The following is a 72,089-nucleotide window of genomic DNA, read 5'->3' as shown; positions in this document are numbered from 1 at the left end:
GTGGCTCTTGACAATTTGCTTTAAAAGATCTTTTAGTCATCTCTCCTTCTAAGTAAGATTACAGGTTGAGGAAGATTATAAAAGAAGTGAACTTAAAATCCCATCTTTCACCCAAGCTATCAATCTTATTCAAATTGATATGACCAAGTCTTAAGTGCCACAAGTTTGTTGGATTAACTGAAGAAAATATCCTCTTTTGAGGTAATAACATATGATGAATTACTAATATCAATATCATTTATTTCTAGCATAGAAAAAAGTAAATAGAGACCATTTTCCAAAATACCAGAGGCAATAATCTTTCTATTTAATCTGATTACAACTTTTGAATTAAATGAAATAGAATATTATATTCTGACTTATAAAGTGCAGAAACAGAAACCAAATTTCTCCATATCCCTAGAACATAATAATAGTCTTCTAAAACTAACATTTGCTTTTCTAATGCTAAACTTCTATTGATACTGTAGCAACCTTTGCCTTTGTCCCTAGTGCCTGGTATACCTTTTCTTCATTCATCCTTCTTTTCCCCTGAAACTCCTATAACATTTTACAAGTGTAGTTAGTGGCCTCTTATTGCACATAACAGGTGTCAGAAGGAAAAACCAACTCTTTGGTTTCAAGAATAAAGGATTGCATAACTTCTTTTTGTTTTTGTTTCACAGCCAGATACTCCCTACAATTCGCTTTTAATGAATATGCTTTTCACAATGGTAACAATTACCTTTTGCTTTAGCCCCTGAATTCTTCTCCACTCCCCTTTTTGCCCCAAGGGCAAACTTTTTACCCTTTTCCCACTTGCCTTTGCCTTTCGACTTAGGCTTGGAAACACCAACATTTTCTGAGACCATTACACTTGGCTTAACCTTAACTAAGTATTCAGCCTACTGCAAAGAGTTCATTAACTCTAGTAGGTCAGATCCATATTGTTCATGTTATAGTTCAACTTGAACTGATTAAATAAAACTGGCAAAGACTGAAGAATAGCATCAACCTGAGAATTGGAGTCTATTTTAGCGCCTAGGATCTCCAAATCATTGACATAGCCAATAATGTTAAGGATATGCTCCCTAACTCCATCATCCATTTTTGTATTCATCAGGTTTGCCATTGCAATCTAACGTTTAGTATGATTTTGTTAGCTAAACATCTCTTGCAAATTGGTTATGATCTCAGTAGTTGTACCAAAATTTTGGTGTTGGTGCTAGAGTACGTTTGACATGGATGCCAGGTGATAACACTTGGACATCTCATTGGCCTTTTGCCATTTTTTGTACTCATCTTTCAGCCTTGCACTAGCATTGTCTATTGGTTTAGGGGGGCAAGGAGTAGTGAGAACGAATTTGTAACTTTCAACAGTCAAGATAATGTTAACGTTTCTAGTCCACATAATTAGGACCAGTCAACTTGTTTTCTTTCAAGATAGATGCTAAGGGACTGAAATTTGATTGAGACATATCTAGAACATTTACATATACACAAAAAATATTATAATGCATTTAATATTGGTTTTGGGAATTTAATAAACCAATTACCCGCTTATATAATAAAAATACAACACCCTCAATATTGTATCATTAAGACAAATATAAGCAATGGAAACCTAATACTTTTGAACAATCTCTTATCCGTAGGGCATCAAAAATTTTCAACTTTATCAGGCGAGTTTTACTAGACCCATCAATTTTACATACAAGTAATATGATTTCCATTTTCATACTTTTTGCTAATAAAACATAATTGCACAAACCGTGGGGCTATCAACTATATTTTAGCCAAGTGTACCATCATCATAATTCATTAATGTAACCACGATATAATGATTCCGTAAGGGAAAACACTCCCACTAGCCATACATAAATTTTTCTTCTCAAGAATAGACAATAGGTAAAAATAATCTTAGCATGCAATTAATTTATCTATAGGGATCATATTAATCACATCTAAAAATATAATTCCTATTGAATTGATAATGATGTAGCAAGGGATTCAATTCGTAAATTAAATGCCTTTACCACTTGCTTTATATAGACCGAGGGTATTAATTAATAAATATTCAACGTTAAGACAATGACATCTTTATACTTTTCTTTTTAACAGACTATGCATCTCATGCCAAAATTAAAGATCTATCATTGATATATTAGTGTACTACATAAAATCTTAATATCTTGCATCATATGCAAATAGTTATCTCATAACTATCATGCATGCATATAAGAAAAATATCTAATTTAGTATGCAAAGAGTGTACTTATGAATATTATATTTAATAATTATGTACTTGAAAATATACATGTCATGTACTTATGTATTTCCTGGAACAAATATGCATATAACAATAAGTATATTATTTGTTACCATGTGCCCATGTGCTTAGTCTTTGTGCATCTCATGCAATGAATAAATATTGTACCTCTCCTTCTAGTTTCAGTAGACTATATAGTCAGCGAACTATGCACACGGCTAAAATAATATAGTTCTTACCTTGTAGTACAATACATGGTCCCTGTATTATACTGGCATATATATATAACAAGAAGTATATTTTCTTGGAAAGACTAATGGTCCCTCCTTTCTTACGCTCAACGAAAAGACAACTCATAGCTTTTATTGCCTTTTTCAGGTTATGGAGTATTTCAGACCACTTATCATAAAAGTTGCGTCTTAACACCAAAAGAAGCTTTAATCACGCTTATTATGAAGACCAAAAGCTGCTATGGAAAAATGCTGAAAAAGTCAAAGTTAACGGTCAAAGTCAATGGTCAAAGTCAAAGGTAAAGGTCAAAGCCCTCAAATCAAAAGACCAGAGATGGAGGCCCTTATCTCAAAATATGACATTCTCCCAAAACCTACCTTCGTCAAGAAGAAACCAAAAAGCAAAAGCAAAAGTGAAGTGTGAGGTGTCTCATTTGTAATGGAAAAGGGAATATCTGTAAAAGGCAAAAGTAGGGGTATATAATCTAAAAGTAAAGGAGAGAGAAAGCATCCATTGTCTTAGGATCTAAACCAATTGGTTTGTTTAATTTCTTGTCTAGTTTTTCAATTCAAGTTTTACTTTATTGTTTGTTTTATTTCATTTCAATCAATCTTATTTTACTTGTTCTTATTTCAATATTCAATCTTGTTTTACTTGTTCTTATTTCAATCTTCAATCTTGTTTTTGCAATGCTTTCAAGTCATTTCAATACCAACAACTAAAGCTTTCATGTTTTCATTAGCTTAGAACCAATTTAATCTATACCAAGAGTCTACCTTTCTTCTTCACAACTCCCACACTCAAACTCTAAACAATTTAGGATGAACCTCACTTCTAAACAAACTCTTTTGAAGTTACTACCATTGAATACAACTTCAAATGGCACTGCTGCCAGGGATTGAAGGAGTGAGAGTGCTTAGTTGAGAATCTAAGAAGGGAGCATCATTCTCATCTTTCCATTTATATTTTTTTTTTCAATTTTTTGTCATTTTATTTTATTGTTTTTCAGTACTGATCCACTTTCTTGCAAATCAGGGTTCGAGACAACAAAGCTGAAGAGGAGCTAAAGACACAACCGAAAGATTACCAAAGTTCACTTTTGGTATGGCGACCCTTGAAGCTTGAAGTAGAGGAGGCGCCCTTGATTACCTCTAGAGACGTGGGTCCAGTTTTTTGGCAGCTCAATAGATTTTTGATGAATAGTGGGACACCGAGCCCAGATTTTATAATAGAGTAGGAGAAATCAGTGGAACTTGTTTGTAATAGTTAAAGATAAAAAGAAAAACGAAAAAAATTAGAAAAAATTGGTTTTTGATTGATTCTTTATGATGAACAAGAGTTAAACTTATCTTAAGTTCTATACTTACCAAGGGATTAGAGTTTTAATTGCCTTAGGAAGTTCAAGTGTGTGAGGCAAGTTGTGGATCATAGCTCACACACTTTGAATCAACTTGGGGATGCCATCCTTGATGCTTGCTTAGAGGAGGACCCTAAGAGCAAGGTTGCTTGTGAGACTTGCACGAAGACGAACATGGCTATGGTCTTTGGTGAGATTACTACCAAGGCTAATGTTAACTATGAGAAGATTGTTCGTGATACCTGCAGAGGTATTGGATTTGTATTAGCCGATGTTGGTCATGATGCTGACAACTGCAAGGTTCTTGTTAACATTGAACAACAAAGTCCTGATATTGCTCAGGGTGTCCATGGTCATCTGACGAAGATGCCTGAGGAGATTAGAGCTGGTGACTAGGGGCATATGTTTGGATATGCCACTGATGAAACCCCAGAGTTGATGGCCCTCACCCATTTTCTTGCCACCCAGCTTGGTGCTAAGTTGACCGAAGTGCGCAAGAATGGAACATGTGCGTGGTTGAGGCCCGACGGGAAGACACAAGTGACTGTTGAGTACCTGAATGAAGATGGTGCTATGGTCCCTATCAGGGTCCACACTATTTTGATCTCAACCCAACACGACGAGACTATCACAAATGACCAGATTGCCAAGGATTTGAAGGAGCATGTGATCAAACCAGTCATCCTAGCTAAGTACCTTGATGACAAGACCATCTTTCACCTCAACCCATCAGGTCGCTTTGTCATTGGAGGACCTCATGGAGATGCAGGACTTACCGAAAGCAGGAAGATCATTATTGACACTTATGGTGGGTGGGGTGCTCATAGAGGTGGTGCTTTCTCAAGCAAGGATCCAACAAAGGTTGACCGTAGTGGTGCTTACATTGTTAGGCAGGCCGCCAAGAGTATAGTGGCATCAGGTCTTGCACGCCGTTGCATTGTTCAAGTTTCGTATGCTATTGGTGTACCTGAACCCATGTTCGTGTTTGTGGATTGTTACAAGACGGGGACAATCCTAGATAGGGATATATTGGTTCTAATTAAGGAGAACTTTGACTTCAGGCCTGGCATGATGGCCATTAACCTCAACTTGAAAAGAGGAGGCAACTTCAGGTTCTAGAAAACCACAGCATATGGGCACTTTGGCAGTGAAGACCCGATTTCACGGGGAGGCTATCAAGCCCCTCAAGTACAACAAGGCTTGATTGGTTATCCCAGCATCCTTTGATGGAAGATAAACCACCATATATTCTTACAATTTGTTTTGAAGCATAATTTCATGGATCTCTGTTAACAGAGTAAAAGAGAAAAGGGCGAGAGTTGCCTGTCATTGAGGAATAAGAATAGTAGTGGCTTAAGTAGTCTGTGTTGCTGTTGTTTTTGTCTTTGTTTGTCATTTTACCGTGTATTTTTCTCGTTGCCTTCAAGAAAATGTTCAACCCACCAACTTGATTGGTTGGGATCTTTGTTTCATTTGATCACATTTATGATACATTTATGCCATTTAGTTGATAAATCATAAATGTTTATCTGTTTCCTCATTCTGGGTTCAATAGTCTTTAATATTAGTTATGATGTTGGTGATCAGTTTTTATTTGCTTTACGGCCATGTATGCTAAAAACCTAAACAATGGTCAAATTATTACTTTTTCTCCGGGGTATCAGGTGCTTGTCCTACCAGCACTGAAAATATCTTCCTTGTCAAACCAAACAGATAGTTTCTTAGCACAAATTTTAATATTTTGAGTTCCAGCTGCAAGTTATATTTATATCGGAAAATTCTAAAGCCAAATCACAGAGACAACAATTGGAAGAGAATAATATTATGATCACTGATCTAAAAGTACAAAGTCGCAAAACAATGTTTGTGAAAGAGGTATGAAAACCTTACATATAGTTTACAGACTTCGGGAATTTAGACTCTCCCGCAGAATCTCAAATTAGACAATCATCTACAAAATGGTATGCATCTTTAGGAGTGCAACCAAAGTCAATCATGCAGCCTTTCTTCTCCAGCACCAATCATCCCATCAACTCTTTCGCCATCTCTGAAGAAATGAAAAGTTGAGGTGTAACGTATTTGATGAGTGGTTTCTGGGCATTCATCTATGTCAGCATATATAAAAGAGAGAATTCGAAAATTGTTGCTGAACTGGCAAAACTTGGGAAGAATTTGGCTGCACACCTGGCACCTGAAAACATGTTCAAATAATTAAAATACCTCATTTGGCAATTTGGTGGAATAACAAACATATTTTCCAAATTCCAAACCAATAACATGTTTGTGCAAGACCACAAAATGAACATGTTACATTAGAACTATAGAAGCATGCCTGTGAACCCTATTGCTACATCTACTTCCTAGGGCTATCTACAAGAGTCCTCTTTAAGAATTACACTATGTTTGCCATATTCTTTTCTTAGTTTCCCTTGTTTCACCAAAGATACCCCACTGCCCCCAAAAAAAATACATATAAAATATATATATATATATATATATTCCAAACCAATAACATGTTTGTGCAAGACCACAAAATGAACATGTTACATTAGAACTATAGAAGCATGCCTGTGAACCCTATTGCTGCATCTACTTCCTAGGGCTATCTACAAGAGTCCTCTTTAAGAATTACACTATGTTTGCCATATTCTTTTCTTAGTTTCCCTTGTTTCACCAAAGATACCCCACTGCCCCACCCAAAAAAAAAAATACATATATATATAAAAAATATATATATATATATATATATACCTTCCTAATAACAAATGGCATTCCACAGACAAATTTTAGAGGAATACTCCCTCATGTTCAGTGTTTAATGACTTTGGGGGATCCTTCACTAAACCCCTATCCACATTCCGTACAATCTGAAGACCAAAATGAACAGTATGCTTGCCAAAGAAAGAGTGAATTACAGTATGATAGACAAATGCAACATCAGACAAAGATGAAAAGATCACCAATTTTTTTCCCTCTACCTAGAGTTGTCTATGCTCAGAATGTGTTACTGAAAAAAGGCTGAAATGGAAGAAACTTGAGAACCCCCAAACACCCACAAGTAAAAATAAAAAGATAACTGTGTAGTCTTACTAGAGTACGATTGCCTTGTGTCTCTAGGGGCACATCATTTCATGTAATGTCACAAACACACGATTATACAATAGGCCTCTCCATCAAAAAGATGTCAAAGAAATATTTGTTGTATCCAGATAATTACGGATTTTCTTTCCTTGAATTGGTTACAGGATGCATAAAATTTCAGTGTACAATATTGTTGAAGAATCTGAACTGTACAAGATACTAATAAGTAATAACATAGGCTATGATGATTGATGGGATATGGATAAGTGAGAGAGTCACCCATAAGACTGACTAATGGACTTCTTTGCCAATCAAAGAGATGTCAAAAGTGCTCTTACTTCCCAAATCAATTCTCTTCAAGAAGAAGTTTCCATAGTTAATTGGATTCTCAACCCAATTGGCAGAAACGCCTACTACAAGATTAGAAAACAGATCTCTTTATAAAAAAAGATGTCATCCTTTACGAAGTTATTTCAACTCATTGGTGCAGTAATGATTGGACAATTAATGTAAGTTGGAAACATGCTACCACCAATATAACTTCGTGAGAGTAATTCCAGGTTATCACCAAGTGACAAATATGGATTTTCCATAAAAACTTTCTCTTTTGTGGGAAAATCTGAATGCAAGTGTTTATCACTTGCTATATTATACAACACCCCCCCCCCCCTAACAACCACCACCCCGTCTCCCGTCTGCCTTTTTCAAGGGTAGGGAACAAGACAAGGCAAAAAGTCAACCAATAACTTCCAATTTTATCCAGCTAAACAAAAACCATGATGATAGAAGTGCGTGACACATGTAAGGATGCGACAACCATTATGGATGGGTCAGAACTATTTCCTCTAGAATAATGCTAATTCCAAAGTTTGAACAACTTCTCCAACTTAATGAATTTTGCTTCACTGTCATGTCAAAGTTAACCAAAAATAATCTAAACACAACTTAAGTAAGTCTTTGGTCTTGTCTTTGGTGCTAAACAACAATTGTGTGTTATTTCCTTTCAATCCTTTGCATATCAAATCATTCTATGCAAATCAAATAACACATATTTGAGTGTCATGTAACCATTCTTAGTTTCGGGCATCTGGAAAAAAGAAAATGTTGTATATTCAATTTTTATTAGACCATTCTCAATGCAAGGTGACTTCTTATTAGTAACCTAATTAAGGGCATACCGCAAACCCGACCCTAGCTTAAAAATGCTTCAATTCTAACTTAACAATCTAAAACATTAAACACAAACAAGCATATAAAGTAAGTAAGTACATACCAATATGCCCCATAATTGATAATTGCTTGCAAACCAAAAACAATATACAGTTACAAAACAAAAGAAAACAAAATTGTATGAACCTAAAATATCACCTCCTAGATCTTTCCTTTCTTTTCTTTTCTTCTGGCTTCCTCTCTTTTTTCTTAATGCGGCCTCCTTTTTTCTCTCCTCATCCTTCTCTCTGTATACCCCTCTAACCCTCCATCTAGGACGTCCATCTGTTGTCCCATCCCCCAGTCCCCCTTCTTTCCGTACACATGCCACGTCCGCGGCTTAGGGTTCCACGACAATGATCCCCTACTCATCCAATTCCTATTACTTTTTTTCCACCCCTTCCCTTTACCACTGATCTCCATGCAATCACAATTCGGTCACTACAAATGCCCCTCTCAAGTCCACGAACCCCGTTGATGTTGGCGGAGTCGAGAACCCACCTTCCTCTCTCCCCTCCTTTTTGGCCATTGTCTCATCCTGACTCATTCGCTTTACATGTGTCCCAAGCATGTTGGACCTGGGTCTCCTCGTTTGCTGCACCCCCACGTGTCTCTTTCTCTCTGGTCCGATTGGTGGCGCCTCAGTTTCTGCCCCTCCGCTTTTACCCTTCTACCCTCCCTACCCCTCAAATCCCGCTCGATTCCTCTCCCTCTCTCATTCACTCCTAACTCTTTTTTCTTCCTTGCTACAGACTCCATTTTCAAATCCTTATCTCCTTTATCACTTTCTTTGCTATTTCTTTTCTACACGCCCCTTGTGCTTTTCTTTGCCTTGTTCCTCTTTACTTTCCACTCTCCTTGATCGTTCAGGCGCTTGTACCTCCACTTGGGTTCGTGCATCAGGTTGGTTTTTTATCCTTCTCTTGTCTATCATCTTCTTCCCTTAATTTGTTAATTTCTACTGTTTTCTCTTTTGAGGTGACAGTTCGTCTCCTCTCAACTGCCTCAGATGTCGGACTCCCAAACAGAGGCTTCGTCCTCTTCACGGTCTGATATGGTGGCCTCCTCCGGTGGACTCCACCGCGGCCCCCTCCACTACCGAGTAGCCATTTAAACTCCCCCCCTGATCCCACTGCCCTAACTTAGAAGCGATTAGGGTTGGCTATAGGATCCCTGATGATATCATTATTGAGCACGTGCCCGACGTGACTCACTATCCCCATCTAGTGCCCCATAGGTGGGGATGTCTAGTGGCCACGGTCGGCCAAATTGTGTCTGGTCTACGGTTCCCACTATTTTTATTAGATGTCGAGGTGTGTAACCACTTCAATATCCCCCCTTATCAAGGCATATGCAATTTATGGCGTATTATGTATGCCGTGAACCATTACAACAAAAGCCACGAGCCCCAGATTGTCCTCCACGATATAATCTCTCACTATTACATAAGAAAGAGTACCAAGGATATCAGTGTGGGTTATCACTCCTTCTGTGTCCGTCTGGGTAAATGGTCTTTCATCCTTCGAATTACCACTTCGGACAAGACCTGGCACCACTACCCTCTGTATATCTCCAGTAATTTTCTGTCCGTGGCCATTCCTCCCAAAGTAACTCTTAACTATCTCACTTTTCTCACCCGCGGTAAGTGTATTTACATATTTCTTCTTATGTGTGTATCATACGTTGCTGATTGATCCCTTGCTCTGTCTTTGCACAGGTTGGAGGACCGACTCTAAATCTCGCCACAATGCGGGGATTACCTCCGCGGTCTTTGAAAAACTCCGCAGTTTAGGCCCGGACCAAACTGCCATCCTGGCATTGATCCCTCTCTAGGGACTCCTCTGCTGCCAGACCCCGCTCTGCACACTCTAGGCAAGTATTCTGCTCCGTTCTACCGTCCCCCACCCCCTAAAGAGAGGAAGCCTCGACCCTCTCCCCCTCGACCAACTGAGCCCCGACCCCCCAAAACAACTTCCCACCGCCGCTGCTTCACCCACAAAACTACCCAATCTCAGGCTCGAGCCAGGCTCTTGCAGCAATAGTTTGCAAATCCACCGCCCACCTTCCTTCTCAATCCACCAGGAATATCCCCACCTCCCTTCGCTGCATTTCTGCTTGGGAAGATCAATACCTCTCTCCTGATACCCCCTCCGTTGATTCTGCACCTCCCTCCATGGATGTCACCAAGATAAAACTTTTCGACAGTGACTCTGACGATGAGGTGATGGAAATTCCTGCCTCCCATATTGTCTCCACCGCGGCCCACACTTCGGCAGCCGCAGAAAATTTGTTTGAAAAACCCCTTCATAAGCGAAGCTGGCTTTCAATCTCCTCCGAACCTGTTGTTCCCCTTTCTCCTGACTCTCGGACCCATTGTCCTGGAAAAGAAATAGCCCACCCTTCCAAGGAGGCTGCCACCCCCGAGATCTTCTGCCCCACCTTCAAGGTACATGGCCGCAACATTAACATCGCGGATTCAGCTATGGAAAACCCGGTGGTGGCCTCCGCCTTGTTCTATGGCTCTCATCTTCCCCGTGACCTTGCTTACACTAACAGTGGGATCTTTGAGCAGCATCAAACCTCTCTTTATACTAGCAGGGAGAAGGTACCCCCCTCTTAATCTATATGTCAATCCTCTCTATTTTCAATCTTCTTTACTCTAATCACTATTCCTTTCCCAGGTGAGCTTGGATGTTTCTTATATGATCTGTGGCCTATTTTCCTCCCTGAGTACCGTGGACAAGCTGGAGAAAGAGGTTGGTGGTTCTAGCGAGCTGCAGGCCACCTGTGCTCGTCTCCAATCCGAACTAGAAGCTGCAGAGATGGCAAAGCTCCGGGCTGAGGACGAACTTCAAAAGGCTGAGACCACCCACCAGCAGTTTATGAATGGTGTCAATGATCGCCTGAGCAAGCAGCGAGAAGCTCTCCTCCTCCAACACAAAGATGCCACCCAAGCCCTCCTTCTATAGCACACCAAAGATATAGAGCAGTTGCAATTGAGCTTCTAAGCACAAGCCGACAAACGGTTGTGGCTAAAAAACTCCGTTAAGAGCATGCTTACCTTGCTAAGGAAGGTTGCCTACTCCCTGAAAGATCTTTGTCTCCAACAACTGAAGTTACTAATGTTGCGACATCTACATATCCAACGCCCCTTGCAGGTCCCGAACATGCCAAGGGCCCCCTTGATGAATATGCATCTCTAGGCCATGCCGAGATAGCCACTGACCTTGCGCTCCTGGTCGATGACCCATGTCAAGATTTAGATTAACTCGAACGCTTAGCTATTTTTTGCATTTGGAAACTATATTTAACTTTGCTCTTCTGGTTTTGTAACTGTACTTGATGCTTGCAATACTCATTGTTCATTTCAAGGTATTTATTTTGGCTATAATTGTTGTGTTTCCCCTTTTGGGCTTCTCCCCTCTTGCTGTAGTTATTGCTTCGGTCACGACATCCCATTACCCTATGCACCACATGTGCTTCTCTAGATGACCTTCGCTAGAACTGTAACTTAAGATTAGTCTTATTAACATGATTTCTAATTCCCCTATTCATCTCCCCCTCTCCCTCCGATGGTATAAGTTTGGAGAAACTTTGGCACGGTCACTAGCTTGAAATATGTAGTCTCCCTGTGCCAGTGTGGCCTACATGGTCTCTTGTTTTTCTCAAATCCTCAATGCTCCCGCTAGGCCTAACTTTCTGAGGCCTTTCCGTGTATCCCAACTCCCATTGACTCATTTGGCCACTTGCTGGGGCAACTCCCCTTGCCCCCACGTGTGACCTGCAACTCTCTCTCGCGAAGGGCTCATCCAACTCCACGGGCTCTATTAGGCTATGCAGCCTATCGAGGCAACTCCTCTTGTCCCGCATTTGAGTCAAACCTCTTGTCCGCGAAGGGCACATCCCCTCCGTTGTCCCTTTCTATGCTTAGTTCGCAGCTCTCAGGGGAAACTCTAGGGCAACCCTCTATGCCCCCATACGTGATTTGCAACTTCCGCTCGCGAAGGGCTCATCCCTCTCCGCAGGTTCTATTAGGCTATGAAGCCTATTGGGGCAACTCGTCTTGCCCCAAGTTGAATTTGGACCTCTTGTCCGCGAAGGGCTCATCCCTTCCGCCGTTCCTCTTCTTAAACATTTGGTAGCTGGCTAGGGCCACTCTCTTTGCCCCATGTGTGCTTTATTCTTTGTGTCCGTGAAGGGCTCATCCCACTCCATGAGCTCGAATGACTATAAAGTATGTTGGGGCAACTCATCTTGCCCCATGTGGGTTCGGACCTCTCGTCCACGAAGGGCTCACCCCCCCCCCACTGTCTCAAGTTTGATTTGGAAACATTTCATTACAGGTAGTATCAGTATAGGTAGTATTTCTCTTTCTCAAAAGTGTCGTTGTATTATATATTTACAAACAGCTCCAGTCTCTCACTCTGGATCTCCATTACAATTAAGCGTAAAATTTCTTCAACATTCTTACATTCCACGGCTTTTCCACTACTCTTCCCTCTATTGTTTGTAGCTTGTAAGTGCCAGCTCCTCCCGCGTCCACCACTGTGTAGGGTCCCTCCCAGTTAGGCCCCATCTTTCCATTGTTCTGCCTCTTAGTACTAGGTGTCACTCGGCGGAGCACTGAATCTCCTATTTGGAATTGTCGCGGCTTGACTCGCCTGTTGTACTGTCTCTAGAGGCGTCGGTGGTACTCTTCCAACCTGATACGGGCAGAGTCCCTTCTTTCTTCTGCCAAATTCAAGTCGTTCGCCAGTATGCCCCAGTTCAAACCTTCCTCCACAACCTTCGATCGGGTGGTTGCCACCACTATCTCCGATGGGATCAAGGCCTCGACGTCGTAGGCTAAGGAGAAGGGAGTCTCTTTAGTGGTTGTCCGGGGCGTGGTTTGGTACGCCCAAAGGACATGATTTAATTCATCAGCCCACACCCCTTTCCTATCCTCCAACTTCCTCTTGAGATTGTTCATTATAGTTTTATTAGAAGACTCCGCCTGACCATTGTCCTCAGGATTGTATGGGGCCGAGAATCCCTATTTCACTTTGTATGCCTGCAAGAACTCCTGCACCTTGGCTCCAGTGAATTGAGTTCCATTGTCTGTGATGATGGCATACGACAGTCCAAATCTACATATGATTTCCCATAAAAACTTAATTACCTGCGCTTCCTTCACCTGCTACAAGGGTATAACCTCTATCCACTTAGTGAAATAATCGGTGGCTGCTAACATGAATCTCCTCTTGCCGCTGGCCATGGGCAGCAGACCTACTATATCCATTGCCCATATCGTGAATGGCCACGGACTTGACACATTATGTAGTGGTTCCGCTGGCGCGAAAATCAATTAGGCGAATCTCTAACACTTGTCACATCTCTTGGAAAATTCCACTGCGTCTCTCTTCATATGGGGCCAAAAGTAAGCTTGTGTTAGCAGTTGGTGGGCCGTGGTTCTTCCCACTGAATGGCTCCCGTAATCTCCCCCATGTAACTCCGCTAGTACCTCCAGTGCCAACCTTGGTCTGAGGCATTTCAGCAATGACCCACTGAAGTTCTTTCGATATAATTCTCCCTCTAGCAGAATGTACCTCTGAGAAGTTTGTTCTAACCTTCTTCTCTCTTTCTTATCAGTCACCTATTTCCCAGATAAAAAACTCTTGATGGGACCCATCCAACCTTTGTCTTTTTCCGCAGCCTGGCATATCTCTATCACCTCCTCCGTGCTCGGTTTCTCCAACCTCCTTATGGTTATCGATCTCTCCTCTGAACCCGGTATTGCCGCGGCTACATATGCCAGGGCATCGGCATGCCTATTTTCCCCGCGACCCAAATGTACGAACTTAATCTTCGCAAACTTAGCGGATCTTTTATGCAACACTTCCAAATACCTCGCCATTCGCGGCCATCTTGCGGCGAACCCCATTCGCCTAACACACCACTAGATTCGAATCTGAGTATACCGTCAGCTCACGCACCCCCAAATCTCCAGCCATTCTCAAGCCTGCTATCACCACCTCATACTCTACTTCGTTATTAGATGTCGTAAATCTAAGCTTCATGGTTAGCTCTATTCTGTTGTTATCTGGTGTAACCAACACAACCCCTATTCCGCTGCATGCGTCCGTTGCAGATCCATCTGCGAACACCCTCCACCCATTTCTCTTGTCCCAAGGGTCTAAGAAATCTTGCTCAATACTCTTTTCTGGCTCCATGACCATCTCTTCCCCCCAAGTGGGATCCTCTGCTGGGAACTCCGCTAGAAACTCCGCCACTGCATGTGCCTTATCTACGGTCCTGATCTGATATTGTATCACATAAGAACTCAGCATCACTGCCCATTTTAACATTCTTGTAGACTTTTTTGCTTTTAACGCTTGTTTTAGGGGAAGATTTGTTACTACCACCACCAAGTGTGCCTCAAAATAAGGTTTCAACATCAGGGCCGAGAATATCAATGCTAGAGCGTATTTCTCAACTCTACTGTAACGGGTCTCGGCATCTAGCAAGGTTTTGCTCTAGAAATATACTGGTTTCTTTATCTTGTCTGTGACCCGGACGAGAACTGAACTAATCGCATACTCCGTGGCCCCCAGATATAAGTATAACTTCTCCCCCTGTTCCGGCCGTGATAACAAAGGTGCCTTACCCAAATAACTCTTCAACTCCTGAAACACCCTCTCGCATTCCGCAGTCCATACAAAATCTGAGGTACTCCTTAGCAACCGATACAGCGGCCTGCATTTGTTTGACAACTTAGAGATGAATCTGTTTAACGCCGCGACCTTTCCGCTAAGCGCTGCACTTCTTTGACGTTCTGTGGCGAAGGCATTTTACCAATGATCTTATCTGTTTGGGATTACCCTCTATTCCCCGGTGGTTAACAATGTACCCCAGAAACTTCCCTGTGGTCACTCCAAACATACAGTTCTCCGGATTAAGCTTCAGATTATGCATCCGCAGTATTCTAAACATCTCCCTCAGCCCCTCTAAGTGCTCCTCCTCCGACATACTCTTATCCACCATGTCGTCTATGTATATTTCAATCCCCTTCCGAATCTTTCTCTCAAACATTTTCTCTCCCAACCGCTGGAAGGTAGCCCCGGGGTTCTTCAAACGGCATCCTCGTATAATAATATGTACCCCCTTCCACCAAAAAGGTCGTCCTCTCTTGATCTGGTCCGTACATCGCGACTTGGTTATATCCCATAGATGCATCCATGAATGAAAATATTTTGAACCCCGCGGTTCTATCCACCAATTCATCTACTCGCGGCATAGGATAACAGTCTTTAGGATACTCTGAGTTAACATCTGTAAAGTCGACGCACATACGAACCTTGTTATTCTTTTTTAGTACCGCGACGACGTTACACAACCAGTTCGTGAACTCCACCTCTCGTATTATTCCAGTTCCCTTCAACCTCGCGACCTCCTCGTGAATTCCCTCAACAGACTTCGGCCTAACACTTCACATCTTTTGTCTCACGGGCTTAGCATCTTCCCTCATGTGCAAACGGTGACATGCAAATCCTGGGTCCAACCCAGTGATATCTTCAATTACCCAAGCAAAGACATCCTTATTTTCGGCTAGGAACTGTACCAGCTTATTTTTCCATTCATCAGGCAAACTAGACCCTACTGACGTAAACTTCTCTTCCTCTCTAGTCCCCAAATTCACTATTTCGATCTCATCAAGGGTTTTCGGTCCTACCGAAGACTCAGCCTCCCCCTCTGCGGAGGCGCACTGTAATTGCTATGTGTTCTGGCCCCCACAAATGTGGACCAATAAAAGCCCAATTTAATATAAAGCCCATGCTCAGAGTCCATGCTACAAAAAAGCCCATGCTCAGAGCTTATCTACAAAAAAGGCTACGCTCAGAGCCCATGTTCAGAGCTTATCTACAAAAAGCCCACACTCAAAGCCCATGCTCAAAGCTTATCTACAAAAAGCCCACGCTCAAAGCCTACATACCTACAAGTAAAATCAATTGCGCACATGTTTTGCGAGTCAAACAACTTCCACAACTTCGTCCACAACTTTGTCCACATTCAAGATTCACTTCCATCAACTTCATCCCATGATTAGACAGTTCTCCCGCTAGTTCTCCAACTTCATCCTACGATTGGACAGTTCTCCCGCCAGTTCTCCAACTTCATCCCACGATTGGACAGTTCTCCCGCCAGTTCTCCAACTTCATCCCACGATTGGAATATTGGAGAATGAGGAAGTAACTATCACCAATCCTACCTATAAAATCCAACCTTTGTCATTTTTTCAGAACTACGCAATCGAGGCTTGATCCCAAGCAATATCTTTGGGTATGTAGGCAACTTCAAAACGGAAGTCCAGTCTCAACTCTACCCAACAACCATCTCGCCGCAATCTCCACGAAAAAGATTGCCGACCCAATTGGTGTGTGTTTAGGCAAATCTTGTCGAAACATATTTGGCGCCGTCTGTGGGGATACCCTCAACCATAAAACAAAAGTTACGTCAATGGCTTCTCGAAAAACAAACAATGGTGAAAGTATCCCTTTTACCGCACAAGTTCAGCACTCCCCTTCTGTTGGGAATTCACTTTCCAAGTCTGATGGTCTTCGGCCATCTGCGATTGAGAGAGTGGGTATCCATGTATCCGATCCATCAACTCAAGTCGATCGTCGTCTCCGACAATTGGAGAGCAAGAATAACAATCTGAAGAAACAGCTGCGTCAACTTCTGGAAGATGATTCAGGGTCCACGACAAAAATGTTTAGGATCGTTTGAACACTGAAGCATCTGTCAAAGACTCAAGTACAAACTCCGCGCACCAAGAGAAACCGCGGCGAATTAAACTACGAAAGGCTTCAAGAAACAGATGTGCAGCGCCGAGAAAGCCAACATTTTCCAGTGTAATTATAAGCGAATCCACAAACTCCTCTGCCGACCTTGATGTCGATCACCCTGTGAGGGATCACCAACTCACAAAAGATCTTATGACAAAAACTGGTTTAGCCGATTCAAACCGTACTAAGGGAGATCGGCAAAATATCCATATAGGTCGGCAAGGTAGACTACCCAACCAACCAAAAACACATGAAGTTCCTACCCCAAGCTCTAAGAGGGGTAGGCAAGCCACTACAATTCCTCGTTGCAACAGCAGTATGCGCCGATCTCGACAGTAGCACTATTCACCAAGCAGTTCCAGTTCACAACCTAGTCGCCCAAGTTGTAGTCCCAATCCAAGAGCTCATTGTTGGCCAAAGTATGTTGGCAATGGTAGCCATGGAGATGGAGACTCACTTGCATCAGGTCAAGAAAATGGTTGTGACAGTCCAGCACTCGTCCGTATTATCCTGATGTTCACCATAAGAGACGAAGGAACCGATCTCCACTACTGGCTCGGTCACCTTCACCTGCATGGACGGATCTATGAGAACTCACTCCACCTCCTCCGAAGAAATCTTGGCCAAAACATCCACAGTTCAGTCGTGACCATCGTCGAGAGAATGTTCCATTTTCTGAACGACGTCTCCATGAAATGATACTGAAGGCTGTTAATGATAAGGAGTCACGAGAAAATAAAATACAAAATCTCGCTATAGAGAGTGGTATCGATTCTCCCTTCTCTCTCCGAATCCAAACAACCGTTCATCATAAGGACTTCAAGCAGCCAGAATTTGAAAAGTATGATGAGATTGATGGAGATCCTTTGATGAATATTGTTAATTACAGAAACAAGATGATCTTATGGACTTTCGACGATGCTCTTCTTCGCAAGTTATTCCCATCCATACTCATTGGAATTGAGTCGATGAGATGGGTTAACATGTTTCCAGAAAGATCCATCCATAATTTTATTGATCTTGCATATAAGTTTTCCGAGCATTTTCGTCACAATTGGAAAGAACCGAAAAATATTGATTCTCTATTCAGTATTAAACAACAAAAGGACGAAAAACTCAGTAAGTTTGTTGCGAGATTTCGGAAAGCGGCTGTTGAAATTTCATATGCATCTGATATTCTTGTCATTTATGCTTTCAAGGAAGGCATTAATTATGATAGGAACGGCGTTTACAACTCTATAGTAAAAGACGTCCCAACAACTCGTTATGAACTTTTTGCTCGAACTCAACAGTTTATTCGAGCTGAAGATGATGTATCGGCATGAGTTCACAAAGATAGCGATCGGATAAGCAAGCCACAGGAACAAAGTCAAAAACCGAAGTTTCAACAAACTACCGATCAAAAGTTCAAGAGTGATGGTAGGCCACAACAATGGAATGGCAAAGAACAAAAGAAACTTCCAGAGTTAAAGCTTACCACCCTCAACGAGAAGTATGCTGTTATCTATGAGAAGATTAAGGGAAAGAATATCTTATCTCCACCTTTTCCTCTCTCTGAAGATACTAAGGCTACACGTGACAAATCACTGTGGTGCAAATTCCACGACGATTTTGGTCATGAAACTGAACAATGTCGATCTCTCTAAGGGGTAGAATACAAGGTTTGATCGAGAAGGGTATGCTCCAGGATTATGTGCTGGGTAAAATGAAACAAGCTTTAGTCGTGACCGCACACAATGTAATCAAAGCCGGTCATGCCAAAGTTGATTCAATGTCTAACACCCAGCGCAAGAATTTCAATCACTCCAAGATCATTGATCTCAGTCACCACTATGTTTATAATGGATATGATTTTCTCCACGGTATTGGTACTGAGACTTATGAGGAAGGACCTCTCTGTTGGACTGACAATGATCTGATAGGAGTGCACCATCATCATTATGATGCTGCTGTAATACAAGATTTTGTTGGAATTCATCGTGTGCAGAAAATCATGATCAATACAGGTAGTTCGGCAAGTGTGATCTACAAGCGTTGTTACAAAGGACTCAATCTCCCCGAGAAAATGATAGTTTCGATCCAAATCCAATCATGGGCCCGATGGGGAATGAGCAAAATCAATTGGTAGATGCTCTCTTCCGGTGACATTAATGAACAAGGAAGTTACAATTGATTTTCTTCTCATGGATTGTAACTCCTCCTACAATGTCATCCTGGGAAGAGATTGGATCCACTCAATGGGAGCTATCGTTTCTACTTTCCATCAGGCTATCAAGTTCTGGTGTAATGGTATGGTATGCAAAGTTCGAAGTTATCAGATAGCAGCTTTGAAGTGCCATGAGTCTGTACTCGAAGATTATAAAGATTCGGAAGTCAAGGGCAACACCATTCTAAATGTCAATAGGGAATAGCAATTACAGAATTCCATTGGCTGGGTAAACGCTATGTATCAGCTTTTAGGTGGCCCCCTGACCATCGACAGGCTCCTCGAAGTACAGATCGGCAACAAGGAAGAAAAAACCACTTTTATTTCTACGGAAATTTCCAAGAAGGAACAGGATGAACTCATTGAGCTTTTGAAGAAAAATTGCACACTGTTTGCGTGGACGGTCGAACAAATGCTTGGGATTGATCCTTCACTTGCATGTCACAAACTGGATATCGACAAAACACAAAAGCCAGTGCGTCAGAAGCCTCGCCGAATGGCTCCCGATCGAAAGCTCAAAGTGAAAGAAGAGATTGACAAACTTCTAAGTGTTAATTTTATTAGGCCTGTACTATATCCGAAATGGATATCCAATGTAGTAGCAGTCCCTAAGAAAAATGGGAAACTTAGAATCTGTGTTGATTTTACTGATGTCAATAAAAAAATGTCATGTTCACCCGTATCCCTTGCCTCGTATTTTTGAAATGGTTGATACCACTTCAGGGTTTAAACGAATTTCTTTTATGGATGCCTCAATGGGATTTTATCAAATTGCATTAGCTGAAGATGAACAAGAACTTACAACTTTCATAACAGAACAAGGCTTATTTTGCTATAAGGTAATGTCTTTCGGTCTAAAAAATGTACTGGCAACATATTAGAAATTCATAAATACATCATTTTCAGACTTCTTAGGCAAGTTTATGGAAGCTTATATTGATGATATGGTCATCAAGTCGCATGAAGAGTCTTCTCACCTTCATCACTTGCAAAAATTCTTTGATCGGCTTGTGCATATTCGAATGCGTCTAAATCCAACAAAATGCGCATTTGGGTTAGCATCGGGTAAATTTCTTGGATATCTTATGACCAAACGAGGCATTGAAGCTAATCCTGATCAAATCTGTGCAATTACCGAAATGCCCTCGCCAAAAACAAAGAAGCGGATCCAAAGAACTTACGGTGTAGGATAGCCACTTTGGGTAGATTTATCTCAAAATATTCGGATTGGCTCCACCCTTTTTTCAAGCCATTAAAGGGATCCCCACAATGGACGGATGAGTGTGACATAGCTTTTTAGAAAATGAAAGAATACCTAGTACGACCGCTTAATTCTTGCTAGTCCGACCACCGGACAAACAATTGGCATCTATTTGGCAACCGAGGAAATAGCTGTGAGTGTCGTCTTATTCATTGATGATGAAAATGAACAACCAATTTTCTTCATAAGTAAGACCCTTACAGCTCCAGAAGCAAGGTATTCACAAATTGAGAAAATAGCTCTTTCACTTGTCCATAGTGCACGAAGATTGAAGCCTTATTTCCAAGGGCGTATCATCAATGTCTACACTGAATACCCCTTGAGAAAAGTTCTTCCAAATGCTGATTCAAGCAGATTAGCAAAATGGGAAACATATTTGAGTGATTACAAAATTATCTACAAAGCCCGATCATCTGAGAAAGGCCACGCAATGGCATCACTTATGGTCGATTTTCCTGTCGATAACATACCGACCATGGAAGAGCAGTTTGAGGAACCTCCTCCTAATCCACAACAAGGATCGGCTGATCCATCCACAAGTGCCGACCCTTCTTTATGAATTCTACACACGGACGGTTCCAAGAACAAATTAAGTTTAGGTCTTGGTTGTGTTTTGATCCAACCTGATGGCGAGAAAATTGAAAAATTTGTTCACCTTGGATTTTGCGCATCAAACAATGAAGCTGAATATAAAGTAGTTCTTTATGCAATGCGAACAACACTTGACCTAGGGGCGACAAAGATCGAGTTATTCACTGACTCAAAGCTTGTTGCGAATCAGTTTGGCGGATCTTTTGTTGCTCGAAATGATAGGATGGCTGCATATGTCCGAAAAATGCATGAGCTATCCATTCATTTCAAATCCATTGCAATTCACCAACGCTCTCGTAATGATAATCGTCACGCAGATGCCTTAGCCTATCTCTCTGCCGCAGTTGATGTTAACAATGAAAGAAAAATCTATATTGATTTCCAACCTTTTCCAAGCATAACTGTTATAGAAGAACATGTTCAAAACTTATATATTGCTCATCTATGCTATTTCCAGACGACATCTCGACATTTCGAATTCGAGCAAGTATATGCCGTAACAACAAGGAAAAGAAATAGAAAAGAGCTAGCTCAATCGGCCGGCACAAGTTCAGAATCTCACTCAAAGGAAGCATCTCAAGAAGATTTAGCCGACCATCAAGATTTGGCCGATCATCATTTTGAGAGTGATTCTCCACTCACACAGGATGCCGACCAAAGCAATGTTGATATGGAAGATGAGTCCCATAAAGCAGATAATTCTCCAGAAGTACCAGATTTGGATCTCCAATCTATCGACGATGATTCTTCACCAGATGATTAGAGACTTACTTATTTAGAATTTCTGCAACATGGAACTCTACCTGAGGATTCGTCACTTTCCTACAAAATTAAGAGAGATGCCTAGAAATTTGTCATAATTCCAAATTCTAAAGGCAAGCTCCTACTTTATAGGAAAGCAAACAACTTCAGTCCTCTTCTTAGATGTCTTCCCAAATATAAAGGTCATCTAGTTCTTGAAAGAAATACACTCCGGACTTTGTGGAAACCATTATGGGGGACGTAGTCTTGCACATAAAGCCATGACTCAAGGATATTGGTGGCCTAGCATGCAAAGACACTCAGCGGAATTTGCCCAAAAATGCATACCATGTCAAAAACATGCAAATATGGGCAAACCTCCAGCAACGAAACTCCACCCAATTCTAAGCCGTTAGCCTTTTACGAAATGGAGCTTGGATATTATGGGACGCCTACCAAAGGCACCTGGAAGTGTACAATTCTTATTGGTTGCAACTGATTATTTCACTAAATGGGTAGAAGCTCAACCGCTTGTCAACATCTCAGCAATAGATGTACGACGTTTCTTATGGAAAGACATTGTTTGTTGCTTTGGAATTCCATCTAACATCCTCTGTGACACCGGTAAACAATTTGATGCGGAAGAAATTCACAAATTTTGCGCCTCACTAAAAATTCAACATAATTTCTCCGCCCCATATTATCCACAAGCAAATGGACAAGCAGAAGCAACCAATAAGATGATTCTCTCGACTTTGAAGAAGAAGCTTAATGAAACAAAAGGAAATTGGGTTAAAGAGTTGCCAGCAGTGCTTTGGGCTTATCGCACCACTCCAAAGCATTCTACCAATCTTTCACCTTTCAACCTAGCTTATGGCATGGATGTTGTCCTCCCGACAGAATTAATTGCACCAACTATAAGGACAGAAGCGGTACAAACTAGAAACAATGATGCTGCTCTAACTTTGGTGGCAGAATCATTCGATAAAACTCGAGAAGAAGCTTTACAATGTCTAATAAAATATCAAGCAGACATGAAACGGAAATATGATAGAAAGCTTCGCTTCAAGAGTTTTGAACCAGAAGATTGGGTACTTAGCCGAAAACATAAGCTCATTGAATCTGGGAAGCTGTCAGAGAATTGGGAAGGACCGTTCATCATTGATAGGCCAGCATCTAAAGGGTTTTATTTCCTTCGTAGAATGACTGGAGAAAAATTTGCCAAGCCATGGAATGCTTTTCATTTGAAAAAGTTTTATCGTTGAATGTTTTGTTTTTCATTCATTGTAATCATTTCATAATTCAATAAAATTCGATCCATCTTTCGTTTTAACTAGGAATCAAATACCCCAAATTTCATTACGTTATCATTACACTTACACTGTAGGGGCAACGACACCCCAAATTTCATTACGTTATCATTACACTATGGGGGCGGCGACACCCCAATTTCATTACGTTATCAATACACTATAGGGGTGGCGGCACCCCAAATTTCATTACGTTATCATTACACTATGAGGGGGGGCGACACCCCAAATTTCATTATGTTATCATTAAACTATGGGGGCGGCGACACCCCAGATTTCATTATGTTATCATTACATTATGGGGGCGGCGACACCCCAAATTTCATTATGTTATCATTAAACTATAGGGGCGATGACAACCCAAATTTAATTATATTATCATTAAACTATGGGGGCGGCGACACCCCAAATTTCATTATGTTATCATTACACTATGGGGGCGGCGACACCCCAAATTTCATTATGATATTTTAATTATGGGGGCGGCGACACCCTAATTATGTTATTCTTAATACTTATATCTATTTGGTTGACCTACCTCAAGGCTAGATTGCCCAACTCTTATATATTTTAACCGACCTATTATGATTACCAATCTAATAAAAAATAGATAAAATTCAATTATCATGAATACAGTGAAAAAAATAACATAATCGAGAAAGAAAAAACCGTAACCTAACCTCACATCATCCTAACAATAAAAATAAAAAACTTTACTCAAGAAGTTGCGGCATAATGCTATCATCCACAGGAACTGGAACACCTTTTAAATCCGACAGTGATATATCTTCCAACTTCCTATAACACATAGTATAATAATCTGACAACTGCTGCAATTTTTCCCGTTTCTCAGAATCTCTCGATTTCCAAACTCCAACACTTGCCGATACTTCACGCAACAATGCCCCAAATTTCTTAGTTTCAACTGCATGCTTCTCAATCATATCATCATTCTCTTCACACCCAATCCTAAAATTTTCCACCCTCTCATGATATTCATCTAACTCCTTCTTCAAAAAATGCATTCTCTTCCAATAGTTCCTTGTAGTCTCCTCTAATCCCCTCAGCCTCGCAAACTCGTTTAGCCAATTCCAATTTCTCACATTTTAAAATCTCAACTTCATCACTCAAAACCTTATGCTCCCTGAGAACAACAATTTCTTGATTCTGTTTCGACAATTCAGCTTTCATGATATTCATTTTCATCTCATAGTCGTGCAAAACTACTTCATTTCTCATAAGTACTCCTCTCAATCATTTATTCTCCTGAAAGATGAGCTCTCTCTCCTTCCAAATATTTCTCAATCTCGCATAGTCACTAGTTTTAATCTTATAATTTTCTTTAGCTTCTAAGATTTCTTTAGCACAATCCCCAAGCTTCGACGCCTAAGAGAACAAAAATAATGTGTTAAAAAAAAAAAAACACACACACACACACACACACACACTTACACAAAATTACCTCTGCAAGCTTTGAATTCAACATATTAACTGTTTTTACAAAATCTACACTTCATTGATAATCCAAACACAATAACTCTGGATCTGAAATATTAGACAAAATGATTTAAAATAATAATATATAATAATAAGTAAATACTATAAAAATAACTATTCAACATCTAACCTTCAATTGCCAAGGCTTGCACATCTGGAGTGATGAGCACAGGCGTTGTAGAACTGCCGCTCATCCCTGGCTACAATGAAGAAGGTACAGTTGAGCCAACAATGATGTTACTACTAACCACAGTAGACACTTCTGTTGACACACCTGCATCGGTGTCAATAGAAGTCGGCAATCCAGCATTAGTGCCGACAATAGTAGACACTTCAGAATTTGTACCAACAATCGTTGACACTTCTGTTGACACACCCGCATCGGTGTTAATAGCAGAAGTCGGCAATCCAGCACTAGTGCAAACAGCAGTTGATACTAAACTCGACACACCAGCAATGGTGCCATCGAAAGAAGTTGCTACACCAGCATTGGTGCCAGCAACAGGTGTTGGAACTCTAAAATTGATCCTGACAACAGAAGTTGAACCCATTGTATCTCCACTATCGTCAACTTTTTCCATCTACATTACCAAAAGAACCATTAAACAATCAATAACGAATATTATTCTAAATCACAGAAACAAGATCAACACTAACATCAAGTCCAAATATACTTTTAGTCATCGCTTCCCCACCGATATCATCATCATCATCAATATCATGCACATCAGTAGTTTTTTGTGCCGGAAGACAAAAAACCTGTCATAATGAAACATCATTCCAAAACATATTATATGTATTACATATATGATATTTTAAAAGAAATATTATATACATACCATTTCTCGATCCTCAATCCCTTCCTCAATTTTACTTAAGTTTTATCTCTAGCTTTCTTTTCCCTCTTTTTTGGACGTACGCTTCTTTTCTTCTTTCTAATATTATCTTGTCCGCTATCCTCCGAGTCATCTCTTTCTACTTCTTCGTCATCTACTTCTACTTCTTTGTCATCTTCACTGCTATCATCTACAATAACATTCTTTCTCTTCTTTGAGCCACAGTAAGGTGCTAATTCCCTAGGCTCATTAAGCAGTCCAGTTTCTATATCATGATAATAATCTACAATATCGTCTGGAAACGACAGATCATAGACATCAGCATTATGACTAAACAAACTAACAAATTTCTTTTTTATCATCTCGCTGCTAAACAATGATATATTTGGAAACTTCAAAATATCCCCTATAAAAAAAAAGAACAAGATAATTATAATATGATGCTAACTATTTAAAATAATAATTATAAGAATATTGAGTTAACATCTTACCTGATATATTGTTAGGATAATCAATATTTTCGAACCTCCAATTGCCTTTGATCTTAAAACCATACAATTCAAGCATTCTCGTAGTTGAAGGCATCCCATAAAATTGATAATTAAGTTTGTGATGGTTATGATATCCCAAAGCACTTTTAACTTTTAAAAGAAGCCTTGTTTTGTCTCAAGACATAGGCTTCAATAACTCAAACAAAAAGATAATTGTAAAGGATGAAGACATACTCCTTTGATAAACCTTACAAATCAATAAAATTATCTCGCTATCACACTTTTGGGGCAAAGATAGCCCAATAGCAGGAGATAATTGTAAAGGATGCAATCTCCATCGAGCTAATAACTTCCATTAAAACAAATATTTTGATTTTTCAAAAAATGGAATACAAACAACCAAAGCCAAAAATGTGAAAACAATAAAATTATCTCATATTTATTTGGTCATTTTCACACTATTTTGGTCGATATCGCTTCCAACATACTCAATAGAAACATCATCTCCAATATCATCTGTGCTTCTCTCAAACTATCTGCATCAATACCGTTTCATACTTTCACTAAAAATACACATACCCCTATTCATATTAAAATCCCCTTATCACCCCATCTCCTCTTCAAGTTATAATTCCTCTCCATTAAACAAATATTTTCAATCACTTGTCAAAAGATAGAAAAATATCAAACCCTTCTCTCAAAAGCAAAGACGAAAATACAATATTGTTTTTTAACAAGTATACATGTTGGACAAACTTACGGTATAACTAACATATTTATTTGGATTCTTAATAATTTCTTTGCATAATTACTATAACTAAACATGGTTTACTGTCTCTTATTGGGATCCAAATCTTAATATACATTCCTCAAAAACAAAAAATCTTACTATTCATAACATACATGGCAACCGACTTTTTGTGATAAGAATGAAGAAAACATAAAAAAAAAAAAAAAGGTGTGAACGTGAATGGAAACATACCTTACTGCACAAGTAAAACAAGAACATGAACCAGAAGATAGGAACTTTTAGGAACTTTTATTTCTTTTCTTCTCAAACCTAATTATTTCTATTTTTTAAGTCTGATAATTATTCTGCTCCCACAAGTTCTCCTTTTATAGATATTCTAACTCCAGAGCCGTATACCAATAGGACTAGATTTTCAACACTGACCCAACAATCACTTTCCTAATTCGCTTAAGCTTCGCCCTTCTATTAGGTTATCTTCAACAGACCTTGTTCTATTAGTTTATCTTCAACAGAACTCACTTACTAAAAGTTTGAATTTGGCCGCTCGTAACATGCCGATCAACTTACCCGATCAATATTTTGGAAAAGAAAGTTGCGGATTTATATGATTGCCGACCCAGAGTGTTAGACATGCGGCTTGATCTCTTTGAGCAGTTGCTTCGATCACTTTTGTCGATCCCGTTGAACCACCGATGCCGAATCTTTGAACTGCTGATGCCGCTCGATACTTTAAATTGTCGCTGGTGTGCTGATCCATTTGAATTGCTGCTGCTTGATTTGCCGCTTGTTGAATTTTCGATAGCAACTAGGACATCTTCTTTATTTGCTTTTATCAAAAATTCAGCCAGTTCTTTGACCTTTCCAGCTTCAAAGAAGGACTTAACCAGTTTGGCGTAAATTTTCTCAGTTGGCTGAAGTATACCACATTTAGAAGTAACCAGTTCAACTCGCTTCTGCAAGTTTTCCAATAAAAGATAAAGTGTCTCTTTTGCCTCAGCCTCTAGGCCTACATAATTTCGATCTCTACAGAACTCTTCATACGACAAGTCTGAGCTTTCAACAAATATAGGCTGCTTTAGAACATCAGATTTTTTAAGGCCACAGGCTTGTCTGGAATTTACTGTGGACGAGGAGAACTTACGAGTACCAACAGCTTCAAGTGTAAGTGTTGCCGAAGCAAGAGAATTACGTGCTTTCTTCGCCTTAGAGAGCATTTCCAAGACCATTTGTGATGCAGAACTAAGGTCACCAAAGTTCAAATGACATGTCAGCAAACAGTTATAGAACTGTTGATATTGTAAGTCCCCTAAGTTACAAGTGTCATCTATGTGTCTCTTAAGCTTCTTGAGTTCATCTCTGTGTCCATTTATTTCATAGATATGTGCCATTGTAATCAGTAAATTCGAGTCAGCCTTTATACCAACTCGAGGCATCATTTCCAGAAGTTGTTCAACCTTCCTAGTTGTGCCAAATAACAAACAGCCACCCAAAGCAAGGTTGAAGACAATAGTGTTAGGCTTCATCGAAAGCAAAGGCTTGTTAGTCTTCTTCCGTGGATCTACCCTGTTATCTTGGAACAAGTATCCTATTTCTAGAATTAACTCAGCAGCAAGGTATGCACCAGAGGCTGTCCTTGACATATGAGCGACAATTGCCGACCATGCCATTACCGGGGGGTACTTTTCTGTTTCAACCATTCTTCTTTGCACAGTCGATGCAGGTATTGGCAACCCATACTTTGCAAGACTTGAAGAGAGGTATATTAGAGTTTCAAATTTTAACAATTCATGCTTATCTTCATCAAAAATCAGTTCCACCAAACTGTGAGATTTCTCAAGCCACTGAAGGTCACGACTTTCTGCAAGACCAGTAAGAAGATTATTTAATATGGATTTTCTAGGAAATCCTTCCATCTCCTTATACTGTTGATATAGCTTCCATGAATCATCAAATCTGCATTCAACAATGGAATCTTCTAATTCTACACTTAGGCGAGATGGGTCACGAGCCTGCACTAATATCGTTTCAGCCATGGTCGAAAAGGAGAGCCTCCACGAATTAGTACACACATTGTTCAGCTTCCCAAGAGGACTGTCCTCGTTTACATCATCCAAACTGCAAGCAGAACTTTTCTTGACGTTGAAATGGCTGCCACCGAGCAAGGAAAATGAATAAAAAAGACTTGGAGTAAACTTGTGGTGAAACCTCTTGATTGATAGCATTTTTTCCATCAAAGTATAAACACCACTCTGCAGTGGTAGCCTAACAAACCAACTTCAGCAATACGAAGAGCACCTTCTTGAATATACAAGAATTTCATGACTTAAAACCAGATGTTCGTTCAAGTAATAACTGTCTTTGGCATGAAGAAAACTTGGTTGTAACTGGAAAGCGCTCTACAGAGTGGTGGCAAACACCAAATGCCTCGAAAGATTTGATCCTAAATTATCACAAGATCGGTGTTATACAAGGGCCATTCAAGATTGTTTGGCCGCTTCCAAGTAACGTGAACAAGGATCTGGTCTCAGCTGAGTTCGTGTAACCAAGTCTTGTTACAACTACTTCTATCAGTCTTTTGGAACATACATCAATATGCATTGCCGAGCCCATCTGTGCTTCTATCGTCTTTTTGCCGATCTGAACATTGAAAAATGCCGCTAGCATTGCCGAGCCATAAATGCCACTCGCATTGCCGAGCCAAATGAATTGCCAATCCAATTGTCGTTCAAACATGATTTGCCAATATAATTGCCGATCCAAATGAATTGCTAATCCAATTGCCGTACACATATGATTTGACAATCCTATTGTTGTCCAATTGTTGTTATGTTTCTTTCCTAAAGTTTTATTTACCAAACTACCATCACTCACCAATATTGAAACTGTCGAAACCTTGACTCTTTTATTCTTACCCATAATTTACCAAATTGCCTTTACATTTGATCAAATAACTTTGATTTTTTTCATGCCAATTTAATATCTTCTCTTCATGATATTTGCCCACCCCTACTACTTCTATTTTACCAATCAATATAACAGTTTACAAACCTAAAAAAAAATAATAATAAAAAAAAATTACTTCTTTGCCACACAAGCTTTGCCCATGTAACAAAGAGAGGGCGATGTTCCGGCCCCCACAAATGTGGCCCAATAAAAACCCAATTCAATATAAAGCCCATGCTCAGAGTCCATGCTACTAAAAAGCCCACGCTCAGAGCCCATGCTCAAAGCTTATCTACAAAAACCCACGCTCAGAGCCCATGTTCAGAGCTTATCTATAAAAAGTCCACGCTCAAAGCCCATGCTTAGAGCTTATCTACAAAAAGCCCACTCTCAAAGCCTACATACCTATACGTAAAATCAATTGCGCACATGTTTTGCGAGTCAAACAACTTCCACAACTTCGTCCACATTCAAGATTCACTTCCATCAACTTCATCCCACGATTAGACAGTTCTCCCGCCAGTTCTCCAACTTCATCCCACGATTGGACAGTTCTCGTGCCAGTTCTCCAACTTCATCCCACAATTGGACAGTTCTCCAACTTCATCCCACGATTGGACAGTTCTCCCGCCAGTTCTCCAACTTCATCCTACAATTGGACAATTCTCCCGCCAGTTCTCTAACTTCATCCCACGATTGGAATATTGGAGAATGAGGAAGTAACTATCACCAATCCTACTTATAAAATCTAGCCTTCGTCATTTTTCCAGAACTACGCAATCGAGACTTGATCCCAAGCAATATCTTTGGGTATGTAGGCAACTTCAAAACTAAAGTCCAGTCTCAACTCTCCCCAACAATCATCTCCTTCGCAATCTCCCCTGAAAAAGATTACTTCTGACCCAATTGGTGTGTCTAGGCAAATCTTGTTGAAATACTATGCATGCCGCTTCCTAAGATTGGAGGTTTCTCCCTCTGCTCCTCGGATCTATCTCTTCACTGTGCCCTGATGACTATTCTTTGTTGTCACTTGATCGTCGCGAACCTCATACATTCCGGTCGGGGTGGGAAATCGAATCACTTGGTAGTAAGTGGATGGTACCGCCTTCATCTCATGAATTCACCGCCTCCCCAGAATGGCATTGTATTGCTAATCAGCGTCCACTACCTTGAACCGAGAGAACACCGTCACCAGTCCCATAGTCACAGGGAGCAGGAGATCTCCTAGAGGCTCCATCACGCTTCCATTGAACCTGTATAAATTGGTTTGCGAAGGTCTTAATTATTTCTTGTCTATCTTCGTCTCCTCCATTGCCCCTCTGAACAACAAATCCATGGCGCTGCCACAGTCAACCAATACTCTTTTCACCATGTAATTACTCATCGCCACCGTGACTACTAATGCGTCCTCGTGCGGAGAGTTGACCGCCTTGAGGTCCGCGTCAGTGAATACTATGTTGCCCTTTCCATTCGCATACCATGGAGTTGGCCGCGAATGTCCTGATGCCTCGTTGACTTGCTGGAAGGTCGCGGTTAGTCTTATCCTATCTTGGTTAGAGTTGTGGCTCAAAACCTCTTCATTGAAAATCACATTGATCGTTCCCAGTATCCTCCCCTAATTCGGTGCCTGCTCTTATTTCTCATTCCCTGTTGTAAACTTCTTCAGCAGTCCCTTCCCTATCATCCTCTGTATCAACCACTTTAGTGCATAGCAGTTATTTGTCTCATGGTTCTGTATTTGATGGTAAGCACAATAAGGTTTGCTTGACATTTTCGCTGCCTTGGTTCGCGGCCCTTCGTAACCCTGCATACTTTGAATCAACGACAATATCTCGCTCAGCGGCCTGTTCCATGGTGCATGTTCCACTTCCCAGTAAGGTTTTATCTCCCTATTCTCCCTCCTGACTTCTTCTCTACCCCTTCCGGGCCACGAAAAGTACCCACGATACCCGCCGTTACCCCTTTCTGATGCCTCATATCTTCGGTGATCCTCACTTCTTTCTAATGACAATACTGCCTTCCCAGGCCTCTTCATTTCTTTATGCATAGTGTCCTCGTACCTTATGTATTTCTCTACCCTCGAGTATAAGTCATGTAATGTTGCGATCTCGTTCTTGGCTACGGACTCATGAACCCTGGTTCCCGAGCGCAATCCTCGTTCAAACGCTATCACTGCGGTTCTTTTATCCAAGTTCTCCACTTTCAATGTCTCTACCTTGAATCTGCATAAGAAATCCCTCACTGACTCCGCGGATCTCTGTCTTACATTGAACAAAGCCGTGATATCTACTACCCTCATTTGCTGATGTATTAAGTGGTCTATGAAAGCTTGCTCTAACTTTTGAAAGTTGTTTATACTCTTGGGATACAACCGATAATACCAATCGGAATCCCCCCCTTTTAAGCTTGCAGGGAACATCATGCATCGCAGTCCATCATACCGAGGTTCTTGCCACAACGGCATCTGCTGTCGAAAGTGATGGATGTGATCCGCTGGATCTCCCTTCCCGTCATATCTCTCAAATCTGGGCTAGTTTAACCGTTTTGGCACCTCGGACTTCCAAATTGCGTCAGCCAACGGGTTGTGGTTTAGCCCCGCCGCCACTTGGGTCGCCGCTCCACCTACGCCCTTGGCTTGCTCCAGACTCGCCTTCAGGTCACTGGCAATCATCTCCCTAACTTGCTCTTTGGTGAGTCTAGCCACCCCATTTTCCGCCAGGTTCAGCCTCCCTTCCTCCTCTTCCTCCGCCTCCGATGCCTCTCTCTCAGATTCCTCAATGGTCTCCTTCTTCCTCCGAAGCCCGTCATTTTCTTCCCTCAATCTCTCTATTTCTTCATGCAACAACCTTGTTCCCTCCGAAACCAACGTTGTGGTCTCTTCTCCGCCCTGATCTCCTCGATCACTCCTCACTTAATCCACCTCCTCCTCTGCAACTTCCACCTTTCTCGGTCTTTCCACTCCTCTCTTCACCCTTGTTGACATTTCTCCAGCTATTTCACTCGTTCCCCATAGACGGTGCCAAATGTATGAACCTAAAATATCACCTCATACATCTCTCTCTTCTTTCTTTTCTTTTCTTCTGACTTCCTCTCTTTTTTCTTAATGCGCCCTCCTTTTTTCTCTCCTCATCCTTCTCTTTTTATACCCCTCTAACCCTCCATCTAGGACGTCCATTTGTTGTCCCATCCCCCGATCTCCCTTCTTTCCGTACACATGCCACGTCTGCGGCAATGATCCCCTACTCCTCCAATTCCTTTTGCTGTTTTGCCACCCTTCCCTTTACCGTTGATCTCCACACAATCACAATTCGGTCACTACAAAAATCCAATTCTAGAACATAAAGTTTTAACAACTTACAAGAGCCTTACAAGACTTGATACTTTCCATGATTTCTAAAAACTCTTGGTCACTTGAAGCACTTTTTAAGTTAGCATGCTTATTTACTGGAAGTATCAAACCCATTCCCTCTAATCCCTTTCCCTTCTCTTCACTCTTTCCCCCCATTTCTTTCCTTTTTCAACTAAACCAACTGTACCAAACAACTCCCAAATACTTATATATGAGCTTAATGGGCCAAGCCCATTTAGTTAGTTTTGGCAAAACTGTTAATACAATTATTGAGGATAATGAGAAAAACTAGCCATGGCTTGTACTACTAGTGTCCTCATGTTTACTTCTTCTTTAAAATCTTGTTCATATTTAACATGCCCTTTAATTTGTATTGAAACTTTTACTAGAGTTTTACGGACTTGTACATTTCGTTTCGGTCGAGGTAGACACAACATGTGTTGTCTAGAATTACAACCTATAAACTCTTATCTCTCCTTCCTCCTTTTTCCCTTTCCTCCTTCTCTGTGTTTCTCTTATATACCTCATAACTGCCCTACTTCTCTAACCGCTCCCATCTTCTCTAACCGTTCTTCTATCCCCATGACCTCCTTTCATGTCCCACGTCCAGAAACCGTCCACCTGTCTCTGCAGAGATTGTGTCTTGGTTACTGTGCTCCAGCTCTTTCTTTCCCTATTCAACATCTCCCTCAAGTCATAGACACTCCGCTGACCTTCATGCATTTCAAGATTTCGCGGTCTTCATATGCTTCGCGGACTATACCCTGTGCTCATTTACCTTCTTCTATTATGGTGCCCCAGCCCAAAACACACCAGTCGTCTTAGTAGTCATGAATTAGGCTGATACAAATGCCCCCTCTCGGTCCTTGGACCCTTAGTTCGGGGTCCGAGATACCTTCTGCCAATTGAAGCCACGGAGATCGGGTACATGTCCTGGAGCTCATAACCAAACAATGGGAGGGGGTCCGGTTAGTCAGTGATTGGGTCCTTTCCTTATGGCCACGTGTCCCCTTGGCTTTGATTTGAGAGCTCTATACTCCTCGCGTCCCCCTCGCACGCTTCTAGCAATCATGATGGTCTGCAGAACCTGTCGCCTCGTTCTTAGCCCCTCCACGTGTCACCCCCTGCTGGCCCCTCCTTCTGATTCTTTGGTTTTTGCACTTTGGAAATTACCTTTGTACCCCTGGTGCTTCGAAACTCGTTCAAACCCTTCCTTTTCTCTCTCACTCCCTTTTGCTTCTTTCTTCACTTAATCCTTTCAACTCCCTCTTTCTCTGTTCTTCATTTTGTAATCGTTTGGCTTTCCTATCTTCCTTCTTCCTCACGGTGAATCTCTACTGCTTTCGCTCCTGGTTCGATTCTTGTCAATCTCTTTGCCCGCTGCTGCCTCGTAAACAAGGTTCGTTTCTTCTTTCTTTTATCTCTCGAACTTTTATTATACCCTTGGTTTGGTTGTTCTCAAGTGATCTGTGGATTCTCCCAATTGCGTAGTTTAGATCTTTCATCTTTTTCACTCTACGACTAGAATAGTTTGCATCATGTCGGCTTCTGAGTCGGCAAGCACATCCGTCGCCAGATCCACCAGATCTAGTTCTCCCTCCTCCAGATCCGCGGCCTCAGATTCGGACAGCCCAACCGCTATCTGATAAGCGCATAAATGTTATATATTTATGCTCAATTTTATATTAGTTAGTCCGTTTATTTTATTTATTTGATTTAGTTAGTGTGTTTTTAGTGATTTTGCAGGATTGGAGTTAACTTGATTAAAAGTGTTGAAACCTGTCGAGATTCGAAGATATTAGTGTGTGTACGTTGATCTAGTTCAGTGGAGGTATCCGGTGTTGGTCAAGATATTATTTGCGTGCATTGGATTTGGCCTTGTTGTTTGCTAATGAGAATTTGGACTCGGTACTTTAGATTAGCATCCGATCGAGAATGAGGGAAGCAAGGCTATAACTATGAATATTCCGGAATGCACATAAAGACAAAACTTAAGTGGGCACGTGACCAAGGTGGAAGCTTCCAATCCATATGATTGTTCATGACCAAAAGCTTGGGTCTGTTTGATCCAATATGAGCCAACAGGTGAGGGTGGATTGTAGAATACATGGGCCCAAGTTAAGCTGGCCCAAGAACTAAATATCAATTAATAGAAGCGCATGTGCACCCAACTAATATCAAATCCGGTACCCACTAACAAATAGCCACACCATTTCCTGTCCATCCGAGAAGCACCATAACAACCCTTAGTTTCCTTCCTTCGTCTCTCACTCACGAATAGGAATAGAAAACCCATCCCTCAAATTTCTGGGATCGAACCCCCGAACCAATCGAGCACTACACATCCTACCATTCTTCCATACATCCATTTTCACTTGATCAACACTCTCTATTCTCGATTGCACTAAAACCCAACAGAGAACAAAAGCCCAACAGTCCTCATTCCAATCAAATTGATCGAAACCGACTAGCTGGTCACCGAATTAGACAGTTCTAATTCTAATCAAATACTACCCAATGCCCTAACAAAACCTCTATATATACCAGTAAGAACCAAAGGGAGGGGGGATCTCTCCAAAAGACCGAAACAGAGAACAGGAGAGACAGAAAAGTGGAGTTTGAGTTAATACGTGGATTAAAGCTTGGGGACAGTTTGAATTGGAGGAGAAGACTTCAACGCGAGACTACGGTTTTTGCAATGATTAATTCTTCTATTAATTTCGTTTTTCTATTCATTGTTATGTATAGCTAAACTCCAAGTCTAGGGTAGATGAAACCTTAGGCTAATGTTTGTGTTTTTTTGGGATTAATTTCGATGATTTCCAATTAGTTTAAATTGCTATATTCTTCTAGTTTCATATATTGATAGCTAGCTTATATATTTCATATAGTATGTCACGCATGCTTTATAGTTCGATATTCGTTGCTATTAGTTAAACCTGTTTTAACTGTTGACGTCAAATTTAGATATTATTCGTGCCGTAAAAAGACTAGTAATCTTTTGAGTTTGATCTGTAGTGCCGAAACTTTAGAAGATACATATTTAGTTAAGATTATCACGATCATATCATCGAGAAAGCAAGGGTTACCTTTCCCTCATGCTACTCGTATTAAATTTGGAACATTAAAATTACTCTTAGAAATATAAACAGAAGTCTACAGTGGATTCTATAGTCCTAGAGTTCTCTCCATTTGATAAAACCCAATTATTTAAGTTATAGTTTTTGTAGTTTAAATAGTTTAGTGAGTAGTTAATTCCAACTTTCTCTAAAACAACATTGTTCGAATTAGGATAAGTAATATTTTAGTATTCAATTGTCCCTAAATAGCAATCCCTGTGGGATCAACCCGTTCGCCGCAACTATTTTCAACGATAGCTGTGCGCTTGCGGTTTAACTAGGGTTAGATTAATCTATTAATTAGACCGACTAAATTCCTATCAAGTTTTTGGCGCCGCTGCCGGGGATCGCAGTGGTACAATTGAGTTTTAAAGTTTTATTTATCGTGATTCGTAGTTTAAATTTAGTCATAGTTTTATTATTTCTTAGTTTTCGTGTCTAATTTTGATTTTCGCATGTAGTAAGCAAAGATTTCTTCTTACAAGGTTGATAGTCGTGATTTGTTGTGGACTTTGTGAAGTTCCTTGCTTGTCGTCACCCGGCGTAGCAAGTAGCCATCGAAGGCTCACGCCGGAGGTACATCTCTTTCCTTTGTGGGTTTAATTTTGTTTGTTTCGTGTGTTTTGCTTGTTTTATTGTTTCTTGCATTTAGGAAGGTTAAATCACATTGACCAGCCTTAGACATCTTGCATTAGGACAGGTTTTAGCCCGCTCACTAGGAAAGCCTTTTTTACATGTGGATTGAGTGACGGTGCTTTTGCACAAGAACTGGGAATCGTGTTATTTGGGTTTAGGAGCAAATATATTAAACAATATTTAAAATTCAATCTAGGTTGAAATATTTGTTTGGTACTGTTTGTGTGAGCATCATTTGCATCATTTATTAGAGTCTTAGGTTTTAGAAGTGGTTTATGATTGAGACTCGATCCGATAATCTAGAGTTAGCACCATTTGATTCAGAAATTGAACGGACACTCCATAGGAAGATTAGAAATCTCGCTAAGTTAGAGATACCCATAACCTTTGTCGGCAATACACCAATTTTTGCTGACATGGCTGACAATAATAATGATGTTGTTGCCCAAGTACCTAGGTCCATTAAGGAATTCATATATCCTACTAGGACGACTTGACCGTCTTGCATCGTTCCCCCGCCGACCAATGCTAATCACTTTGAGTTAAAGCCCAATCTGCTTGGGCTACTTCCTAAGTTTAGGAGGACTGATGAGGAAGATCCATATCTTCATGTAAGGGAATTTGAAGATATTTGTGGGATTGTTAAACTTCAACAGTTTAGCGATGAGGCTATAAAGTTGAAACTATTCCCATTTTCTCTTAAGAAGAAAGCGAAGAGTTGGTTTCACACTCTTCCATCGAATTCCATAACGGGTTGGGAAAAGTTATGCGTTGTGTTTTTAAAAAACTTTTTCCCTAATCATAAGGCAACTACTTTTAGAAAAAGTCTATCATCATTTTGCCAAAATGATGGAGAGTCATTATGGAAGTGTATGAAGAGATTTAAGGACATGCTCTTGCAGTGTCCTAACCATGGCCTAGAGAAAGGTAGGATAGTCTAGATTCTCTAGATTTCTGTGATAAGACTGTAGATGAAGCATGAACTTTTTTAGAAGAAGTCTCTGAAAAGGTCCAACAATGGGAAACTAGCCATGAGCCTAAGAAGGTAACTAGTAGCACTACACAGAATGGTTTGTTCCATGTTGACAAGGAATTTGACACGAACGTTAGGATGGCCGCTTTAATTAGAAGAGTTGAATTCCTCGAGCTAGAAAAAGAGACAAAGTCTCCAGCTTCGGTTAACAATATCGAGGCCCCTGGTTGTGTTTTGTGTGATAGTCTTGATCACGTTATAGATAATTGCCCTGGCATAACTGCACAAGTCAATGCTTTTAATTCATACCAAAACCAGGCAATAATCCTTTTTCTAACACGTATAATCCAAGGTGGCGTAACCACCCCAATTTGTCTTGGTCTAAGGGTATACATCAGGGAGGCCCCGTAGGTAACTCAAACCCAGTACCACAATATGCACCTCAACCATCTAAACTTTCACCTATAGAAGAAACCATTGCTCAATTATCACAAAACACCATGAAATTCCAGGAAACAACCCAACAGTTTATGCAAGACAGTCAAACTACTACTCAAGATAATGCTCAAGCCATTAGGAAGATTGAAGTCACCATAGGTCAAATTGCCAATACTTTGAATGAAAGGGACAAGGGTAGGTTTCCTAGTCAACCAGTGGCTAATCCAAAGGGACAATATGAAATAGGCTCTAACTTGAGCCAAGAGCACAACCAGGAGCAAGCCAAGTCTATTACTATTCTTAGAAGTGGTAAACATATTTATAATAGGGTTGAGATGCCTAGGGATGTTGAGGTCAGATCTGATCCTATAGAGTGTGAGGGCGAGAAGAGTGATGTAAGTGGTTCGAATAGTCGTGATGCTTCTAAGAAGTGCTTAGAGCCTCCTACATCTTTCGAGTCTAGTCATGTACCATCTTATATACCAAAAGCCCCTTTTCCTGAGAGGTTAGTTCAAGCTAAGAAAGGAAATACTTTTAATGATATAATGGAGATGTTTAAGCAAGTTCATATTAATATTCCATTACTTGATGATATAAAACAAGTTCCTTCTTATGCCAAGTTTCTTAAGGATATGTGTACGCAAAAACATAAGTTGAACGTGCATAAGAAAGCTTTCCTTACTGAGCAAGTGAGCTCGATTATTCAAAACCGCACTCCACCTAAGTTTAGAGATCCAGGATGCCCTACTATATCCTGTGTTATAGGTGATCATATGATTGAGAAGGCATTACTTGATTTGGGGGCTAGTGTTAATTTGTTACCTTATTCAGTTTATTTACAGCTTGGTCTTGGTAAATTAAAACCTATGCCGATTACACTTCAACTGACGGATAAGTATGTCAGGGTTCCACGTGGTATTGTTGAAGATGTTTTGATTCAGGTTGATAAATTTTATTTCCCAGTTGATTTTATTGTTATAGAAACACAACCTGTTCAAGATCTTAAACACCATATTCCTGTCATCTTAGGTCGTCCATTTTTGGCCACATCCAATGCCATCATTAACTGTCGTAATGGAGTGTTGAAGCTTTCTTTTGGTAATATGACTACAGAACTTAATGTGTTTAATGTGAGTCAACAACCTCCTGAACCTGATGATCTTTGGGATATTAATCTTATTAACAGTGTGGTTCACAAGACTTTCTTGGAAAGTTATTCTGATGACCCTCTTGAGTCTTGTTTAACTCACTTTGGTGGTGATTTTGATGTGGATAAGTCTATTTGTGAAGTAAATGCTTTGCTTGATGCCACCCCAATCCTAGATACTAATAAGTGGAAAACCAAGGTAGAACCTCTTTCTCCTTCTGAGTCTAAACCAGTTCCTTCCATAGAGAGTCCTCCTAAGCTTGAGTTGAAACCATTACCTGATACTCTTAAGTATGTCTTTTTGGGGCCTGATGAGACCTTGCCTGTTATTATTGCTTCTAATCTTGATAGTGAACAAGAGAGTAAATTGCTTAGGGTTCTTAGAGACCATAAGACAGCTTTAGGGTGGACTATTGCTGATATTAATGGGATAAGCCCCACTGATTATATGCATCATATTCATCTAGAGGAGAATGCTAAACCAACCCATGAATTCCAGAGACGGCTTAATCCTAACATGAGAGAGGTAGTGAGAGCCGAGGTTCTCAAGTTGTTAGATGCGGGTATCATTTATCCCATCTCTGATAGTCAATGGGTGAGTCCGGTTCAGGTTGTCCCTAAGAAGTCTGGTATTACGATAGTTAAGAATGCGAATGGCGAGTTAGTTCCTACCCGTATGACTACTAGGTGGCGTTTTTGCATTGACTATCGTAAGTTGAATCTAGCCACTAGGAAAGATCACTTTCCTCTTCCTTTTATTGATCAGATGCTTGAACGGTTAGCCAGTCATAAGTATTATTGTTTTCTCGATGGTTATTCTGGTTATTACCAAATATATATTACACCTGAGGATCAAGAAAAGACTTCATTTACTTGTCCTTTTGGAACTTTTGCCTACCGTCATATTCCATTTGGGTTATGTAATGCACCCGGTACCTTCTAGAGATGCATGCTTAGCATTTTTTCTGACATGGTAGAAAGGTTTCTGGAGGTATTTATGGATGATTTCTCCGTATTTGGGGATTCTTTTGATGAGGGTTTGCACCATTTGGAATTAGTGTTAATTAGGTGCAAGGAGAAGAATCTTGTATTGAATTGGGAGAAGTGTCATTTTATGGTTCAACAGGGTATTGTTCTTGGTCATATTGTTTCTACTAAAGGAATTGAGGTCGATAAGGCTAAGATTGATGTCATTTCTAGTCTTCCACCACCTAAGATTGTGAAAGATATTAGGTCTTTTTTAGGTCATGCTAGATTTTATAGGCGATTCATTAAGGACTTTAGCAAGATTTCTCGTCCCTTATGCAATTTACTTGGTAAGGACGTCGATTTTGTCTTTGATGATGATTGTTTGAAAGCTTTTGAGAAGCTTAAGCATTTATTGACTACCGCTCCTATCATACAATCACCTGATTGGAGTGTGCCTTTTGAGTTAATGTGTGATGCATCGGACTATGCTATTGGGGCTGTTTTAGGTCAACGGTTTGATAAGTTGCCCCATGTAATTTATTATGTGAGTCAAACTCTTAATGATGCCCAAATGAATTACACTACAACCAAGAAGGAGTTGTTAGCTGTTGTGTTTGCTTTAGACAAGTTTAGGTCTTATCTCATAGGGTCTAAGGTTGTCGTGTTTACTGATCATTCGGCTTTGAAGTATCTTCTTTCTAAAAAGGATGCTAAAGCGCGTCTTATTCGTTGGGTCCTCTTATTACAAGAGTTTGGCATTGAGATTAGGGATAAAAAGGGTACAGAGAACGTGGTCGCTGACCACTTGTCTAGGCTTATAGTAGAGTCTTCTACTAGTCTTTTGCCTTTGAATGAGTCCTTCCCTGATGAACAACTTTTTGTTGTCTCCCAGTTTCCTTGGTATGCAGATATTGTTAATTATCTTGTTATAGGTCAGTTTCCTTCTCATTGGAGAAAACAAGATAAATCTAAGTTTCTTGCTGAGGTTAAGTATTTTTTCTGGGATGACCCATACTTGTTTAAGTCATGCCCTGATCAGATTGTTAGGAGATGTGTTTCGAGAGTGAGTTTAGTAGTATTCTCTCCTTTTGCCATGACCATGCATGTGGTGGTCACTTTGGTCCTAAGAAGGCGGCTGCTAAGGTTTTGCCTTGTGGTTTTATTGGCCTACTCTCTTTAGAGATGCACATGAGTTTTGTTTAGGATGTGATCGATGCCAGCGTACGGGTAATATTTCCCATAGGAACATGATGCCTCTTTCCCCTATTTTGGTTGTTGAGCTTTTTGATGTGTGGGGTATAGACTTCATGGGTCCTTTTCATCCTTCCTTTGGCTATCTTTATATCCTCGTCGTGGTAGATTATGTTTCTAAATGGGTTGAGGCGGTGCCATGTAAAACGAATGATCACAAGGTTGTAGTTAACTTTTTGAAATATAATATATTTTCTCGTTTTGGTACTCCTCGTGCAATTATAAGTGATAATGGTACTCATTATACAAATCGTGCGTTTGAATCTTTAATGAAAAAGTACTCTATTACTCATAAACTTGCTACCCCATACCATCCCCAAACTAGTGGTCAAGTTGAAGTATCTAATAGGGAAATTATACGGATTTTAGAAAAGACGGTATGACCTGACCGTAAGGATTGGTCTCAATGTCTTAATGATTCCCTTTGGGCTTATAGGACTGCTTATAAGACTCACATTGGTATGTCTCCTTATAGGCTTGTGTTTGGGAAGGCATGTCATTTGCCTGTGGAATTAGAACATCGTGCTTTTTGGGCCATTAAAACTTTTAGCTTTAACATGCGTAGAGCAGGTTCACAACGTAAGCTCCAATTGAATGAGTTAGCTGAGTTAAGGAATGAGGCATATGAGAATGCCAAGATTTACAAAGAGCGGACTAAGATTTTTCATGATAAATCTATTCTTTGCAAGTCTTTTGAACCTAATAAAAAAGTTTTACTATATAATTCTCGTTTGCGTCTTTTTCCTGGTAAGTTATGTTCTAGGTGGACTGGTCCTTTCATTGTTAAAATTGTTTTTCCTTATGGTGCTGTTGAGATAGAGGATCCTACGGGTGGTCGTGTGTTTAAGGTTAATGGTGAACGCTTGAAACCATATCTTGATGGTTTTGCTAATAAGGATGTGGAAGAGGTGGATCTTATTGATCCTATTTATCATGACTGAATGAGTATGCTTGTTGTATTTTAGTAGTTTAGATTTTATTTTTCTTTTGTAAGAGTCGCTTCGCATTGTTCCCAAATACTTCATTCTAGCCCTTAGTCTCCATTTGGGTTAACCAATGAGAAACATATTATTGTGATTTTCAGGTTATAACAGGTTTTATATTTATGAAATGTCGAAAATACAGAGGAGACTCTGTCGAATTTTTTGAATTTTGGGGCATTTATTTTATGTTTCGTTGGTAGACAAAGTGCTAATCTAAGAATTGGGTGTGTGAAGCATTCGTATGCTAGAGACGTTAACTGTAGCGCTTATGGGAGGCAACCCATGTTTTTATTTTTGTTGAGTCTTTTGTGCACGTGTATCATGCATTCCACTCTAGCACCTTTTCTCCGCCTTTTTGGAGACGTGTAACTCTATGGGATGAGACACGTGACACATTTTAGTCATTGTAGTAACTTGGCCCTCTTTTATATTATCATTGTTATATCTTTCTGAGGTACTAATTTCTATAGGTGACTCAAAGATATTATTTTTCGTTTTTGGAAGCTCTTGGTAACCTCTTTCCTTATATACTTTTACTTGTCCATGTTGTTATCTTTTAAATTACGCATCTATGTTAACATTGAGGACAATGTCTATAATAAGTTTGGGGGTGGGAACAAAATGTTTGTTTAGCGAAAAATAAATATGTCCAACATGGTATGATTAATGGTGATTTTCTATGATGAGAAATAAAAAAAAAAAAAAAAAAAAAAAAAAAAAAAAAAAAAATTGATTTCTAAAGCCACTGATTTTCAAGGAATCTATGAAGTTAAGAGTCACTTTTGAAGTTATTGTTGCTTTTAGACTATTTTCTACCTCTAGAAATAGATTTTGTTGATGAAAGTCTAAGCCAAAGTGAAATTTGCACTATTAGCCACTTGATACATGTCAAATTGAAGAGTAATTTAATCTCCTAGTGAACTAGAAAAGGAATATAGAGACTTAACCCGTGAGACTTGAGCCTTTGAATTTCTTGGAGAGTCTTTACGTAAATTCAGAGTCCAAGTTGACTCATTCATTCTTCTGTGCTGAAATTCATTGTATAGTCTCATTTTTTTTTCTTGTTTTGGTCGATCACGAAGTGACATCAACTGGGGAGATAGCCATTAGGTCTTGTAGTCTATTCAAAGCGGAATATCATACTGATAAGTCAAGTAGTGAACCAATTAGCCTTTATTTATACCACCTAGTAGGATCATAATGTTAACCATTTTGAGCCTTAGATATTAAGCCTTTTCTTCTTAAACCAACTATCATTAACCCAACTCCAAATAAGGAGTGTAAACCCATATTATTAGCCTTACCCATATTTCTGAGGATTTCTAAAGGACTAAAGAGAAAGCTAGAAGAAGAAGATTCTAAAGGGAAAATTTACCAAAGTAAAATGAAGAAAATCATTCCTTTTGCTCAAAGTGATTCAATAAAAAAAAAAAAAAAAAAAAAAAAAAAAAAAAAAAAAAATCATTGAGCAGAAGTAGTGAGAAAGTCAAGTAATGTGATCTACAAAGTGAATAAATTTTCCATGAAGGTCAAGTACAAGATGGTCTTTAGTTTATTCTCAGAAATTTTTGATTCCTTTTTACCTTTTTCTTGTCAGCCTATCCTAAGCCCCATCTTAATACCCAGACTTATCACAAAAGTATGATATGAAGTGTAGAATAGGCGAGAGGATGCTAAAGTGAAGGACCCGACACTTCACATGTGATTGATGTTCTTTTCATGAGACTAAATTGTTTTTGAAATTTCATAAATCCGTCTTTCTGGCTAAGTATGTGGGATGTTATATTATTTAACTCATTTCCCTGCATACATAGGTAAAATTGAAAACTTATCTAAGAGAGAGACTTCCTTGTGAGTGTATGAATGGTGAGGATTGAAGTTGATATATTCTTTGGATAGCAAGTTAGGAATTCTGTTACTTGGATATGAGCTTGTATTAGTTTGGCTAAACACACACACACATACGCTTTGGTTTAGAGCAGTAATCAATCTTTTCTATCTTTGGAAGTAGTAATGTGTCTTAGTGATAATGATGGAAACTGTGATAATTAATAATTTTTTAACTTGTGTAGTAGTGGGCGAAAAAGATTTTATCTCTGAAAAAATTATATCACCATTGGTTATGCTATGTTAATGTTTGTGGGTACCGTTTCTGAAAACCCTCACGAGACTAAACTCGTCCACTAGGGGTAACCTAGGGGTTTAAAAGGCTTGTTACACAAGCTAAGTGTAATAGTGATTCCTACGAAAGTGAGTTAGGATTTTTGTTTTTGTTATTAGTTTAGTTTTAGTTTTTCTCGAGGACAAACAAAATATAAGTTTGGGGGTATTTGATAAGCGCATAAATGTTATATATTTATGCTCAATTTTATATTAGTTAGTCCGTTTATTTTATTTGTTTGATTTAGTTAGTGTGTTTTTAGTGATTTTGCAGGATTGGAGTTAACTTGATTAAAATTGTTGAAACTGTCGAGATTCGAAGATATTAGTGTGTGTACGTTGATCTAGTTCAGTGGAGGTATCCAGTGTTGGTCAAGATATTATTTGCGTGCATTGGATTTGGCCTTGTTGTTTGCTAATGAGAATTTGGACTCGGTACTTTAGATTAGCATCGATCGATGAAGGGGAAGCAAGGCTATAACTATGAATATTTCGGAATGCACATAAAGACAAAACTTAAGTGGGCACGTGACCAAGGTGGAAGCTTCCAATCCATATGATTGTTCATGACCGCAAGCTTGGGTCTGTTTGATCCAATATGAGACAACAGGTGAGGGTGGATTGTAGAATACATGGGCCCAAGTTAAGTTGCCCCAAGAACTAAAGATCAATTAATAGAAGCGCATGTGCACCCAACTAATATCAAATCCGGTACCAACTAACAAATAGCCACACCATTTCCTATCCATCCGAGAAGCACCATAACAACCCTTAGTTTCCTTCCTTCGTCTCTCACTCACGAACAGGAACAGAAAACCCATCCCTCAAATTTCTGCGATCGAACCCCCGAACCAATCGAGCACTACACATCCTACCATTCTTCCATACATCCATTTTCACTTGATCAACACTCTCTATTCTTGATTGCACTAAAACCCAACAGAGAACAAAAGCCTGACAGTCCTCATTCCAATCAAATTGATCGAAACCGACTAGCTGGTCACCGAATTAGACAGTTCTAATTCTAATCAAATACTACCCAATGCCCTAACAAAACCTCTATATATACCAGTAAGAACCAAAGGGAGGGGGGATCTCTCCAGAAGACCGAAACAGAGAACAGGAGAGACAGAAAAGTGGAGTTCGAGTTAATACGCGGATTAAAGCTTGGGGACAGAATGAATTGGAGGAGAAGACTTCAACGCGAGACTACGGTTTTTGCAATGATTAATTCTTCCATTAATTTCATTTTTCTGTTCATTGTTATGTATAGCTAAACTCCAAGTCTAGGGCAGATGAAACCTTAGGCTAATGTTTGTGTTTTTTTGGGATTAATTTCGATGATTTCCAATTAGTTTAAATTGCTATATTCTTCTAGTTTCATATATTGATAGCTAGCTTATATATTTCATATAGTATGTCACACATGCTTTATAGTTCGATATTCGTTGCTATTAGTTAAGGCTATTTTAACTGTTGACGTCAAATTTAGATATTATTCGTGCCGTAAAAAGACGAGTAATCTTTTGAGTTTGATCTATAGTGCCGAAACTTTAGAAGATACATATTTAGTTAAGATTATCACGATCATATCATCGAGAAAGCAAGGGTTACCTTTCCCTCGTGCTACTCGTATTAAATCTGGAACATTAAAATTACTCTTAGGGCATCTCCAATGGAGGGTGTAAATTGTTTAAAGTGTAAAATTTACACTCTAAATGTCAAAAACATGTTTCCAATGGGGGTGTAAATCCCAGGTGATAAGCTAATAGCTAATAGAGGGGGTGGGGAATTCTCCATCCGGCTATTAGTTAATAAACATTTCGGACGTCACTTGAAGTAACGTCCCAATTAAAAAGAAATTCGGACGTCACTTAAACTCACGTCTTTTTTTTTTTAGAATTGTAACGTTTGCGACGGGTAAAGACCGTCATTTATTGGTTGGCCCAGTTTTAATAAACTTCGGACGTTACTCAAAGTGACGTGCGGTTTGTTTTTTTTTGTTAAACCCCTTACGACGGACTTTGACCGTGGTTTTTCTCAGTTTTTTAATTTTACAAACTCTTAAACTTTGTTGCATTGGATACCATTTTGGATGTGGAAACTATTAATGTGTAAGAGGGGCCATAAAATCCTAATGGCACCTATGTGGCACTTATGTGGAGGTGTATATATACACTCTCCATTGGAGATGCCCTTAGAAATATAAACAGAAGTCTACGGTGGATTCTATAGTCCTAGAGTTCTCTCCATTTGATAAAACCCAATTATTTAAGTTATAGTTTTTGTAGTTTAAATAGTTTAGTGAGTAGTTAATTCCAACTTTCTCTAAAACAACATTGTTCGAATTAAGATAAGTAATATTTTAGTATTCAATTGTCTCTAAATAGCAATCCCTGTGGGATCGACCCGTTTGCCGCAACTATTTTCAACGATAGCTGTGCGCTTGAGGTTTAACTAGGGTTAGATTAGTCTATTTAATTAGACCGACTAAATTCCTATCACTATCCTTTCCACATCTGGGAGATCGTTCAAACTCCCTCCGCCCCCTTCACATTACCGCCGACCCAACTTGGCTGCGGTCAAGGCGGCTTATGATATCCCAGACGATGTGACTTTAGAGCATGTCCCCAGGGTTACTCACTTCCCTCACTTGGTCAAACCTCGGCCAGGAGCTCTTGTCGCTACCGTAGGGCAAATCGTGGCCGGCCTTCTATTTCCTCTGTCCTTATTAGACATAGAAGTTTGCAACCATTTCAATATCCCACCGTGTCAAGGTATTGGCAACTTCTGGCGTGTTATGTACGCCGCCAACTTCTATAACAAAACCAACTCCCCCAACATCCAACTCCGCGACATGATTTCCCACTATTACATAAAGAAGAGTACCAAATTCGGTAGTATAGGCTACCAATCCTTCTGTAGCCGTCTGCGAAAGAAGTCCTTTGTTCTCAACATCACTTCTTCCGACAAAGTGTGGCACCACTATCCGTTGTATGTGTCTGGGAGCTTCTGTCGTCACGACCTTCCATCTTTGAAGTATCTCTGAGACATTTACATTTTCTCTCGAGCTGTAAGTATAGACCGACCGCCTATGTTTTCTTTTTACACATTCCCATCGCTCACCCCAATGTTCTTTGCATGGGCACAGGTTGGAGACTAGACTCACACTCCCAACTATACTCCGGTGTCAATTCTGCCATCTTCCAGAATCTCCACAACCTGGGAAGTGATCAGTGCGACGTTCTAGGCATCGATCCGGAGAAAGGCACTCCTCTTCTTCTGGATCCGTCTCTCAAGGATTTCGGCAAGTACCAAGGCCCCTTCTACCGTCTGCCTCCGCCCAAGGAAAGGTTGCCCAAGGCTTCCCCCCCTCAAGCCCAAGAGGAGGGGATATACCAAGAAGATTTCTCACTCCAAAGCTGCTGCCAAAAGGGCTGCAGCCACTCAACAATCACAACACCCCTCTGAGACCTTTCCAACCAGCACCCACAGTGCCCCGGCCCCTTACTCTTCCCTCGCTGATTGGGAGGACGATTTTCAAGCTGCTGGTTCTACTCTACCCAACGCCCCAGATATGGATGCCACCAAGTTAAAATTGTGGGACAGTGATGAAGAAGAGGGCGAATCTAATTCTGCGGCCAAGAGACCGCCAGCCAAGAGATGCAGAACGATGGGAACCTCCTCTACCCCCTCTGCTCCCGCACCAATATTGCCGCGGCCCGCGGCTTCTACTCATCGTCCAGGCAAGGAAATTGCCCCAGTTGCTCCTGAGGTCAAGGCCCCGATTCCAAGGCTAGGGGATCGGGGGTCACCACCGAGACTCACCGGATAATGCCGGTCATTTGCCACCCTATTCTTCAGCCCCCATCTTCCTCGTGACCAAGCCTATGGCGACTCTGGGACCTTCGCTACCCACCACGCTGCCATCTACACCGGCTGGGAGAAGGTATGTCTTAGTCCCCTATTACCTTGGTATCTTTTGTGGATAAGATACTTAACATCTCCTTTGTGCACAGCTGAGCCTGGATGTAGGCTACGTCATCCACGGTCTGACCAATACCCTGGACACCCTGGAGGCGGTAAAACAGGAGATTCATGGGCCCGAAGGCTAGAAAGCACGATATGAGCGTCTGGAGAAAGACCGCGATGATGCACGCCTCGTAGATCTCAAATCCCACAAGCTTCAACAGACCGCGGAGGAGGCATTCAATCAGCAATTGTCTGAGCTGTGGGCCAAGATGGAGGGCAAGAAGACAGCCCACGAGGCGGCGGCCCAAGTGCAGCTGGAGCAATCGCTGAAGGTTGCATCCAATCGTTTCCACGTTTTGGCTGAAAAGAAGATAGCCAGAGAGTTGCAACGTCAGCTCGACGATCTCACTGCTGCTAGGAGACTCCTCCCCTCGCCCTCTTCTGCCCTGTTCCTGTGGTTGGACCTTCAACGGCCTCTTCGCCGCCCCCTGCGGGTGATCTCAACGCTGGCTCCGCGGCAGACGACGCAGTCGTGGTAATATCCGAAGGTTCTCCTCACAAAGACATGGCTGGGAATCCCACTTCACAAGATGCGGCTGCTGATCATTAAATTGGAGATTGTTTCTATGTGTTTAATTAGCCATGGCCATATTTTGTTCTCAAACATTTTGTATGCCTACTTTATGTCCTCATTTACGGGTGATCGGTGATGGCTCACACTTATGTTTGCTATTTTAACTATCCAGTTCGCGGTAGTTTCTTCTTTTTATTTCGTGGCACAGTGTTTGAACCATACTATATAACCATTTTCACCCCTTGCCGCAATTGCCTTAACTTAAACTCTCATTCATGAAGATCCTTGGGGGCAGCTCAGTTTGCCCCCAAATTGGATACGGATTTCATTGTCCGTGAAGGGCTCACCCCCCCCCCCGCTATCTCAGATGGGCTCTCGATCATGGGCAACTCAGTTTGCCCCAAAACCGATTTGGACCTCGTTGTCCGCGAAGGGCCCAGCTATCTCAAATGGGCTCCTGATTGAGGACAACTCAATTTGCCCCCAAGTCAGATTTGGACCTCGTTGTCCATGAAGGCTCCACCGCTATATCTCGTCAGCCGTGAAACTGTCTGAAGGCAACTCAGTTTTCCCCCCAGTTAGAGTGGGACCTCATCGTCCATGGTCAATTTCTCTGCACCCTTGCAATTAACAATGCAGCAAACAAATAGGCAAAATGGTACTCTATTCATTGATAAATTTTATAATCTAAATATCATCATAAAATATCGCTACATCACTAGAGGCCGCTGCCTTTGTCATTGATTCCCACATAGTACATATTGTCACTCATGGAAACTTTTTAACATTCTGATGTTCCAAGGCCTCGCGATATCCTTTCCCTGAGGTGTCTGCAACCGATATGTTCCTGCGCTCCCTTTTTCTGCCACAATTTAGGGTCCCTCCCAGTTAGGCCCTAACTTTCCATCCACTTCCTTTCTAGTTGCCGGTGTCACTCTCTTCAAGACGCGATCCCCTACCTAAAACTATCGCGGCCTCACTCTCTTGTCATACTGTCTTTGCAATCTTCTATGATATTCCTCCAGTCGGATGCAGGCTGTGTCTCTCCTCTCCTCAGTGAGATTCAAATCCACGGTCAATACCATATCATTGATCCCCTCCTCCACCGCTCTTGTTCGGGTTGTGGCCGCCACCATCTCTACTGGAATCACTGCTTCTACCCCATACGCCATGGCAAATGGTGACTCATGAGTGGATGTTCGCGGTGTAGTTCGATATGCCCACAGCACATGATTTAACTCATCCGCCCATGAACCCTTTTTATCCTCCAGTTTTTTCTTCAGATTATCCATGATTGTCTTGTTGGAGGATTACGCTTTTTGCCTATTCCCCTTCGGGTTATAAGGAGCCGCGAATCCTTGTTTTACTTTGAACGCCTGGAGGAAATCTCGCACCTTCCCACCTGTAAACTGAGTCTCATTATCAACAATTATGGTGTGTGGCAACCCGAACCGGCATATTATATTTTCCCATAGGAATTTCTTCACCTGTTCCTCCTTGATCTGTTGGAGTGCCACACCCTCTACCCACTTGGTAAAATAATCAGTCGCTGCTAGCATATACCTTCGTTTACCACTGGCCATCGGTAGCGGTCCTACAATATCCAGTGCCCACATCGCGAATTGCCAAGGACTATACACCTTGTGCAAAGGCTCAGTGGGTGCATGTATCAGTGGAGCAAATCTCTGGCATTTCTCGCACCTCTTAGCATACTCGGTTGCTTCTCTCTTCATGTGTGGCGCATCTTGGGACAACACCCGATGCGCCGTCGTTCTTCCTGCCGAATAGCTCCCACAGTCCCCCTCATGAACTTCTCCCAAGATCTCTTTCGCCTTCTGCGAAGCTAAACATCTCAACAACGGTCCGCTGACATTCCGTCTGTACAAGTCTCCTTCCATTAAAATGTATCTTTGGGATACCTGCTCCATTCTCCTTCTCTCTCGTCTATCCTCGATCTCTATCCCCAATAAGAAATTCTTTATGGGATCTATCCACCCTGGCTCTTCCTTCATGGTCACTCCTACCTCGGCATTCTCAGAAGTACTTGGCTTGCTCAACACCCTGACCTCAATTGATCTGCTCTCGGACCCAGGAAGCACCGCGGCTACATATGCCAATGCGTCAGCATGTCTATTTTCACCGGGTCCTAAATGAGTGAATCGGATCTTGCCAAACTCACTCGCTTTCCTTTGTAGTACCTCCAGGTATCGCTTTCATTTCGTGGATCCATCTTCTCCCCAAGATCGCATTGTACTGCGAGGCAGCGTCCACTATCATGAAAGCAGTGAATATCACCGTCCCGTCCCCGGTCCATTGAACGTGTAATTCCCAATGGGCTCGGTTCGCTGCCATTAAATCCAAACAAATTTGTTCTTGGGGGCTTCATCTGCCCGTTTCGATGCATTTCCTCCATCCAGCCCCTAAACAGCCCATCGAACTCCCACAATCTATCAAAACCCTCTTCACCATATAATTACATTGCTACCGTAATCACCAATGCATCTTGGAGGCGGGGTTTCGCTTCAGAGATCGCCGGGTGAACTCTATCCTTCCGTCTCCCATGGCGGTCCCTGGTACCGGTCGCGGAACACACGGAACCTCATTTATCTGCTGTAAGCTGGCAGTCCTTCGTACCTTGTCCCTATGTGCATTCCTCCCCATTGTCTCCCCACTAAATATGACATTGATTGTTCCTAATATTCTAGCCACGGCTGGTGCTCTGTCCACTGGGTGTATCTCCTTGATAAATTCCCTTAATAATCCTTTCTCTAACATTCTCTCGATCAACCATCGCAGCGCGAAACACTCATTTGTAGTATGATTTCTGATCTGGTGGTAAGCACAAAACGGCTTATCTTCTAACTCCCTGGGCATGTTTCGTGGACCTTCGTAATGCTGCATCCCTTTAATCAGTGGCAAGATTTCATCCAATGGTTTGTTCAACGGTGTGGACTCCACGTCGCGATATGGTTTTTGTTCGCGGACCTCCCTCCTAACTTGATCTCTGCCTCTCTCCGATTTGTGTGCCGCCTCCCTACAGGCTCCCCCTTCTCTTATCGTAGCCTTCCCTTTGTCCTTCCGGTCCTCCTATTCTACACTCTGTATTGACTTCTCTGACTTCCTTGTCTCCTTAGCATTTCTCTGTAACATATCCTCGTAGCGAATGTACTTCTCCACTTTTCGGATCTGGCGTACAGCGTTGTGACCTCAATTTTGATATCTGATTCGTGGACTCTAGTTCGGAAGCCAAATCCATCTTTGGAAAGCAATGACTGCGGTGTGCTCGTCCAAACTTTCCACCCTCAGGGTCTCCTCCTTGAATCTACACAAGAACTCCCTAAGTGTCTCACCGGACTTCTGTTTGACGTTAAATAGATCCGCAATATCCACTACCCTTCTTTTCTGATAGATAAAATGGTCTACAAATGCTTGCTCCAACTCCTCGAACTTGGTTATACTCCGCGAAGCCAGCCTATAATACCTGTCTGACGCTCCACCCTTCAAGCTGGCGGGAAACATCATGCATCGGAGCCCATCATATTTACTCTCTTGCCACAACGGCATCTGTTGCCTGAAATGGTGCAAGTGGTCCGCAGGATCCCCCTTCCCGTCGTATCTCTCGAATCTTGGTTGCACGAACCGCTTGGGCACCTCGGCGTTCCAGATTGCATCGGCCAGCGGATTCTGATTGAGTCCAGCCACCACCTTCTTCACCACCATTTGACTTTCCCTCTCCGCCACCCGATTCATTTCTCTGTCCTTCTTGATCATCGCTTGGACCATCTCCATGGTAATGCCTTCCCCCATATCGCCTCTTGGTCTATGACGCACTTCCTCATGCTGGTCTTCCACTTCACTATTCTCCGGCTCCCTTATCTCCTCCTCCCCCTGTGTGGATTCCCTTTCTTTTCTCAGACTGTCATTCTCATTTCTCAACCTCCCTATCTCCTCCTGTAACAGCCTGGTTGCTTCCCCCGCAACCTCGTGAACTTCCTCTTCCAACTCTTCCATCTCCTCCATTTCCACACTCTTGGTTTCGTCATCAGCCCCCTCAGTCCTCACTTTTTTGGGTCTCCCTCTTACTTTCTTCGCTATTGTTGCATTCTTATACCCTCTTCTTACCAATCACTTGATCGTATGCCTTCCTCTCGGTCCCCACAGACGGCGCCAAATGTGTTGTTTAGAATTACAACCTATAAACTCTTATCTCTCCTTCCTCCTTTTTCCCTTTCCTCCTTCTTTGTGTTTCTCTTATATACCTCATAACTGCCCTACTTCTCCAACCGCTCCCATCTTCTCTAACCGTTCTTCTATCCCCATGACCTCCTTTCATGTCCCACGTCCAAAAACCGTCCACCTGTCTCCCCAGAGATCGTGTCTTGGCTATTGTACTCCAGCTCTTTCTTTCCCTATTCAACATCTCCTTCAAGTCATAGACACTCCGCTGACCTTCACGCATTTCGAGATTCCGCGGTCTTCATATGCTTTGCGGACTATACCCTGTGCTCATTCACCTTCTTCTATTATGGTGCCCCAGCCCAAAACACACCAATCGTCTTAGTAGTCATGAATTAGGCTGATACACAACAACTTGACACTCAAGCATGCTTGTAAAGCTTCTGTTGAAGGTATGATTTAGTCTTCTTTATTTACAAAGTTTGACATTTCTATTATTGTTTATATATTATCTTGTTAAACTTAGATTATTATGGCCAACTTCTTTAATTATTGTTTAAGAGTCTAAGGTTTAGCCAGTGCCAATAGCCACAATGTGGAAGTTGTAATGGTATTCTTATGGCATTTAGCATTGGTTTAAGAATTAATATTAAGATGATAATCGTAGGATACTTTGTTTCCAATTACAGTTTCATTGTTAAAGTCAACCAATTGATCCAATAGATACAGTTTCATTACCACCTATTACAGAAGGAAAATATATATAAATAACTCGCAGTGTATGGTGACCCATCATATGAGGAAGGAACACTCTTATAATGATATAATCCCTCGTCTCGTTTTCCTGTTTTTACTGATTAAGCTTTTCCGTACAAGGAGTTGATGCCATTTCAAACAACTTTTGGATATAACCTGATTCTTCTGTAGAAGTGAGTTTCACTTGATGTTAAGATATATATAAACACCATACATCTACTGAAAATTTTCAATGACGTTATCCTAAACCACCAATATATACTTGTGCAAGTTCATGTAGCAACTATTTCCATGTTGCATCATGCTGCATTGGTAGCCCCCGTGAGCTACTATAGTACTTGATTTTTTCGAGGTTTTTGGATGTTTGTTGCTTGTATCTTTCTTATTTTTGTTTATTTTAACATGTTATGTATTATCTTTGCAGGAGCTCCTAGTGAGGTACTTGAAGATTCAAAGTTTGTTCCTTTGAATGCTGATGATCCTCAATATGGCCCACCAGTAAGTTCTGATTGTTTTCTTTTAACTACAACCTAAGAAACATATATAAGAGGCAAGCGGAAAGAACTATAGATAGCCTTTTGTATTCCTTCCAGCTATGAGACTTTTCAGTTTCTTGGTCTTATAGGTTCATGTCACCCTTTATCTACAACCTTCTACATATATATATATATATATATATATATATATATATATATATATATATATATATATATATATATATATTTGTGTGTGTGGGGAGGGATAGAGCCACATTATAAACAGTTCTAAGCAAAATCGTGGACTTAAAAGTTGAATTAAGGGCTGAATTTTTGTAGATAGTATCTCCCCACCATGGAAAACATGCTCACAAAAATTCATCTCATTCAAAGAAGTCTAACCTTAAAACATGCAAAGTTTTGGACCGTTAGATGAAAAGTTCAAAAATGAACACTAATTTTTACATGGTTAGACATATCCAAATATTATAATTTTTTGTGAGAATGATCTTCATGGTGGGGGGATCATCTCCACAAAAAACCAAGTCTTAATTCATTTATATGTTGAAAATGTGGCTTTATCCCTCCCTATATCGCTCCCTCATATATATATATATATATATATATCTTATATATTTATATATATATATGGATTGACATTATAATGGTTGCCCATGGATTGACATTTTGGGTTTGGTATGTATGTAATGAACTTATCTTTGTAAAATATATTGTAACTCGTTTTCCTTCTCTTTGGAATGATTGAAATCATTTAGGGCGTCCATAGAATAGCTTTGGGAGTCATTGTACTGGGTTGCAGTCAATCCACTAGATGGTCTTTTCCATTCCGCTTCGAACTTGTGTGGTTTGAAGATGCGTTCTCTATGCAGAAAATTGAAGAGTGGTGGTTTTTGTTAGTTATTAATGGATTTCGTAGTTATGTTTGGTGGTGCAGGATTAGAGAATTGAAAACCAAGTCGAGGGCTTGGAATAAGGAAGTAATCGAGAGAGTAGATTTGTTTATAAAGTCCAAAGTTCAACAGATTGATGAGTTAGAAAGGAACGAAGAGAGCTCTCTCTCTCTCTCTCGATGAAGAGCTGCACATGGCTTGTCTCAAAAGTAATCTTTATGCTCTACTAAGGAAGGAAGAAATCAATTGGACACATAATTATTGAGTTAGGTATGTTAAAGAAGGGGAAGTAGTACCTTTTTTCCCCTTAAGTATGATAATGCAAGGAGTAAACTCTGTTAATAAGCTGGTGTGGTGCTTAATGGCAAGAGGTAAGTGATTGGAGGGTTATAATATATTGCAAACTTTTATGAGTCTTTGTACTTGGAAGACCCTCTTGTTAAAACTGGGATGGATGGCATGGAGTTTGAGTTAATTCCTACGGAGCAAGTGACTAGATTAGAAATTCCGATCGATTAGAATGAAGTCTTGGCCGCGATTAATGAAGTTAGAAGTGACAGAGTACTAGGGCGCGATGGTTTTCCAATGCTTGTAATCAGGAAATGTTGGAAGACATTGAGAGATGACTTAATGGTTGTGGTACTCGAATTTCAGGAATCAGCTTCTATAGATTGGAGGAATAAATCGACCTTTATTATCCTCATTCTTAAGAAGGGGGGTGTGTTATTTCAAAAAGACTACAGGCACATTAGCTTGGTTTGTGGTATTTATAAGGTGTTCTCTAAGGTGTTGGCTACTAAACTTAGAGGGGTTGTACCATCTGTTTTGTCGTGTCACCAAAGCACCTTTGTTTGTGGAAGACAGATATTAGATGGCCCTCTTATTGCCAATGAGTGTTTAGATGCTTGTCTTAAGATGAAAACGAACGGACTACTTTGTAAAGTGGACATCACGAAGGCGTGTGATCATGTAAACTGGTTTTTTCTGGACTACCTCATGTCTAGGATGGGATATGGAGAAAAAATTCAGAAGTTGGATTAAAATTGTATACCTTCACCCTCCTTTCCAGTTCTTGTGGAAGGTTCGCTGGATGGGATTCATTAACAATCAGAGGGGTTTAAGGCAGGGAGATCCCATATCCGCATTCTTGTTTTACATAGTTATGGAAGCTCTTAGTTGGTTACTCTCTATGGCTGAGGTATGCGTTTCGTTAAAGGTTTTAGACCATCTTCAAATGGTCCAAAAGTTGCTATTCTACAGTTTGTTGTTGTTTTTGTTGGATGCTTCAGTGTCTCAGCTCGTTGTCATTAAGTCGCCTACTGATTTTGGAGGTTCTTTCAGGTCTGAAAGTATGTATATGAGTCTGTTTGAAGTTGAGCAAGGTTGATAATATGCAGAAATTGGCTAGAATGTGCAATACGTTCACTGCCTTGTCGCTACTTTGGATGCGGTAAGAGGGTGTGGAATCCGGTAATTAAAACTATTCAAAGAAAGTTTGGGTGTGGCAATGTATTTTTCTATGTAAAGGTGCAAGGCTTATACTTGTACAAAGTGTTATAGCAAATCTGCTCAGTTATTATGTTTCTTTGTGATTATAGTTTTTTCCATGGAGTTCTGACTGGAGAAAATAATGTTCAACCTGTTGATCTGTCTGTTAGACTGTAACTTTGTCCCTTCCAAATGGTTTGGGAAAGTTCCCACCATTGGAAGTAAGGTTCTTATCTGGTCTCCAGTGCTTAGAGGCACCCTTACATCTGGAAATCTATTACATAGGGGTACCAACGTCACAGTACATCAGTCACACCAGTATGCTCTTTGTGCCATATCTTGCACGAGACCACCAAATTACTTATTCCTAAATTGTTCTTTTGTACTAGAATTGAGGACGGGTTTTATGCAGCGGACTCAAGTTGCCTTTCCTTGCATTGCACCAGTCAACTTACTGGTACAATAGTTACTCCTGGCCAAAGATTAGAGAAAGAGCTTTCGGGGTGAAACTCTGGAAACCCAGGCCTAATATATACTGTCATTTGCCTACTGTGGTAAACGAGAAATATTCGTCGAATCCTTAGAAACAAGGTATTAGGCCATGCTTGCTTAGAAGTGAAGTCGGTCTTTTGGTACTGGGTGTTTCTAACTAAGGAAAGAAGAAACTACTTACATGTTTAAGCATCTGGGTTTTAATGTCTAAGCATTTCGTTCTTTGTAAGGTTTGAGTTGATCTAGGCTACGTGTTTCTATGTATCGCTGATGGTGAAGTCCTCTCCCACCTCCGCACTTTGATTGGTGTGGCCTAAAATTTAATTATCGGAAAATAAATAAATAAATAAAATAAAATGAAGAAGTTTTGGGAGTTCATTTTGTAGGGTTTTTATATTAAAAGGGATTGTATTGTCTAACAACGTATTTGTTTTCTTTCTGTTTGTATTAGCATTTCCATCCTGTGACAAGTGTAAATAAACCAGGATGTTTTCTGCCCCCTTTCCTCACTTGGTTTCTTTCTTTATCACATGTACTTATAGTCAAATTTTATCGTCTGTAGGCTTTACTGCTTTGGGATTTGGTTTGGAGGAAACAACCAAGGTACTTCATAAGTTTATACCAGTCCGCTTCTCTCTTCAATGCATGTAGCAGAAATTAAAACGAAATATATCTACTACAACCTGCAAGTTCTTCAAGTGATCCTAAAAAAAGGGCTTATAAGCTCAGCTAAAAGGTGAGATGTTAGAGTTTTTATCTCGGTTTTCTAGGAAAAAACAACCGAGGTAAAATCCGCTGAGGTAATAGAGTTCTACAAAACCGAGATAATAAGCTACTAAATTATCTCAGAAGTCTGACATCTTATCTAAATATATTATCTCGGTTTTCTAAATAAAACCGATATTATATAGATAAAACCGAGATAAATTGTTGATTGAAACCAATTAGTATAGAAAGAAAAACTGAGATGTTTTTTTATTGAAACCGAGATAATATAAAAAATAACCGTGATAAATTCTTTTGGAAAAGAAGATTGTTGGACAACCTTTTATCTCACCCTTTGTCATTTTTTGTTGGTATTGCTTATAACAATTAACCAGAAAATAAAAACCTGTCCCAAACCACCACATTCCCTTTCATATTCATAAACATCAACACCAATTAACAAAAGCAACCCAACATAAATAAATTCTTTGAAGAACTTATTTCATTAAGATAAGAAAGAACAATGTCGAACATGAACGTAACTTTCAAAAAGTACTAGTGATCAGTCAATTATTTATAGAAACTCAAATATTGTATCAATTACTATTCTTCGAACTATAATAAGACATTTTTTAACCTTTCTCTATATATGCAGGAAAGGAGACATATGGTTCCTGCTGAATTTCCTACTCAAAAAAAATTTGAGAATCCACAACTCTTAAGGTATATATTCACGTTGGTCATCAGCTGTGAAAAGTTATAGGCTCCAAGACTCTCTTCATCAACTTTAGTAAGTGGAGACGAATATCCAAAATGGTCCTGATCCATAAGAGAAACATCATTTCTAACAAACTCATCCTGTACTAACTTCTGAAAGAATGACCAATGTTTATGCTTAATCCAGTTCCATCATTGTACAACAGACTTATGCTAGAGGAGTCTTCAGTCAATCTTTCCTTTGAAAATATATCTGACAGGAAATCCCGAGGGAATCGGTCATTGATGTCAATAAGAATATCTCCACGCTTGGCAACCGAGGACTCAACTTGAGGTGCATCTTTAGTGGAGGCCCCTACCTGAACAGAATTATTTGATTGCTCAAGAATCATTACTATATGTGTGTCACTGGAAGCTATATATCTCACCCCAATGAAGCTCTGGTAGGATAGATGTAGGGTCCTCACATTGCTTAGAAGTTACTTCTAAGCAATAGAACCACACAATAAGAGAGAATATAAACAAAAGAAGAATGGCAAAAAAAATGAAGGGTTGAACAAGTATAAAAATGTTGCAATAGTGACCTTACCAGAAACTTTGGCAAACTGTGTCCCGTTACTTACAGAATCTCCATCTTTCTTAAATCAATCGACCTAAGAGCGAAAAACGTTGTTAATAAATAGACGTTTTTGTGCATTTAAAATAATATAATAGAGATAGGAATTGCAGAAATAACATTTGTCTTCACGTAGACGATGAGGCACCATTGACTCTCAGCTTGACTTTAAGTCATAGTTCAAAGTCAACAATATAGTTCACTAATTGCAATTCATGATGATTTAACTGTCAACACTTTATATAAGAGCCTGATCGTATTTGGAGAAAAAGATGAGAGCTTATCAGACATTCAAACTTACTTGTTGGTGGTTGCCATACACTAGATAAGTCCCATATGCTCTGGCAGACGTGTTGGAGTCTGGAAGTGGGTTGCAGCATACCCATATCCTTCAGAAATCTGACTTCCATAATATGTTCCACTCCACTGATTTCCACGATTCACCCTCAACCGGCAAACAAACATAAAAGAATCATCACAAAAACTGATAACATAGTGAAGATCATAAACAGTGAAGAAAAACAGCTTTGTAACCATTTTGTCAGTTTCATTTTATTTTCCTTCTCTCTCTTTGTAAACAAGAAAATCACCTAATCTGGGGAACCTTCTCCAAGTATCAGTCGCAAATGCCATGCTTAGTTGACCTTCATCACCATGCTAAAACAATACATAACAATTACTATAAGTTAAAAACTGAGAAATATACGGAAATAAACCAATCACTTGATGACTACAGGATGAGATGACCTTTTTAAAACACCTACATGCTCTATACTGGATACAATAAGTTAATAACAGTGCATACAAGTGAGACTTGCCTGAGAAACATGTTCCAGATAAATCCCAGTTTTGGGACAAAAACTGTCATCATCCCAATAAAAGAGAGAGCTCGAAAACCCTTGCAGCATTTGAAGGACAGCTTGAACCTAACAAGTTGAAAAAAAAAAAAAAAAAACCTTATTTAAGAGAGAGTTTTGAGTATCAACAAGCAATCATAATTCAAATAGTGTACCAGTTCAACTTCATTTGTTCTCAATGTGGAGATTGGTCCCGCAAATGGAAGTCCCTTGGAATATAAATTATGGAGTCTATATATTAGACTTACGGGAACTTCATCCTTTTTCCCTTTGGGGAACAAAAATACAACTGATTACTAGTATTTCCACACTCAATAACATCAACTATAATAATAATAGTAATAATAATAAATAGGCGATACATTCATAGTCCAATTCAGGGTAGGAATGTGGGATCCCATATATAGACAATAAGATGGCTGGGATTGGCTATATCACACTCACTTCATTTATATATGAATTGCATTATTATATCAGTTAATGACATTAGCCATCAATAACCAATGATTATTTAGAGCCAAAATATCATCGAAGTTTGCAGATCAAGTCCAACAAAACTCGACAACCATAAGCTTTTCTAGCACATCCAAAATTAGTGAACTACTATTTTTGAGAGTGGTCCGACGTTTTTGTGAAGATCATAAGAATGGTAAGGAATGTTACCTCAATACCTCATTACCTCCTGTACATTCAAAATGTAAGATGGCCCATTGGGCTAGCCAAAAACTTTTGAATTTTGCCCCAACCAGTGTTAAAGTTGAAATCCAATACTCAATATAAGCCCATGAAAATTCAAGTAGGTTTGAACTTGAAAGTTGAACAGTTGTCTGTAACATGTCAAAAGTGCAGACACTGTACTCAATGTAGCACAACTCACGTAGGAAGCTTTCGAACTTTCAAGAGCTCAAAACACTTTGTAAAAAATTTCAAACCAAATTGTTGCTGCTGATATGAAAAACGTCTCACCACCCCCCTCATCCTTCAAAGGAACCATTTCACATCCAAAAGTGAACAATTCTAAATTTCCAACAGAACCACCGATATCCGACACAGCTATGAATAATGTTCGAAACCTTCACCATCTAACTATCCCCAAATGATCCCAATACCACCATTCAACGGTGGTCACCTTAAAAGGAATATCACTTCTACCCATTCAACTCTTTCCAGCCTCTACCAAATCATTCCCCATAATTTCTATTTTAGTGTTCCCTCTCTTATCCAAACCAACCAACTAAAAAAACAAATGACAATACTACATTAAAAATTAATTGGCAATAAAATATAATGTCCAAGGAATGACAACAGTATCAAGAATTTAAGGCATTAAAATTAGAATGTCATGAATCAGAGATGAATTGTGTTGTTTTTTTATCCACAACTTGAACCTTGCCCTTGGGGGATATGAAGGTTTTCTTAAATTGCTCTGCTATGTTAAGTATATCACACAGTGGTAAATACAAGGTCCAAAACGGACACATTACAAAATAATATACAACGAACAAGTTGATGTAAAATACCTTGTAATCTAAATTTCTCAGCCAGGTTTGACTTGATTGGTTGACATCCCGATCTTTCAAAATTCGATAAGGTCAAATCTATGTCAACCAAGGCATCTCAAAGAAAAGATGGAGAAAGAAATGGACAAATTGAGAACAAACATATACAAATAACTCTCTCTCTCCATGAGTTCCACTCCTCCCCATTGCATTGCGGTATTCTAGTAGTAAGTCGGTGTGACATATGACAACAAAATAAGTCCCAATTCCCAATAATATTTGGACCCAAATCAAGACTTGCAATGTACTTTCATGAGTAGCATACACAATACAGATATGATAAGCCAAAAGAAAAGTAGTGTACCTTGATAAGAGCAAACATATCTAGAGTTGAATGAGCTAGGTGGTTTTTTAGGCTGGTCATCACCAAACCTGATAATTTTATCCAGTACAATCGCTGCTGCAATACACATAAGAGAACAAACCCCTAGTGCAATCAATCAATATATTAGTGGCATCTAACATAAGTACCTTGATAAGATATGGTCCTGATCAACATAGTATACGTTTCTTGATTTTTATCAGATCAATCAGTAGAGCTAGAAGAAGATAATTGGAGTCCAGTGATATCACCAGTTCGATTAAAATCTAATGATTCTGATTTGGTCTATGTTTCAGAAATACTCAAATCGATTTGATCTATGATTTCGATTTGTATTCCTTGCTTGAAAGACAATGCTACAAGACTAATTCCTCTTATTTATCCAAAGTGCATAGGAAGCTAATCTTTGATACAATTACAGAAATTCTAGACGAGAAAGAAGCAATTACCACCTTGGAAGGCGGTTTCTTGCATAAATCCCAAAATAACAGAAAGCTTTCGTTTCGCAAATATGGTCGAGTTCTCAAGAATACGAGAGCCATCTTTGGTAGAAGACTTGCGAAGTCATCGTGGTGTGCTTAAAAAGGATTTGGCCGATGAAACCATCAATGGATGGGAAGATTGTGCAATACGGACATCGGAGGTGGTATTAGACATTGAGCATTTCGATATTCAAGAATAATCAATTAATCATTGGTGACTTGGGATATTTGAGGTTTCCCAAGCTTGGGATATTATTTGAGGTTTCACATCTAAATATCCCCAAATGGATTTCAATGTCCGAGTGGAAAGGTAAAATAAAAGTCCAGTGGGTATTTGAGGAAAAGGGACAACAACGATGGCGGGCAAAATAATCAATTGTTAGACAACGTATCGGTTCAATTATGATGTTCATTGAAGGCTGATAAAACTTCACCTTCAATCATTTAAATTGATAAAGTTTGAAAGAAGAGGTAAATGACACAATAAAAAAGAAAATACATGAACACAAAACCTTACTTTGTCGGTCAAATCAATGACCATGGCCTCTCCAGTATCTTTGAATGAGATCATTAAAATGGCGTTGAGCGATTTTAGGCTAGAAAGAAAAGATTACTGCATATCATTATAGAAGCAGCGTGTTGGAAATACTACAACATTCATATAACAAAAAATAAATAGTCACATACTTGTTTATTCATGATTGACGATTTTGATCCGTGGCTTTGTAGCTCAAATCCACGATTTGCTCCCAAAGAAGTGGAATTGATCCTCGAACTGAAACACATATTCTCAGCATCCGTTATGAAGAGAGGAACTTATCTATCAGGAAAAAGACAATGGAAATCTAGTATATCTTCATTTGCAAATGACCATATGTAAAGAAAGTTTGGAGCAATTTCTCATGTGTGAGGTATGGGATGACTTTATCCCAAAAAATTCTGAAGTCACCAATGCTTAAGGTGGAACTGTTAGATAGTATACATGTAGTTACCGGGAACCATTTCCCAATCAACTAGCGGTTTCCTAGGAAACCCCCTCCGGTTTCCCAGAAGATCTCATATCGCAAATAGTTAGGAAAGCGTATTTCCCTAACCTAGGGAGCTACGATGAAAGCTTATACTTCATTAAAATATAAAGATTGCAAGAATTTACACACTGTGCAAATAATGATTAGAGTTTGCAAGAGGTACAAAAAAGTACCTGCAAAATGAATACCTAAAACCTTCAATCTCCAACAATTGCTCGTCTCAATAAAGTTAGCGGTGTCCCTTCAAGGTTAGCTCCTCGTCTCCACATTCTTGTTCCTAAAATTCCGCTAACCATGTCAAGATTAACTAAGTTTAGGAGTGCTTCTATATAGCCATAAGACTTTAATGTATATCAACGGGTTTCACTCCTTGTACCTAAGCGCCTTGTGCACCTCCTCGAGATTAAAGTAATTTTAGGGAGTTCTTTAAGATTTATCATGCGATCGAAAACCTAAGACTTCGGTTAAGTGAAACAACTCTTTCTCGTGTGGCGATAGCTCCACTTTGGTTTTGACCGCAATCTTAAAGACCAACATTTATAGCAACTACAGAAGTACAAAAGTGGAAAACAAAATACTTGGAATCATAACCAGTAATACTCTTTAGGATACTTCCTTGTACTAGAGGAATGATGAATGCATCAAGCTGCAAAAACAAAAAAAGAAAAGTACTTTTTTAGTCCTATATAAGAATAATTGCATTCTTAGCTCACCCATATGAGAATAATTTATAACTTTATACTAAAAATATGTATAACCTTACACTCGATTAGCTCTTCCAACAAACTCCTGTTCCAAACAAATTGAGGATTAGCCTGGTATGAAACCAAACGTTAGCTCCTCAAGCAAATCAATAAATGGTGAATTTATCATGTGTCAGAAGTGAGCGGATTGTCGGGTTGAATGAAAGAAATTGTGACCGACTATGAGGACTGTTGCAATAGACTATACCAAGACTGTTTCCAAAGTGGTTTCCTTGCCCTTCCTTACGCTAACTTCCCCTCATTATTTTGCAAAATTTGGTAGACATCGAAGCCGCACACCATCGATTGCGGTTTGACACAATATACTGACCACGAATCTGAACCTAATAAGTGAAAATATATTCTCATACTAGTTGCGGTCTACTTTAAAATCTTGCTTAAAGGACTCACTTTAATGTAAGGTCTGTTTCATACGAATAATACAACCCGGTGTTGATTCCACATCCTTAACAGGCTCATAAAGTAAGCCTCATCTCTTTTCTGCAGAAAAAAAGTGCTCGCTTCTTATTCAAATAATTGTCCAATCAAACTACAGGAGCGATTGAATTTAAATGCACCACGTAATACAGATATAAACCTAGACTTTTGTCTCCCCCTCTTCTGAAAGGGAATTAAACCATGAAGTATGAAGTGGAAGTAAGGAGGCCTTTTTCCACAAATACAAAAGTTCTTACTTCTTGACAAGATGAAAGCCTCAAAATCCCATTGCAGGCCATAAACTTCATAGACATTACTCGGAAAACGGGGAAACCAAGATAAGTGCCAACCTCCTTACGAGAAGTTATTACAAGTAAATATGTTCCTGTACAAAAAATATTATTAAAAAGTTCTTTTTTCAACTGACTTCACCAATATGACCAGGCACATATCACCCCATCCATCTTACTAGCATAATAGCATAAAGAATCTAAAGTAACAATATGGCAGAGAGATTGCATTAATGTAAGACGATAAGAACTATAATAGCACACTAGCCTAGTAGTCTCCCATTATACTATTGCAATTTTTCCAGTGGACTACAAGATAAAAAATTAACTAATATAAGGAATCCATCCAAACTTACCAGCCCGGTAGTCTAATTGTTCCAACCACAACATAAATTATAAAACTTTAGTAGTCCACTGGAAAGCCAAAACTCATCCATGTAGTTTTCTCTAGGACCTTCTTGTCTTGGTCCTCGACAAGGACTTGCATTGCTTTCGATACTGAACACGGACTGGGAAAATCAAACATCATGTGATCGAGAATATAGTATATATAGAGATATCACTAAAGAATTAGGAAAAGAGTATATGCGCGGCTGTACTTGGGCAGGAAATTGAGTCTGGTCAGAACCTTTATTTGTCCATGCATGTGGGTTGATGTTTAATCAGCCATGACTAGTTGCCTCGTAAATACAGATTATGCCGCTTATTCACTTCTCTGTCTAACAAATAAAATATAGTTTGAAGTGATCAAATGAACTATTACGAATCTCAGTGACGAGGGTACCAACATCGACTAATGGGCTTGTCAAGAAGCTTTCAAGCGCAGAGTGAAATCAAACTAGCATGACTCCAGCTGCAAGGGTGTGTGTCGACTGGAAGGTCATTGAAGAAATAAAAGGCCTTCAACTTCTATTGCCTAAACCTTGATCATTTCCAACTTCAGATATTCTGACAACAGAAATACTAAATGTTGTGTAACTTATTGTATGATGGTCCTGGTCTACCAGTGCACTTTATTGCAGTTAAGCATTGGTTACTTGAATGAAGAGATGCTCATTGTTATCAACTTCAGAATGCTCCAAGTATTGTGTGCAGGTGCACACCTCATGTAAGACTAAGATCAGAGGTTAAATCAAAGGAGCTTTGAGGTTCGGTGTGAGCTTGAACCATGCGATTATAGGCCACACCTGAAATTTTTATGTATAAGTAGACCTGTCCTTTTGAAGCATATGTATTGAATAAATTGAAATTAGAAGTTTGAACAAAGAAACTGAGTCTACAAAACCCTACCTGATACCATCAGCCTCTCGGCGAGTATCGTTAGTTCTATATATGCACACCACAACTTGTCTTTTACTCTCTCTTTCTTTGACTTCTTGCAGGCAGCTTTCTTAATTCGGACAAGAATCTTGAAGTCTGTCCCTCTTAAAATGCTCAAGCTTGAGGAACTCCTTGAGAATGCTATAAAATGCATATATCTAAGTCAAGTTCATAATGTATGTGTGGTGGACAGAAAAGAAGATGAGGTTTCTGATATGTTACTCTGTACAAGTGATTTCTCATTTAATCCGAGTCCGTTAGCTGTAGATGGTTAGTTCAGGAGTGCTACAAAACTATATTTTGTCTTTGGAACGAAGAATCCCTCAACCAGAAATGGTTGTGAACAACTTCAAAGAGAACTCGATACTTCTCTTTTAAACAGAAGAATCATTCTACTAGAAACGCTCAATGTATTGTACACAAGAAGCGCTTTCTGTGTTGCCTAACCAGAAAGCTTGGTCAGTTAGGTTTTCTATCTGTCATCGTCTCTCTTACCCTTTAAACATCACTTCACCTTCACTGCCCAGCATAAGTGTTTAATGAAAAAAATGATGATTGAAGAGAACTTTCATACTCAGATGATGATAATAGGATCAACTAATGAGCTAGTCTGGAAGCTTCCAAGCACAAAAAGTAGGTACCTCCCACATTGCAATGGTAATGCGTGGCACGGAAGATTATTGAAAATATAAGAAGTCTTTGACTCGGTGACTCTTCTTTTTAAACCGTCATTTTCCAACAATAGGTAATCGAGAACGAAATACCGATGTACCTAAGCCAAAAATTCTCATGGACCAAAGACACGACTTCAAATCCTATCAATATACGAGGCCACATCTCATGCAAGGCGAGATCGAGGTTAAATTGATAGACTTCGTGAACTCGATGTCGGCACTTTGAACCATGCAGTATAGGCAACACCTGAAAAGTTATGCATTAGTATACTGCTTCTAATACTAGTCTTTGTGAAGCAAAGAGTAAATTATTAGATTAGGAGGATGCTAGGACTACAACAACATACCTAAGAGGCTAAGACCTTTGCCTGTTTGGTAGTATAGTTCTGTGTAGGGCTCCATGAAGCTGAAGGGAGTAGAAGCCATATGGGGTGCGGCAAAGCGCTTTTTCAGTCTTCCTTCACGCCTGGCATAGCTTTCTTGTGCTTTTTTGCAGTCTTCCTCCAAGGAAACAAAAGAGAGAAGAAACTGAGCTGTATAAACATGCCATGTCCATGTAGTATAACGTCCAACAATTTCTTGACATTCCCGCATAGTTTACATGGACATAGTATAGGATTTCCCTTACCAGCATCACATTGATCATCAAAACAATTAATACAAGCAATACGGCATACATAAATTCCTTACAAGAATTTATTTACTAAGAAAAAAGTCTTATATGTCGAATACGAATAAAAGTAATAACTACGTCAAGTAATAAAAGTAATCACTAGCCAAAAGGTGATTTCAATAACATTTAACCTAAGAAAACTAATAGAATCTCCAAATCCTTGAAAGCTAGCTATCTCCGAATCTTCTAGCGAAAGTGATGATCCAAAACCTACAAAGCCAAAATGAACACCTTAAAGAGTTTGACTTTATCATTTTTCCATAATAGGTTTGATTGTAAATAAAACAAATGCATACTATTTAGCAAATAATTTCTAAAAAGAAAAACAATGTAAGAAAATACTCACCATGCACAAAAAGTCTGGCTCCCAAATGCCTTTAACCACTTCAAGTTGTACTCAATGAGAATTGTTGAATAAAGTCAAGTAGAACCGAGCGAAGGTCTCTTATTTCATCTTTGGTATATCTTTGCTATCTTCCCCAACTCTTGGATCTAAATTAGAGAAGGAAAGAAAAACGTAACTAATATATTATAAGGCATTAATATTCTAATTTAATTATATGACAAAGAAGTATATATGTGTTTACCTTATTTGTTAAAGATTGAGAAGGATCCCTAAGAAAGTGTCTCATAAACATCATAACGTAGTAGGCACATTCTACACCTCATGGTTGTTTTGGGCACTACACAAGACAAATAATAAGATTAGTCATACTTACTTGGAAGGAAAAAGTAATAAAAATATATGAATTTGGCTTTGTTTACCTTGACCACTTGCCAATTTGGTCCTGCCATCATTCTTTTCCCTCCAGCATAAGTGAAAGCTCTAATAGCACTACATAAAAAGAAATTAAATTGGGTATACACATATTCATATAAGACCTTGCTGCAAACATTTTGAGATCAAGCTCACATTGCATTCACTTGTGAGGGCTGCGCATTAACACAACATATACTAAAGGAGGATGCTAGCGAGAAGCATCATGTAAGACAATACGAGTTTGAATATGTTTCTAATAAAGTCGAGAACTTAAAGGGTTGGTATTTTAAAGGAAAAAGATTATAATCATACAAGAAAATACATGAAACACATAACTTACTTGTCAACAAGAACTTTTATTCTGAATATTGGAGTCGGATTTCCAGAAGAATCCAACCAATAAACTTGTTGTGATGATATATCAATAACAATCAATACCCAATGCCTACTACAATAAAATAAATAGATAATAATTAATCCGTAATGTATAGGGTATAGTCATTTAAGTAATAAATATGATTAAGAGACAAACAAAACACTTACCCCAAATTGTAAGGAATCAATAGAATTTGATTCCGCCTTACATAACCTAATCTGTATTGCAAATGCTGAACTTTCTCCCCATCATCATTCCCATAGTTTGTGAAGTTAGAAGGATTAGCAAATGTGTATCTTTCTTGAGAACTCATGAAACTCCCATAAAGATATCTAAAAAAATTAAAAATAAAAAATGTTACGATAATTGCATCTACTAATCAAATACAAATGCTTAAAGCAGCATGCAACTTTAGCTCACTTCATGTATGTAGTCATGCAGCTGACACTTAGCCAATCCATGCTGCAAATATCCAACAAATCAGATTTTTCAATGGAAAAATGGCCTAGCTCAATCTCTTCCCGAAAAGCTCCTTTCTATAGGGATGACAATATTATCGACGATTCCATCGTGTTGTCAAGTATATCGCCATATTCTCGATACTACGTTCCATCTCATCAAGTGTGTTTCCTATGTGAAATAATCAAAATATTGCCGGGCATAACATAGATATGGACTTATATGACGCTACTAGAAAAAATAATAAAAGCACTAAACTATACAAAAGAAATTGAAATTGAAAACCCAAAGAAATTGAAGAGAATAAAAGGACAAGGGCACAAATTTAACTTGAATAAGCTACTTCACATGGATAGAACTTCACAACTTATTATTATAAACATCATCGCTAAATCTAGAAAAAAAAAAAATCAACTCATACTTTCAAATCTATTGAAGTTTAAATAATATAAAGTCACTTAAAACTAGTTGCATCTGCTTGAAACCATTAGGTTATGAGGATGAAACTTAAGTTAAGTTAAGATCTTCAAAAAAAAGAAGTTTACAATGCAAAACACTAATACAATTGACACAAATGAAAATGTTAAAAGTGGTTGGAAACTTGTCAAGTATCATTCAACTTATAAACGGTATGGGAGTCACTGGCAGATTTTGTGGAAAACTAGAATATTGCACTTAGAGCAAGACCTAAATAACAACATGCTATCATTTACTACCCGGGAGGCACAACAACCCGAGTTTATACAAAATGAAATAACTTTTCCTCCTAGTAGATCCTAGAACCAATTTAGATTGTTCACCAAACTCTAATAATAATTAACGACACATAGTGTTTGATTACCAATGTACTAGTTTTACTTATTTACTAGATTAACCTATCTAATGCTATGAGTGCGGTGTGAACATTTCCTGCCTTTCATTGGTACCTTCCTCTATGTAAATTTACTCTTTTAATCTTGGGGAATGCTAGAAATGAGATTGTTCCTAGAAAAACCAATTCTTCTTTATGCAAAAGTCTATAAATAACAATTAGCAAATATATGGGATTATGATCATATGAAATAAGCTAAATAATTGTGGAGTACTAATTTCAAAGTTAGGCAATGCCTTCTTACTTTTAGCCACAACACCAAAATCTTTTATCTGCATGAGGATAGTAATAAATCTAAGTCATATATTAAAAGTACAAAATGCATATAAAAATACAATAATGTAAACTTTGACTGTTTGCCTTTGTTATCCTTTCTAGCCTTCTCTGATCCAAGTAAATCATGTTTTCTTCCTACATGAATAAGGGAAAAAAAAAAATAGTGTATGCATGTCAACACCAATAATCATTACTTTTTTGTCTAATAGTTTACCACATTGCCGATTATCACAAATTCTTTTGGCCGCCTACACAAAACTATGCCATGCATCCTTAACAAATCTCAAGTCACCAACCAACGGTCTTGGGAGAGGGAGGTCGGGTTTGATCTGAGTGTCAATTTGTACTTTCGAAAATTGGCTTCTCCTAAGGGAATATCATTAATATTTTCTTGAGGTCGAAAAGTATTTTTGGCTGAGCCTTTAGCAAGCGATGTTGCTTTTCAAAGTCAAAGCCAAACTACACTTCACACCCTACAAAAAAAAAAATAGTAAATCAATATATCAATATATGTACACTAAAAGTAACGAAGTGTTAAGAAGATAAAATGTTGACTGTTTATTTGATTTTTATCATTGCTAGCCTTCGGGTGCATCAAAATCACCATCTCCTTCCTACATAAATAAGTAGGAAAACAACATAATGAATCAAATGAATGAACAAGTGTAAATCAACCAAATCGTCATTAATCTTTCTATGATTCTTTACCACATCGCCGACTATGACAAATTCTTTTTGGCCATGCCACAAAGGCTGTGCCATGCATCGCTAATAGCGCTCAAGTCACCACTTGGTACTGGTATTGGGAGGGGAGATCAGGTTTCATTATTAAGTCAATCAGTACTTTCGTACATTGTGTTCTCCCAAAGGAATGTTGTGGACTTTTCTTACGGTCAGTCTTCTTGAAAAGTAAACCTTTAGCAACAATCTTTGCCTCACGGATCTCAAAGCCGAGAGAACACTTAATAGCCTATAAGAAACATGGATATGAGTTAGAGCTTATGCATATATCATTGATAAGAATTATATCAATTTAAAGGATAAGTACCTTGGGTGTCTTGAATTCATGATTGGTCGGAGTCTTCTTCATTTTGGGATACCGGCATCTTTCACCTTGTTTAATAAAAATAAATCAATATATGTACACTAAAAGTACTAAGTGCTAAGTGTTAAGAAGATATCGGTGAAAAACATAAAATGTTGACTGTTTCCTTGATTTTTTATAGTTTCTAGCCTTCTCGGATGCATCAAAATCACCATCTCCTTCCTACATAAATGAGTAGGAAAACAACATAATGAATCAAATGAATGAACAAGTGTAAATCAACCAAATCGTCATTAATCTTTCTATGATTCTTTACCACATCGCCGACTATGACAAATTCTTTTGGCCATGCCACAAAGCTGTGCCATGCATCGCTAATACTTATTTCAAGTCACCCACTTGAATACTGGTATTGGGAGGGGAGATCAGGTTT

General features: G+C 39.6%; 2 protein-coding genes and 3 pseudogenes across 2 annotated transcripts; 2 read left to right on the top strand and 3 right to left on the bottom strand.

Annotated features, from left to right (window-relative positions):
* The first annotated feature begins 4,005 nt into the window (after positions 1-4,005).
* Positions 4,006-5,311, top strand: LOC147514727 (S-adenosylmethionine synthase 1-like; annotated as a pseudogene).
* Positions 5,312-27,079: 21,768 nt separating this feature from the next.
* Positions 27,080-28,978, bottom strand: LOC147514726 (pentatricopeptide repeat-containing protein At1g03100, mitochondrial pseudogene; annotated as a pseudogene).
* Positions 28,979-31,208: 2,230 nt separating this feature from the next.
* Positions 31,209-32,039, bottom strand: LOC147514725 (uncharacterized). The gene has a single exon (XM_086592668.1). It carries the CDS (start codon positions 32,037-32,039, stop codon positions 31,209-31,211), a length of 831 nt encoding a protein of 276 aa, XP_086448794.1.
* Positions 32,040-38,152: 6,113 nt separating this feature from the next.
* LOC147514724 (uncharacterized) lies at positions 38,153-42,398 on the top strand. Its single transcript, XM_086592667.1, is given in 5 exon segments — positions 38,153-39,347; positions 39,414-39,914; positions 40,389-41,261; positions 41,264-41,359; positions 41,362-42,398. Coding segments are annotated over 5 exon segments (3,702 nt in total).
* A 17,406-nt stretch (positions 42,399-59,804) lies between these two features.
* Positions 59,805-67,790, bottom strand: LOC147514723 (phosphoinositide phosphatase SAC8-like; annotated as a pseudogene).
* Positions 67,791-72,089: the final 4,299 nt, after the last annotated feature.

This window comes from Coptis chinensis, chromosome 2, assembly GCF_015680905.1.
Source record: "Coptis chinensis isolate HL-2020 chromosome 2, ASM1568090v1, whole genome shotgun sequence".
NCBI classification, from domain to species: Eukaryota; Viridiplantae; Streptophyta; class Magnoliopsida; order Ranunculales; family Ranunculaceae; genus Coptis; species Coptis chinensis.
Note: the sequence above shows the minus strand (reverse complement) of the source record. Positions and strands in the feature narration are given on the sequence as shown.

What these genes read in the sequence shown, in the direction of transcription:
- LOC147514725 (XM_086592668.1), bottom strand. Translation starts at nt 32,039, where the DNA reads ATGCCGTTGTGGCAAGAACCTCGGTATGATGGACTGCGATGCATGATG.